Source organism: Canis lupus, chromosome 5, assembly GCF_003254725.2.
Source record: "Canis lupus dingo isolate Sandy chromosome 5, ASM325472v2, whole genome shotgun sequence".
NCBI lineage: Eukaryota > Metazoa > Chordata > Mammalia > Carnivora > Canidae > Canis > Canis lupus.
In genome coordinates this window covers 84,742,555-84,814,643 of record NC_064247.1, presented here as the reverse complement: position 1 = coordinate 84,814,643, position 72,089 = coordinate 84,742,555, and the positions used below count along the sequence as shown (strand labels likewise).

Genomic DNA, 72,089 nt, shown 5'->3' with positions numbered 1-72,089 from the left:
TATTTTCTTGGACTGAATGTACTTATCATTTGTGGAGTTCAAGAGCAGCATTGAAATCCACCTTTTCAGACCCATTTAACATTAAATGTAACTTTCACTTTCCGAAACCAAAGGCTGAAAACTACCTGCACAAATCTTCATAGTGTATCTTCGACATCAACTAGCACTTAAAAAACATTCTGATGTGCTAAGTGTAAATGAATCAGAGAGATGCTGATTGAGTTTTCTATTCAAGTTGAACATTTTAAAGAAAAAGACAAGAAAGAAAAAAATGAGGGGATGCATGTTGTGCTTTGCTTCACACAGAGCATTTGGAAATATGCCTGACCTCTTATTTTTATTTATTTAAATTAACAGCAGCAGCATTCATTGCCATCTGGCCCCCAGGCACAGTGAGCTAATTAAAAAAAAAGGAACTTCGAAATATCATTTAAACATTTTTAAATAATTCAGCCAATGCAAGTGTTGAGAAAGCATCATTTGGATTGGCAAACCAGGAGAACTAGTCTCCAGGGGTCAGTAAATCTGGATTTAGCCAGAGCTGCATGTTGAGAAAATTTTGATGGAGACTTCCCCAGGAGTAATTGCACTTTCCCAAGGAAGGACTTAGGATGGAAAAGAAATGGGGCTTGGTCTGAAACTAAATTCAACTATTTGGAAGTCTCCCCACTCTTTTTTCTCCCCAGCTCAGATTATAAAGTTAGTTAGTATTTCAGTTTTTTGTCTTTGTGTCTTTACTTTGTAATCCAATTTGAAATCTTACTCCACATTAGGAATACATCCATCAAAGTATCAGCATCCTATGCTCAACTTTCCATTCTATGATAAGTCATTGAAAGGTTTTCCTTTGGTTTGAAATGTCCTGAGGACCTCATCAGAGGTGATGTTAAAAGAGCAATTTTAATAACACATCTAGTTCTCTCGGTCCACACATATTTTTTGGCAGCACTGGAATATTGCTTTCTGCCATCTGTGCAGAATAAAATTTGGATTTTTGTTCAGGGTCAGTTAGAATGTGCTTAAAACCCAATGTGTACGTAGGCTTTGATTCTTGCTCTAAACTCTTATTACACGTTGCTCGGAATTTAAAGTGTCTGCACTAAATTCTCTCCCTTCTGTGGCTGACATATTTCACTAATAAAGTTCAAAATAAATTCTTTTCCTCAGTAGTTGGTGGCTTTGTTTTTATGGCAATCTAAATCTAACAGTATTTCATTCAGTTCATTTTGAAGATATACCCTGAGAGAGGAATAATTTAAGAATTCACGAAAACAGTCACACATACCAATGTATAAACAGAGTGTGAATAAAGGACATCTACGCACCAGGGACATTTCTCAGAACTCCCACTGGAGCTTGATATTTCATTTCCATGTTGACAGATGAAGAAACTGAGGCTCAGTAAAAATGTGCAATTATTAAGAAGTGGGACCACATTATAACTTAGGATTGGGCTGTTCCAAGGTATATGTTTCACTTACTAAAGAAACATGCTCCGATAATATACATTTCCTTTGGATAGAAATGAATAAATTCCCATTTATGCTGAGACTTATGCTAGGTTCTTTAGGAAGAAAGCACTTAAAACAGAAGGTCTAATTCTTTCAGAATTTTTAGAAATAAATAACAAGGTAGCACACAAAGGAAGCAATCTCTCTATTACGGCAAGAATGCTCTTTCTCAAGCACAATGCTAATTACATACTACTTTGTTTAAATGTCTTTAATGTCTATGTCTCTCTAGGACTAGAGGATAAAGCCTAAATTATTTAGCATGGTATTAATTGAAACCCTGGTCCATTTCCCCAACTTCATCTCCAAAATGCTAATACCCTTATGTTCAGCTTCACTGGCCTATGTGTATTTTTCAGAACACAGTTTTGTGTTTTTTTTTTCACTAGTCTAAATTTTGCCTTTTTTTTTTTAAGATTTTATTTATTTATTCATGAGAGACACACAGAGAGAAGCAGAGACAGAGACAGAGGGAGAAGCAGGCTCCCTGCGGGGAGCCTGATGCAGAACTCAATTCCAGGACCCTGAGATCAGGCCCTGAGCCAAAGGCAGATGCTCAACCACTGAGCCAACCAGGTGCTCCTAAATTTTGCTGTTCTTATCTGGGATTTTTTTTTTTTTCTCATCATTTTAAAGGCAAGCACTTACTCATCAAGAATCATTTGAAACAGTACTTTTTTTTTTCTTTCATGAATTCTGCTCTTTTTCATTCCCTCGAATCATATCCACGCTTCCACAATGTAGCCATGGCAGCTCTTAGTTTATATACTTTCTTCCCTGGTAGATTGAATTTGACAGCCTCAAGGCCATGATCAGGGTATGTCACAGAATAATAGGTGAATTTTCTTTAATATACAATAAAATGAGAACAGGACAGAGAAGGTAGGTGAAAGAAAGGACTAAAATAAATGGATATAGATAGTTAGATGAATAAAAAAAATTAAATAAACGTATTTTTTAAAAGATTTTATTTAGTTATTTGACAGAGAGCGTGTGAGCGAGCACAAGCAGAGGGAGTGGCAGGCAGAGGGAGAGGGAGAAGCAGGCCCCCCACTGAGCCGGGAGCCTGATGGATGCAGGACTCCATCCCAGGACCTTGGGATCATGATCCGAAACGAAGGCAGACACTCAACTGATGGAGCCACCCAGGTGCTGCAATAAAAGTATTACAGAGTATTCCAGATACCTCTTGCAGGACAGCAATAGACTCAATCATATTAAAATTCGAAGCAAATAAATTTTATTATCATAAAAATTACCTAGATAAGTTTTGTTAAGGAAGTTAATTTTAATTAAGTTTTAATAAACTGGTAGATCACTAAAATTAACACAGCTCACTTTAGCTGCTATGTACTCAGAGAGGGAAATTGCCATAGAAATTTTCTTTTAAATCCAGCAAACACAGTTATTTCTAATGACAGAGAAGAGCATAGCTCCTGACATTGCATCTCACCTAATCCTATCTGATGGCCTCTCTCTCTCTCTCTCTCACATATATACCCTTTTAAAATAGACTTTGCTACTTACGAACACAAGATAATTAGTATTCTATAGGCTATAACCAATTTGGGTTGTATTTTTTATTGTTTCTAGGGGTTTCCTTTTCTCTCTTTTTTTATTTAGTTATAGTAATAAGTGTAACATTCATTTACTGTCATGGCTGCTTCAGTAAATTCCCTTGATTTATCCCATGAAAACATAAAATAACTAAAACTCAAAGAAGGATATAATAAGTTCTAGGGCAATAGATCCATTGCACTGAGATAGGACTGGCTCCTTCTGGAAGTGTTAGGGTTTAGAACAAGGAATATAAGTGTAGACCCTAGGGATCTTCTTCAGGGAGTTTGTCTGAAGATTGCCAGCAGGTGAAGGCAAAGAGGAAAAAAGAAATGGTGGAAAACCATGGAAAAGGGGTGGGAAAAGAGGAGAAAGAGTAGGGTAACCAGTAAGAACACAAGTATTTTCCCAGTGCCCCATCCTTGGGCCCAAAAAACTTGTCTATTCAGGGAACTCAGAAATCATTCGCCCCTTTTCCAGTTTTTGGCACATTCCTTGTGAGAGGTTCTTTTTGGAGAATGTAAACTCAAAGAACATAATAGAGCTCTCAGAGGGACAAGAACCCGGGTGGTTGGCTGAGTAAAGAAGCATGAATACCCTAGTGTCTGACACCAAGTTCCAGGTGTCTGCCTTTACCCTGCCTCTGTGTCCAGCCTCACCCCAGGTCACATGGCAAGAGTTAACCTCCTGCAGCCCCACACGTGTTCTTCTCCTCCTCCAGCTCCTGACACTTGCTTTGGTCTGAAAACCTTTGTCAGCCTGCCCAATAGATTTATGGTATGAGCCACAAAAAAAAAAAAAAAAAAGCCTCATGTGTAGTCATAAATTTTCTAGTAATCACACTAAAAAAACAAACTAAATAGAACGTAGTTAATTTTAATGTTTGGTTTAACCTAATATATCCAAACCATTAGCATTTTGACAGGTAATCTTTATAAAAAATTAATGTTTTAATAAGGCATTTTATATTCTTTTTTATAATAAAATTTAGAAATATTTGTATATATTCTACTTACAGCACACCTGAATTCACACTCTCCACTTTTATTTCCTGTGCTGAACTTGAGTTCAGTTCAAATGCTTACTATCTTCAATCCCCTCCTTCTACCTTTGTCTGGGTATCTGTTTTAATCTATTACAGTGGCTTAAGCTTTTTTTTTTTTTTTTAAGTTTCCCTTCTCTAGACATCAGATTTTACCTCTATAGGATATGTTCCGTGGTATATTCCACCATTATAGCATTTTTATGATGATGAGCAATAACGGGGTGCTGTTAGTTTAACCCTGCATTCTGTGCTAGACCGAAGGCTCCAGGACGGCCCATTTCATATGCATCTTATATCTCCTGTGCTTATGTCCTGTGCAGCAACAGGAGGCATTCATTTAGAGCCTACTGAATAACTAAGGGCACCTGGGGCGGCTCAGCGGTTGAGCATCTGCCTTCGGCTCAGGTCATGACACCGCAGTCCTGGGATCCAGTCCCACTTCAGGCCCCTTGCAGGGAGCCTGCTTCTCCCTCTGCCTGTGTCTCTGCCTCTCTCTCTGTGTCTCTCACAAATAAATAAAATCTTTTTAAAAACACAAAAAGCCTACTGAATAACCATTATTTAGTGCTTCTGGGCCTTTATTTCCTCATCTGTATAATGGGGATAAAAATAATAACACCTACCTACAGAGTTACTGTGAAGATTAAATGAGTTAATGTAGCGATGTGTATGTGTTTGTATTTAGAACAAAGGCTGACAGGTCACAAGTTCTATACGGAGTCTCGCTCTTGGGGACAGTTGTAGCAGTACTACTACATCTAATTTTGTGAGGATTAAAGCAGACAATATATTGAGGAGGATGTCTGGCATATGTTTAGAGTTACTTTGAAAATGTTTGTTGTGGTTAGTCTGTTATTTCATATATATATATATATATATATATATATATATATATATATATAATATATTCTACTAATTAAACCTCTTAGTACTAATTTAGAGTCCTTAGATGCAAAATACTCTTAAGAGGTATAGAAAAATATGGAGTATCCCTCATTTATATCAGTCTGCACATCTAATTGCTAGAAAACTTGCAGAAAGGGGGCTCTAGTTAAGGCCTACATGAAACTGTTCAGTGTGTGTGTGGCTAGGTGGTAAGATCACTAACCTTTCAACTAGAACTTTTAGATTCTAAAATTTCCCCTTCGCATAGTCTGTTATATGATTTATTAAGGTATTTAAGTTTCTATACTTTTATTTGTCCAATGAGAGGTAGGATTGGCGATTCATTATTGCCTAAATTTGAGCCGCTCACGAAAACATGTCCCCATGACTGGTTCTTGCTTTACGTCCCTCTGCAGAGACATACACTGCTAATCAGATTATTTTACTTCCCTTTCCTTATTATCGCCCTTCTTCATTCCACCCGAAGTAAAGATGTAGCAAAGTCGAGCTACATCTTTAAGTCGAAGCAAAGTCGAGCGTCCCAAAGGCTGAAATGGACTAGGAAATACTGGGCTACACTGTACAAGGACTCGCTAGCTTGAAAATAATAAGAATGCATAATGAATATTCAGTCCTCCTGACACAAAAATAGAAGTCTAAAAGGATAAAGTAGCTGTATAGATAACACAATGTCTCAAACAAGGATTCATTTTTTTAAAGTACATAATAAACCTCAAGGGAGTGCTATATACAATTGAGCGTTAAAAAACTCAGCTGCAATAATAATCTTTGTCCTGGGCAGGGATCTGATATGTTCACTGATTTCTACAATCAAGCAATGGCTACATAGTGAAAGTAGGCTGCTTTTCCTTATAGAGACCCAACACAGTCAGAATGGCTAATACAGATGTGAAGGGCTTATGGTTCACAGGTAGGTACAGAAGTGCCACCAAATTGCAGCTCAGATTATCGTCCAGAGAGAAGTTAATGGTTTTTAATCAAGACAGTCAAGATTGGGCAGCCCGGGTGGCTCAGCGGTTCAGCGCCTGCCTTCAGCCCAGGGCCTGATCCTGGAGACCCGGGATCGAGTCCCACGTGGGGCTCCCTGCATGGAGCCTGCTTCTCCCTCTGCCTGTGTCTCTGTCTCTCTCTCTCTCTCTGTGTCTCTCATGAATGAATAAATAAAATCTTAAAAAAAAAAAAGTCAAGATAATATGGGATTTCAGAGCAAGAGAGGCAAGAAATTGGAAACTGGTTAGAGGACAAGAAAGAAAGAAGAATAGATGGAGAATAGTAATTGTGCATATTTGATGCTTAACACTCAACGATGCCTCTGTGTGTAGCTACGAGCCCAACACATTAAAAGAGACTAGGAAAAAAAATAAAAAATAAAAAAAAATAAAAGAGACTAGGAATTCTCATTGTGCAATGTACAGGGAAGAGGGTTGGAATTCAGCTGATGTGAGTTAGCTTGACTGTTGAAACCACTTTTTAACAGTTGTGTGACCTTTGTCTAAGAACTTAAGTTTGATAATGTCCACATTCTTACTTATAAACTAAGGGGTAAACGTCTATGGTAAAGATTTATTTTTGGTTTTCTTTTTTTTTTATTTTTTGGATTAAGTGGCACAGAACAGATACAAATAAGTTGTCTCTCTTCTTTGTCCCCTTCTCTCATCTGAATGGCATCAGTACAATTCTGAATTTAGCTCGATCAAGCCTTCTGCAAATTATACACTGCACACTTAGGAATACAAACCAAGTTTAAGAGAAAAGTGTGACAAATTGCATCCTGTGTGTGACAAAATTGCAATCCTGTGTGTGTGTGTGTTCCTGTGTGTTGTAAAAGTTGAAGGTGCTGTAAAAATTCTCAATTCCTAGATATTTAGATACTTTTAGGATCTTTTGATTCATAGGAATAAAACATTGGTTTGTGTACACGAAAAACTATCTGAAGGTAAAAGAGTAAACAAATATACTCATTGGGAAATAGTAAAATTAGTACTGAGTATATCTTCATCACTTTTATATACAGTATATTGTTTTTATACATATGTACAATAATCAGGTGATGTAGGAAATTACTGGCCCTATTCCACAGATGGAGAAATGAGACTCAAGGTCATAGATTAAGTTGCAGACTCCCTAAATCCCATATATCCTACAATATTGATGCCACCAATTGCAACAATACTTTTTTTTTTTTTTTGTATAAGAAGGTAACATTTTAATTTCCCTGACATTATGAGAAAGGAAGAATCGGAGAGGGATATGGTTGATATTAAAGTTGCCTAAAAAAAGTAAGTACTCTTTTCAGGGAATGTTTCTTCTCTATTTTGTAAAGCTCATGCATATTTACAAAGTACCATGGAGAAGGGAGTAAGATAACAGTTACTACTTAGGAAACATCACCCAAGGTCTACTTGGATATCTTTTTAGTCTACTGGTTGTGGATCTCAAAGCAATGTACCAGCTCTGATAGGATACCCAGGACCATACGGTGATATACGCCTTAAGAGTAGTCATTGCCAAGTTAGTGAGTCTTGAACAATTAAAGTTGAGCATTGCTAGCATACCTATTAGATGGAGCAAATCCAGGATGTGATGCACAGTGAACAGACTTTAGTTATCTATAAACAATAAAATAACTTTTCATTCCATTTTAGATACATCTGTTCAGCTTAGGCACTGTTCTTTATAACAAATATTTAAAATAAAATGTGGTATGCCATGGGGGGGCATGGAAAGGAAAACCTATGTTTTAATCTCAGCTGATTAATTCTCTCTAGAAAGCTATCGGTGGTCTCTGAACTGACATTTACTTGAGATCATAATATCTAACCTGACTAAATCATAGGATAGATGGGAATTATCACAGAAAAAAAATACCCATATTTTATAAGTAACAGTAAGATTATAAGGAGGTGTTATTCTTAATCCAAATTTAAAGGGTACTGTTGTTTCAACCACCCAACAGATTATTTCTTAAAATGCACTGCCCATTGATTTAGCATGTGTGTATTGAACACCTGCTACAGTTTAGAAGCTACAGTAGACACTTGGAATTTATTTTAACAACAACAACAACACTGTATTCAGCAAACAACTGTGAGTATACTTGAAGCCAAAAAAAAAAAAAGTGCACTATTCTATGAAACATTTTTCAGGGTATCTTTTGTCATGTGTTTATTGTGAAGAAAGAAAGGGGTAGAGAAGGAGGCAACAGGCCTTTGGGGAAAATGGAAAAGTTTTAACACAGTCATGATGAATGAGAAAACAGTAAGAAGATAAAGCAAGACTGTTAGATTGTTGAGGGCCACTTTGGTTTTGGTGACAGTTAATGGACAGTTAAGTCAATTCAATGCTGAGATTTTGACACCTACAGATCCAGTCAGTACAATTTTAGTAAATCAGATTCAAATACATTACATAGAATGTCTGACCCTATGGAGATTTTTGACTTTAGGAATTTAAGATGGTTAAAAAAAAAAAAAGGAATTTAAGATGGTGATTAGAACAATAATGAACTAAAGTTGTGCTATGTACCAATGACTTATGTGTCAGTTGCTTTAAAAGTTTTTTCCCCCTCGTTATTACTTATAGCAATTCTATGTTATAGTATTGTCACTCAAAGTCTATATTTGATAGAGGCAAGACTCAGGAGAAATAGGCAACTTGCCCAAGATCACAAGGGATAAGAGCCAGAAATAGCACCATATGGGCCCATATTGTAAGTGGGTGCTGCTTTCTCACCACACCCTATCTCTGTAATGGACATGCTCTACATTATTCTCCAGAGTGAAATCCTGACATACACTTTGCCCAAAAGGTTGAAAGAACACCTATCCCCTAAAATATCCCGTATGAACCATGCCTTTATCTCTTTAAGGTTTGTGCATATACGTGCCTGACACCTGAAGTTCTGTTCCATAAAGCATGAGGAAAGTGACCTTAGCATGACAGGTTCTAAAGATAAGCATTTCCCATCAGGGCCTCTGCACTGAATGGCCCTGAGAATACCCTGTAGGGCACCAGATTTTGAGCATGAACACATTTTGATAGACCTGCCAGAATGAATTAGCTGCGAAACACTTCCTCTGGATTGACCTACTGACCTGATTAGTGGTTTGGCTCAACATCACCCATCTGGAAGCCGAGGAGTATCTGCCAAAGCCAATGGGCAGAGTTTTGGCAGGGTTGAAACTGAGCTGTTGTCTCTAATGGTGCCTTGCTAACAGGCTCATTTACTTCCTATGACCACTTCCTGAATGTCACAAAAATGCCATGCTTGGTGGGGTAGAAAACACGTAAGATTTAGAACTGAACAGACTAGGGCTTGAGAGGATTTGAACACTTCATAGATTGTCAATTACTGCACCACCTTGAGGTGCAGTTTTTTAGATCTATAAAATGGGGACAATGATTTTCTTTCATGGAGCTTTTTGAGTCTTAACGACAATCCTCTGGGATCCTGGGTGGCGCAGCGGTTTGGCGCCTGCCTTTGGCTCAGGGCGTGATCCTGGAGACCCGGGATCGAATCCCACGTCGGGCTCCCGGTGCATGGAGCCTGCTTCTCCCTCTGCCTGTGTCTCTGCCTCTCTCTCTCTCTGTGTGGCTATCATAAATAAATAAATAAATAAATAAATAAATAAATAAATAAATAAATAAATATTAAAAAAAAAAAAGACAGTCCTCTGTGGTACAAGAATCACTTAATGATCCTTATTGTTACAAGGCGTTATGTCAAGTACTTTTTAAAGATTATCCTATTTCACCTGGAAAATGCCACCTTCCTTAAGCATTGTCATTATTCCAAATTTAGGAATGAAGAAATAAAGGTTAAATAGGTAAACATATTTGCCTTATATGGAAACTTAAGAAAAAAAAAATGAGTAGACTTTGATGTTAGTAGATAGATCAGAGAATTTCTGTAATTTGCCACCGGGTCCAACTGCCTCCTGGTATCATTGTTTTATTTACTATCGCTTGGTTTGGGGGGACTGGCTAGAGATCATACACCAAAGCATCAAATGACAGGAGTAAAAACTTCAGAAAGGTTTACTAGATATAGTTTACATCATTTAGTGCTCAACACCCTGGCAAGAATGACAGAAAAACACATTAACTGTTCTGTTGTAGTCCTTGTCTGCCCTCAATTATTCTGGGCTTCCTGTAGGAAGTATACTAGTGAAATCACTGGAGCTGAAAGTAATTTACCATTCACTAAGCTAAATGTTTTGCAGAAGAGGTCTCTATTGATGTTCATTATCCTTAAAGTGTGTCCCTTTGGTGGTAGATGAATTATACACGGGAAGCTGCGCTTAAAGTATAAAAATTGCCTGAAACCACATTTTTCAAAGGGAAATGCAGACCTATTTAGTTGTGTGTGTGTGTGTGTGTGTGTTTATTGGGTATGGTCTATTTACCTAATAAGGGAATCCACCTGCTAAGGCCCGTCCTCTTTAAGATGTACTGTAATAATGATTCTGCTTAGGATGATTTGAATCAAGAACACGGACAAAATGAATGGACTGTTGCAGTTCATGCAACATTATTTCCAGAGGCATCAAAGAAGCACCAGAGGCAGTGAGTTCCTAGAAGAAGTGTTCTCTGTTAACTCACTCTAAAGAGAGCTCAAAAAAAAAAAAAAAAAAGAGAGAGATCTCAAATGTAAACTCTTTTGATAATGTATCAAGATCCTGACTAAACCCACTTCTAATTTTAAGTAAATACTGTCAGTAGATGACAAGTACATGCTCCCCATTTATGAAAGAAAAACATCAGAGTTGTGGTAGACAAATAAGTACCGCCCTATTCAGAAAGGTACTCAACTCACCACTAACTTGATATATATCCTTGAACAAACCACTTAACCTCAGGATACTGGGAATTAGGCATTTGTTAAATGAGGGGGTTTAATCACATGGTCAAAGAAAGAAAACTATAAAGGAAAAATAATTTTAAAGATTTGAAGCTCAGATCTCAGTGCTACTGCTTCCTACATGTATCCTCTTCCATAAATAACTTCTGTAATTAGTGCGATATGAAGAAATTCATATTACGTTATGCCATGACTTGACCAAACATAAGTCCTCCATAAATGCCATTTTGCTTTCCTTCAATATCTTGCCTGCCACAGTTTCACAATTTTATAACTCTAAATGTGGGAGACACAGACCTTGATTTTCACGGGTAAATTCCTTGTGTCTCACTTTCAAAATAAGTATGATGAGATAATTTGATCTAGATTTTGAAAGAGGTTTTAACCCCTCTCATACATCGGTAATGGCCTTCTGGAACATTCTGTTGAAAATACTGAAGGCTAAAGGAGACTCCATAGAAAAAAGTGCTGTTATTAATGAGCCTGCCAAGTTATAGACATGCTATATATTTCCATCCTGCGATAGATGATTTGTCCTATTTTATCTATACTTTAAAGTGCAGGGCTATGGAATCTGTTGAAGCTTGCCACTGGAAACCAAGTTTAAAAGAAAAATGATGCGTTCCTTTAGTCACGGAAGAATGACAATATGATGTCATAAACAAATATAAAACAAGACACGTATGATATGCTGGAGCCTGTACTAGGGTTTATGAGAGATATAAATTTGAGGAAAACAACCTGTCTTCAAAGAGCAAACTACTATGTACTGTGGATTCATTAGTGGGCCTATGTGCTTTAAGAGGAGTCTCAGCATTTAAGCATCAGTAATGCTCATGTGCACCCTCATGCTTCAGAACAGACATCTGGAGCACACTAGAAAAATGTTTCTACTAATCAATCATATGATTAACGATAATATTTAGATTTCATAATAATTTCATGTGCCTAACACTGGGATAAACTCAATAGCTCATTTAACCTCACTATAAATTATTAGGGAATACTGTGACTTCCATTTAACGTATTTGTAAACTAAAGCTAAGGAAGTTCAAGGCATGCGTCAAAAGTCACACAGTGCGTAGTGGAGTGACGATGTGAAGCACGGTCTGTTTCCTTACCGGTCGGCTGCTTTTACACACGATATAAAATTTCCTCTTACAAAGATGTCATGGACTGATCCATGATGGAAGGAAGTAAGTCTGCATCATAGTACCCAATTGATAGCTGAAAGAGCAGTTTTGCCTCTGATTACTTTTCCTTTCTTTCTTTCTTTGAACCTCAGGATAAAAACAAAACATATCTTTAACATCACTTTAATATTTACCAAGATCTCTGTGTTAGGTACATAAATAAAACCTGGAAAGAAATCCAGAGAGATCTAGCCAAGTCTCTTAATTTTAGAATTGGGAAATAAACAAACAGACCCAGAATGAAAATAAAACTTCCAGAAGTGCTCAGAAGCTAATCAATGGGCTCTTTTCTTGAACTCCTTCGATTTTCCCCACACTTAAGCAGTGAGTGTGCTGATGATTTCATTCACAACCTGAGTGACACATGAAAGCGCTGAGAATGTCTCAAACTGGAAGAACTGTGGTTTATCTACATTCCATTCTCCAGACGTGGCATATTAGGGAGAAAAAGAGCTCAAAGGCAAAGCAAAGGGCAAGGTATATAGGTTAAATTAATCCGAGTTTTGCCCTGAAGAATTTCTGTGAAGGAATTTAACAAAACAAATCAACAATGCAATTAAAACAGCAACAACCAGATTACTCAACGCAAATAGGCTAGGGTGGAATGTGCTGAGAAGAAAAGCAAGAACAGAAGAGTAAATGGCTGTTAATATCCATGGCTACGGAAGCTGAGAACATTCACATTTGCAGATTAGATAATTCAGTGGAGGATGCTGGGATAGTGGCATTACCATCAGGACAAAGACAGTACATTTAAGACCTTATCTGGCCCCCAGACAAATAACCAACTCGAAGACTCAGCATTAATTTATCTAATAAATGAAATTGTGAGCTCCTAACTCTAACTTGTTCTGGGCACTGAGCTTGGGGCTTTTTATATGATGGATAGTCAAACCATTCAGATTTGACTAATCCTGTTTCTATGCCTATAACACTAGACTTGGTCTTAAATACAAAGGAGACGTCCAGCTTCTAGAATCAGGACAGATTATCAAGATGGTTTACTTCAGAGTGAGTCCTCAGAGAATTAAAATCCTGTTCCTTCTATCATCCTATTCTATCCCAAATTTGAGGCTTCAGTGGGGGTTCTAGGGCCCCAGCAGGAGGGAGAGGGGAAAATCAAGGGTAAAGTGTCATAAGATTCCTGACAATGCAGTGGTGCATTTGTTTCTGTTTTACAAAATAGTCATTCCCGGTTGTTGCCATCATAAATCGAACTTAATGCAAGGTTTCTGGGCTCTAAGGTTTAATTAGAATCTGTTTCTGTAATAGTGTATGAAATGAACTTTATGCTCATGTAAGATCTCAAATAATGAGTAATCATCCAAGAAATTGAATTTTCCACGTTAAAATAAAAATAGCCATTTCTACTATGACATAGATCTTGGATCTGGATTAAATTTAGAGATAATTTTCTTCAACTCTATCATTTCACAGTGAAACATCTAGAAAAGAGTAGAGAAGGTAGAGGGCTTAAGGTCATACAATTACTTGGGGGAAGCGAGGATCTTATTCTCCTGGTTTTCTAAATGAACTTTTCCATTGGACACCATTAAATATATCAAGACCATCACTATTTTCCCGTCATCAAGATCAAAACGAAACATTCTTTAATCCTCCATCTCCCTCTATCCCTGCAGCTCTTCACTTAATTAATTACTCAGAAGCAAAATTATCAGTGTCTCTCTGAAGAGGATTTCATTCCCTCTTTTGTGCTGACAATATTCATGATATCAAAACAACACTAGCTACCACTTCGCTTCCCCTTCAGTCTGGTGAAAGCATTTTTATCACTAGGGATAAAGTGTCTTTCTAAAGAAAAATGGGGCAGTTCCCCGAGAATATGGGAAAATCAATCTTAGGCAGAAAAAGAACAATATTTGGAACTATAACATATTTGCAAAATCAATTTTCCTGACACGCAACTCTAATCATATAATTTGCCTACTCTACAACTTCCAACATCTTCTAATTGCCCAAGAAATTAAGTCATAATTTATCATTCTGCTATTCAAGGACTTCCAACATTGACTGATCTCTCTTTTGAGCTATTTCCCTCATTCTGCCTTGTAGCACTAAAATCTATAATGTGACTTGACTAAGTGGTATTCAAGTTTGTTAGTCATAATTTCCACATTTACACTTGGAACACTGTAAATAATCAATACGCGCACAGTAAAATAAATAGGAGGATGGAGCTGGTGATTCTATCACATTTTATGTCCCACTGTAAATTAACACAGAAACACTGTAGTTTGTTAGATTGTTCATCAGTTTGTCTAGGGATGGATTACCTCTATGTGAACAATTAGTGGTCCTCGGTTTGCAGAACTGAGGGCCAACGTCTGGATCACAGGTCGCACCATTAATGTGCAGACGCTCATCAGTCATAGCCTGAGGCTGTCCTCGGATTCTCCGTGGCAGCTTTGCCTTCAGTAGGTGCACAGGGGATTATAAATATCTGTAGTGGTCAGGGAAATGTACTTTGCCTCTGGAAGACTATGGTTACAGTTCCAATTTTGACACCCAGAAGATATAGAATGTTTGAAATGTAACCTCTTTAGACAAATTCTTCACAGCTGAAGAGTAAAAGTTGGAAACAACTGTCTCTGTTTTCTTTGATTTACTAACCCTATTACAAAAACTACAATTTTAAAATGATATCCAAATTCAGAAATTGTTTCTAAGTGGAAAGTGTTACTGGAGAAGGGCACTTGAAAAATGTCACATTTAGCTTTCTCTTAACATGGTAACGTGTCCATGTAGAAATACGTAACTTGGAATTGGCATCTTTCTTGAGTCAGACCAACTTGGTTTAAATAGAAAAATAACATAACTTCTTTGTGAAAAATTGTAAAGAAGAAGTTAAAAATGTAGATAACAAAAAAAAATAAATAAAATAAAATAAAATAAAAAAAAAATAAAAAAAAAAATAAAAATGTAGATAACAATGATCAACATCTAGTAGACACAACAGCTTCCCCTGGCCTGCCTTTTGCTCTCTCAGTGTCTTTTCCCTTTCTCTAGGGATGGATATACTTTATGTATATAAATATGAAGTAAAATTTGCTACAAGATGAAAAAAAAAGTATTTCCCTGACATAAGTGTAAAGAATTTATGTGAAGTAGATATAAAAGATGGCAGAAATGAAGGATGCTTGGTGAATGTAATCCTTTTCAATTCATGTTGACTCAGACATTTATCATTTTAAAAATTCCAGAAAAAGTGCTATTTAAATATGAACATCTCTTACAGGTTTTCTAGTTATAAGGACTGTACTGAACAAGATTTTAAAGGAGCACAACTGATAATTCCATTTCCTTTCGGATTTGTACTATATGAATACCTACCAATCCTTAAAACTGTCACATTTGGTAGCCAAATAAAAATATCTGTTTTTTTGTTTGTTTGTTTTGTTTTTTCTGAGCAGAATATACAAATGAAAAACATTTCTTTTAGAGGAAATTTAGCATGGGATGCAAAGTGAAGAAAGTGGGTGATATTGGAACTTTCTAAAAACAAATAATTTACCTCTGAACAGCTACAAATTGATAGCCAATAATTCATGCAGAATGAAGCAAGCCTGAGCAAATCAATGCTGCTGAGGGGCACCTGGCTGGCTCTGTTGGTAGAGCATGTGACCCTTGATCTCGGGATTGCGAGTTGGAGCCCCACACTGAGGGCAGAGGTTACTTAACAAAACACTCCTTAAGATAGCTGCCAACCTATTTTACCGTTTATAATACTGAGAAGACATTGTCGTATATTCCAAGGTGGGCTTTGCTGTCAGAAAACCCTGGATTTCAATCTCTGCTACCCATGATTTCTTGAAAAACACCTTTACTTTTCTGAGTTTCAATTTCCTCATCTAGAAAATGGTAAAATAATTCCACAAATAATTATTAAGAGGATGAAATAAGATAACATAGATAAAGCAACAGATACATTATGAGTGCTTTTGACTTGAAATAGGTGGTTCTCGTATACACACAAACCAAGGATGATGCCTGAGGTCTGCTTTAACTCAGGATTGTGCGATGCCAATAGAGTGACTGAGGGTATGTTTTGCCTAAATCTATAAACCATGTTGCCATGTTAATGTAACCTCACAGACCATAACATATTAAAATAATCCACTTATTCACATATTGTACACATATATGTACACATTCTCTCTATATATATCTCTCCGTGTATACACACACACATACATACATATATACAACACACAGCTGCTGGTCATGGTGTAAGTAGTTCATGTTCAATTTTAACTCTATTATCACTCTAAATTATGCAGGTATACATGCATTAATGAATTTATTCTTATACTATTTGTATGTGTGCATGTATACAACATGCTGTGTTCATTACACATATATTGCTTATTTTCCATCAGCAAAATGATAAATATCATTAAATGCAGTAATAAGTACAGATTAAATGATACTTTTTTATTAATTAGATAACCATCTAATTTTAATTATTCTTTACTGGCAAGCTTATCTTCAAGGAAACAAACTTAGAAAGGTAACAGGTAAATCTTTTAATAGTAGACTCCTTGTTGGCACTGTTCTGGGTTATCATAATGGTTGATTTTTCTGGCTTGTAAATGAATCATTAAAATTATTAATACAGTTTTATACAACATATCCGTGAAAATAAAGGATAATCTTCACAATAGTTCTGTTGAGGAAAAATAAAAACACAGTTGAAATATAAAATTCAACTACAGAAACATATTTTAATATTAAACAAAATGATAAGTTTAACAAAAACTAGATCAAGGACATTAAGTTGTAGGTATCACTTAATTTTATTGATTTTTTTTATTGTTTTGGGGGTGGGGAGGGAGGGATAGAGGGAGAGGGTGAGAATTTTTTTTTTTTTTAAGATTTATTTATTATTTATTATTTATTCATGAGAGACACAGAGAGAGGCAGAGGCACAGGCAGAGGGAGAAGCAGGCTCCATGCAGGGAGCCCGACATGGGACTTGATCCCAGAACTCTGGGGTCACGCCCTGAGCCAAAGGCAGACACTCAGCCACTGAGCCCCCCAGGTACCCCAGAGGGAGAGAATCTTAAGCAGGTTCCACACCCACTGTGGAGCTATACACAGAGGTCAACCCCACAATCTTGAGATCAATACCTGAGCTGAAATCAAGAGTTGGACACTTAACTAACTGAGCTACCTAGGCAACTCTATAAATTACATTCTTTAATAAACTTAATTTAGAGCAGTTTTAGATTTGGGGAAAAACTGAGAATTGTTTAGGGATTTCCCATGTGACTCACAACCAGTTTCCCCTAGAATTAATATTTTGCATAGCACATTTGTTAGAATTAATGAACTAATACCGATGCACTGTCACTAATTAAAGTTTGGGCATTATTCAGATCTTTAGGTCTTTACCTAATGTCTTTTTTCTGTCTCAGGATCCCATTCAGATCACCACAATACATCATTATATGACATTTAGTAGGCATGTACGCTTACGTTCCCCTTAGCTATGGCAGTTTTACAGACTTCTTGTTTTTGATGACCTTGATAGTTTTGAGGAGTAATGGTCAGAAATTTTGTAAATTTTACCTCAAATGGGATTTGTCTGACATTTTTCTCAAGGTTATAGTGGGATTATGTGCTTTTGTGGGGAAGACCAAAGAGATAACGTGCCATTTTCTTCACATCGTATCAAGGGAACATACTACCAACAAGACTTAGCACTATTGATGTTAACCTTCACACCTGGTTGAAGTAGTGTTTGTCAAGTTTCTTCACTGTGAATTTACTCTTTTTTGATGCTTTCATACTGTAATCTTTGGAAGAAAGTCAATATGTACAACCCACACATAAGGGATGAGGATTTATATTCCATCTCCTTGATGGCAAAGTACCTGTAGAAATTACCTGGACTTATGATTGAAAAATCTATTCTTCCCTATTTGTTTGCTTATTCAATCATTTATTCACATCAGTATGGATTCATGGATATTTTCTTTGTACCTTGGATTTAAAATCAAATAAATTTCATTTATGTTGTTGATCAAATTTTTCCAGTCTTGATCATTGGGAACATTTTCAATTGGTTTTTGTCTCCCTTTGACATAGCACCGTTATTGTGTTTGTCTGTTTTTAGAATATTTTCTGTACTATAAGATATTCAAAGTTTACTTTTATATATAATCTACTCCAATGCTAGAATCAGCCAAATCCCCAACAAGGTCAGTTTTGTTTTTTTGTTTGTTTTTTGTATTTTTTGTTCTAATTGTAAGAATGGTATTAAAAAACAAGATTTGAGTATAGTGCATGCTTGTGGTTACTGAGGTTCTGATGCTCCTAGACCCTAAGCAGAAATAGCTAGGAAATAGACACGTGTATATTAACCCATGTATACACGTACATCTATACATATTTCCATGTGTAACTCTCTCCATAGGTATTAAGCTAAACATAAGTTCAATACTGATGACTCTAGTTATCATGCATTCCCACACAGATCATCTCCTCACTTTGCTTATCTATAAATTCCCACTGCAGCAGCTAGAAATGTGGCTTTCGCCATCTGCCATCTATTTGATTGTGTATTTCTAGTACACATGTAGAGCAAAGCCAGAGTTACTGACCTGTGGCCCTGCAGGGAAGAACTTGGGCAACTAAACCACAGTGTCTGTGTAGAGCTTCTTTTGCTCTAGTTTTAGACTCCACTCATTTCCAAAATTACTTAGGGCAACCACATTTTCTCTCACTCCATTCAATGAAACTATTACACATATAATAGCTAGATTGTTGTGTTCCATTTTTCATTATGCCATGGGATGCAAACACCCCACCTTTGTGTGTGTGTGTGTGTGTGTGTGTGTGTGTGTAATTTTCATACACTGACTCAATTTTTGTTTTATAAAGTCCTATGGCTTTTGACAAATGCGTATCATGTACTCACCATTACAATGTCACACAGTATAGTTGCATCACCCTAAAAAAATCCCCTATGCTTCACCTACTTAGCCCTCTTTACCTCTCTCTTCTCTGGCAACCTTTGACCTTTTGTCATCTCTGTAATTTTGCTTCATTCAGAATGTCATAGATTTGGAATCATATAGCATATAACCTTTGAAAACTCACTTATTTTTCTTTAACATAAGCTTATGAGCTTCATCTGTGTTTTTCCACGGACTGATAGTACATTTTTTTAATAATTAAATAATATTCCATTGTACGGATATACCACAATTAACAATTCAATGACCGAAAGCCATCTTGGTTGCTCCCAGTTTTGGTGATTATGAGTATAGTTGCTATAAACATCCCTTGCTGATTTTTGTGTGGACATAGTTTTCAAATAAGTTGGATATAATACCTAGGAACACAAATGCTGGCCTAAATGTTAAGATGGTTTTGAGCTTTGTAAAAACTACCAAACTGGCCTCCAAAGTGAATACACTAGGTTAGGTTTACCTATAGCAATGGGTGACAGTTCTTGTCTTGCATATGTAACAGCAAAGGGTTTTATCTGTTTTGTATTATTATTATTATTTTACATTTTAGCCCGTTTAAAGATTTATTTTAGGGAGAGACAGTACACATGAGCAAGCACATGAGCAGAGTGAAGGGAAGAGGGAAGAGAGGGAAAGGGGAAACATCTCAAACAGATTCCCTGCAGAATATGGAGCCCAACATGGGGCTGGATCTCAGGACCCTAAGCCACTCTGATGCTGCTATATTTTAGCCATTCTGATATGTGGGCAGTGGTATTTAATTGTTCTCTCAGTTTGAAGTCCTGTGACACCAAATGATGCTCCACAGATTTTCATACGTATTTCCCATTTGTACATTTTCTTGGTAAATATGTTTGTTTAGAACTTTTGCTTAATTAACCTTTTGCTTCATTAACCTTTAATTAATTTAAGATTTTATTTATTTATTCATGAGAGACACAGAGAGAGGCAGAGATATAGGCAGAGGGAGAAGCAGGCTCCATGCAGGGAGTCTGATGTGGGACTCGAACCCAGGATCCCAGACCATGCCCTGAGCCACTCCAGAGTCCCTTTCATTTTCTTTAGGTGAATTTTAAACATTCTTTGAATGTTTGAGATTTTCTAAAAAATTACTTTATCAGTTTTATAAATGTTAAACTTCCAATTTATGACTCATTTTCTTTTATTTTTTTTTTACATTCTCTTGACAACACTTTCACAGAGCAGAAGTCTCTAATTTTAATCAAGCATAACTTTTTTTTTTCATAAATCATGCTTTTGGTGTTTTATCTGAAAACTCATGAGTATACCCAAGGCCATCTAGATTTTCTTATGAATACCTCTAGAAGTTTTATAGTTATGTGCTTTACACTTCAGTCTAGAACCCAATTGAGATGTTTTGCAAATAGTGTAATGTCTGTGTTTACATTCATTCATTTACATATATAAAACCAACGGTTACAGCACCAATTATTTTAAAAATACTATTTCACCATTGAATTCCCTCTGTTCATTTGCCAAGATCAAACAACTATGTTTTTGTGGCTCTACTTTCTGGGGTTTACACTCCATTCCACTGATCTATGTGTTTACACGCTCTTGATTATTGTACATTTCATAGCAAGTCTTGAAGTCAGGGTAACGCAAATTTTTCAATTTTTTTCTTTCTAACCATTATGTTGCCTACTCAAGATCTTTTGTCTTCCAATTTAAATTCTAGGATGTGTTTTTGTTGTTTTTTAATACGCACAAAACAATTCTGGGGGAGTTTGCTTGGGATTGCATTGAGTCTATAGATGATGTTCAAAAAAACAAACGTCTTAACAATTTTGAATCTTCAAATCCATGAACATGAATATCTCTCCATTCATTTAGATCTTTTACTTCTTTTCTAAAAGTTTTATAGCTTTCCACAAATAGATCTTGCACATATTTTGATTTACACAGCATCATTTCTTTTTTTAATAATTTTGTAAGGTAAGGGTTATCTTTAAGCTAAGGTAAAAATAAGAAAAAATATTTTCACTATTCCTTCTGTTATTATCCCTTTCTTTACATAGATTCGAGTTTATGATCTATAGGATTTTCCTCCTCCTTGAAGAGCTTCTCTTAACATTTCTTGTAGGTCATATCTGCTGGTGATGAATTTCCTCAGTTCTTATTTGTCTGAAAAAACATTTCCCTTAATTTCTCTTCTACTTTTTATTTATTAGAGAGAGAAAGAGAGAGAAGGAGAGGAAAGGGGAGATTATTTTTTAGTTTTCATCCCTTGGCTTCCATAACCATCCATTCTTGCATGCTGTCTACTTTTGCATTAGGGCCCTTAATATATTAATCATAGTTATTTAAAATTCCCTATCTGATAATTTCAACATCTGGGCCATTCTGCATTTGGATCTGATGTTTACTTTGTCTATTCAGGCTGGGTTTGTTTTTTTTTTTTTCCTTGCTTTTCAGCATGCCTTGTAATTGTGTTGTTACTGTTAAAAGATGGGCATCTTTTATCAGGTAATGGTAACAAATTTAAGTAGTTCCTTAGGGTAAGGATTTATTTTATTCTAACTAGTATTGGGCTATTTATTTATTTTTATTTATTTTTTATCTAAAAAGATCTTAATGAGCTATTTTTAAAAAATACTTGTTGTAGCTATAGATTCAGAGGCTTCAAATCCCTGTAGTGTCTTTGTTTCCTGCCTTAATTTTGATCTTCACCAAGTGACTCTTCTCAGAAAGAGCTTGTGTCTTGCTGCCCTTTCCATTATAATCTTATTACACTAGAACTCTGTTAGCGAAGGAGTTTGGTGGGGAGGAGGTGAATCGTTCTATAATATTATTAAATCCTAATCTTTTAGTAGTCCTCTGACCCTGCATTGTGACATTAACAGATGTTTCTTAGCTTTTTGCTTGCCTGTTGGTGACACAGAAAGGCTAGAGCAGGCTGGAGTTGGGTATCTTCCCTTCCCCCACGTTGGATAAAGCTCTAATAAAGACTTTGCCTAGAGAGTAAGCCTTTGTTGTGAGGAATGTTCTGGGAGTATTTCAGGAGGATTATTCTTCCCATTTGCCTATAGGAGTCAAGAAGGAAATCTTTCTCAGATCTTCACCTTAGGAAACAATAGATTTCTTGCAGGTAAAACCCCTAAAGGATGGGCATCACTCTGAGACTGCTCCAACACCAAAGGATCTCATCCTTATGCCATTCCAAACTCAATCTCCAGCAATTTATCAGAATTATCATGTAAGTCCTACCAGTTTATTACTCCAGCAACTTCTGTTCCAGGTAAGTAGATCTCACCTGTGACTCTGAATTCACCTGCCTCTCCAGATTTCGGGGTAGCAATTTGCTCTATGAACTCAGTTCTGTGATTGGTCTAAGAAAAGTTGCTGGTTTTAATTTTCTTCACCTTCCTCTTGTATTAGGACAAGAGTATCAACATCCAAGCTTTTTATAAGTCTGCCTAAAACCAAAAAGTGTACAGATGATGTATATTTTTTTTAGTTTGTATTTATGTTATTTTCATTAGACTTTTAGTTATGTGGCAAGTATGGATTTAAGATAATCAACTTTTTTTTTAAATAAACGTAACTATAAATTTCTTTAAAACAAATTAAATTTCAAACTCTTGCCCCAATGAGTGACTGACTAGTAATTCCACTCAGTTCAGTTACTGCATGCCCTTTTCCCTAGTGGTCTGAGTTTCCAAGAAATTGGATGGCAGTCTATTCTTTCTAAGGTGGGAACTTATTACTTGGATCTTGTTTATTATGTATCATTCTTGGCACTTACTTTGATATTCCTCTTTTACCAGATCCCAGGTCATCGGTTCATTCAAATAATGGCTACTTCTTTCTTGTGCTTGTGACCTGGCCTTACCAGGGTTGCTGAATCTCTGTGCTAGCTTTTCCTTTTCTAGAAAACACCAAAAACAATCTGCTGGTTCTTACTTTGCACACACAGTCTTTATAAGAAAGCATCAAGCCTGCCTGCCTAGATATTATATATAGCAACCTTTCCTCTGTGTCTCTAATGCACACTACGATTGACAGAGAGGTATAGAAGGCGCAGTCTGGAAACAACTCCAGGTCTTCTTTCCTCTCAAGTCCACAAACCTATGTGGAATTCTATAAATTCCTCACCCTCTGATGCTTAAGCTTAGAAAGAGTCTCTTTTCAAGGCCACAACGCTACCTAATCTCCCATCTCCTCACTTCGAGGTCTTCCCTACTCAACTGTTAGAAACATTGACTGGTGGGCCCCCCGGGTGGCTCAGCGGTTGAGCATCTGCCTTTTGGCTCAGGTTGTGATCCTGGGGTCCCAGGATCGAGTCCCACATCGGGCTCCCTGCATGGAGCCTGCTTCTCCCTCTGCCTGTGTCTCTGCCTCTCTCTCTCTCTCTGTCTCTCTCTCTCTGTCTCTCTCTCTCTCTGTCTCATGAATAAATAAATAAAATCTTTTTTAAAAAAGAAAGAAACATTGCAGGTCTATGGTATGAGAAACCAACTCTGACTGATCATATAAATCTTGCATATTTATTATTCATGACATAGATATTATGCCTGGACTTTTTTTTTAGTGAAGGTTTTATTTACTTTTTACTTTTTTAGAGCAGTTTTATCTTCATAGGAGTATTTTCAGGAATGTACAGAAATTCCCCATGTTCCCTCCATCCCCCAAGCATGCAGAGCCTCCCTCATTATCAACACCCCACACTAGAGTCATACATCTGTGACACTGATGAACCTGTACTGACATATCATTATCACTAAAGTCCACAGTTTACATTAAGTTTCACTCTTGGTGTTCCCCATTCTATCAGTTTGGGTAAATGTATGATGACATGATGGTCATCATACAGAGTATTTTCACTGCCCTAAACATCCTTTATGCTCTTCCTATCCATCCTTCTCATTTTCCCTAAACCCAACTCCTGGTTGATCTTTTTTACTGTCTCCATAACTTTGCCTCTTTCAGGAAGCAATACAGTTGGAATCATAGAATATGTAGGTAGCCTTTTCAGATGATCCCAGGACTTTTTAGATTTTATGTTCTTTAAGTTTAGAATATCTGGCCCTTACAACATCTTGATATTCACAGGCCAAGAAACAAAGATCAGTTTCATCTGTTCTCTGTGGCAACAATTCTATATTAAGTTATAGATGACATATATTTCTGATACTGGGAAGGGAGAGGAGTATTAGGAGGCATGAGGAGGAGAAGTAACTCTTTAGGAAATAAAACAAAATTGTATTTGTACACAATTATATAATAGCTTTTATCATTTAAACATAATACATTTAAGCATGTTTTATGATTGCAAAAAAAAACTACACAGCATTAAAATGAAAATAGTGTTTTTTAAAGAATTTAATTTTATTTACTTTTTTAAAACTCTGGCTCAGAATTATTTTTTTAAACTTTATTTATTCATAGAGACACAGAGAGAGAGAGAGAGGCAGAGATACAGGCAGAGGGAGAAGCAGGCTCTATGCAGAGAGCCTGATGTGGGACTTGATCCAGGGTCTCCAGGATCACGCCCTGGGCTGCAGGCGGCGTTAAACCACTGCGCCACCAGGGCTACCCCTGGCTCAGAATTATTGATGCATAAAATTGTATCTGTTCATTAACTATAAGCTAATGCATATTTTATGCATGAATATATCTTCTAAAATATCTATCACTAAACTGTACATACAGTAGGTACAAAAATGATAAAGTTAAGAATTATATGAGCCATTAAAATCATAGGTTTTAGTTTCATCCATTGCTTGACAATTTATCTGATATAATGTATTGAGTCTAGAAAGGTTTCGGCAACAGGTATCCAGTGAGTACCTAATTTATGCTGGGTGTAATTTAATCCTCATAATTATTATGGATGTTAAAAGTAAGAATCAGCATATTTATATAATTTCCCCAAGGTCACTCAGCCAGCTGCACAGTTCAGATTTGAAGCATGAATGCACTATTGTCACCAAAGCCCCTATTTCTCCTTCCTCCATATTTGTATTATATTGATATAGATATATAGATGTACACAGTTGATTTGGCATTTTGTTAAGCACTAGGGATAGAACGACAAAGTTCTTGGATGAGAGTACAGTAAGAAATCAAGGCATACTACTTCCTTCCCCTTATCCAAATTACCTGTATCCTTAACACTCAAAATTAGACCAGATTTAAAGACAAAATTATAAATAAATATAGCCATAAATCATTTGGGTCAAATTATTGACATGCATAATCAAGATCATCTTGCAATCCCATCTTGATTTCTTCCCTTTTATTATTATGGACTTGTCAATGGAGTATTCAATATTCTATATAATATCCTCTGTCTCTTATTATATGCAGAGGAATTACTGACATTTCCTTTTTTGAGGAGAAAAGTTATAATCAGTTTATTTTAGATATGTTGCCACAAATGCTGCATTTTCTGCTTGTCACTGCTCTGGGTGGGAGAGACACACAATTAGTGGAAGAGAGGAATCTATGCAGCAGGCTTTTTCACACTTTACAAATGGTTACAAAGTGATAATTAACAATGTGCTAAATACTAGGTGATAATGCTCAACAGAATAAGGTGAAAATTAATTGTTTGAGATATGATATCACTGGAATGGTTCATTTCCTTAAAAGCAATTGAAACAGACAAAAATTGACAGTCTCTAGTTTTGAGGTACATAATACACTATCATCAACTCAATTGAATTGAACCACTCCTAGTCATTACCATCATCTTTCATTCATGCTTCCGTTCATTCAACATTTACTGAATATCAATGTTGTGTCTGTGATAGATGCTGGGGATGAAGCAGCAAACAACAGACACGCGGCTTCTGCCCTCGTGGGAATTTTACTATATCAATTGTTGTCACCATCGACATCATCATTGTTGTCTTCAATGTCATTATTCTCATCATAATCCCATCATCGTCATTATCAACCTCATCACCACTTACTTTAGGGACAAATTTTCTATTAATGGGTGAAGTGAAAGATGGAGAAAGGAGGCTCTTATATTTGACAGTGTACTCTTAACCCTTTTTTTCCCCTTGATCATTCTTACCATTACAGAGTAAGTTAACAATGCCATCTCCCCACAAAACCTTTACTGATTGCCTCATACTCTCAGTTATCCTGTATAAGTTGACCTTGGAATATAGTGGATATTCAAATAATGTCTGCTAAATGAATGCACAAAATAATGGAGATGTTTGTTCTCTTGCCAGGCCTGGAATTACCACTGTTAACAGACAAGTTAAGAAATAGTCCCTAAAAACATCTGTCCATGAACTCAGAAACAGCTCCAGTGTTTTATGTGCAAGCAACTGCTTTGCCCCATCATAGTCAGCATCCCTTTGGGTTTACAATTTTATGTCTTGAAACTCCCTCTATTTCAGGCTAGCTGTCTTACTCCAGTGATGCTTGTCTGGCCTGTATTAACCCTACACTATTATGTATCCAGATGTTAGCAGCAATAAGTAACTGGACAGCCCTAGGTCAACTACATGTTAGATTTGGGGAAACATACAACACCACTCATATTACTAGCCAAAATCTTGAAAACTTAAAGTGGCCTCATAATAGCAGGGAATGGAAAATGGAGATAATCCAAAAGACAAGATAGGGTACAATCATATATGAAAAAGAGGATCTGAAAATGATGCAGATATTAGAGGTGAGACAGATAGAAGAGCGATGTGACACTCATGCCAAGTGGTAACTCAGGAGGAAGAGCAGAACAAGAGTAGATGGTTGGCTCCATTGCCTGGATGGTCAGTTGATATGTTGGTGACACTGTCACTTACTTGAAAAAAAGTATTTTTGTGTGTGTGTTTTAGGGCTCTTCAAAGAAACAGAACTAGTAGAAGAATACATACTTTCTTTTGAGGAATTAGCCCATGTGATTATAGAAGCTGAGAAGTCTCACAATTTGCCACCTATAACTTGATGAGGGGAGCCAGTAATATAATTTAGTCTAAGTCTGAAAGCCTGAAACCTATGTAGCAGTGGTGTAAATCCTAGTTCTAGGGCAGAAGAAGATGAGGTGGCCCAGCTCAAGAAGTAAGGCAGGGAAAAAAGTAGTGAATTCCTCCTTCCTCTGCCTTTTGTTCCATTCAGATTCTCAGTGTATTAGGTGATGCTCAACCACACTGGAGAGGGTAATCTACTTCACTGTGTAGTCAGCTGAATCAGATGCTTAACCTCATCTGAAAACATCCTCACAGACAAAGCCAGAAATAATGTATAATTTGGGAACCCTGTGGTCAGTCAAGTTGACACATAAAAATAGCCATCACAGATCCAATTTCTGTCAACTTTGTACCCATTCACAGCTCCTTAAGTTGTCCTTAATCTCCAAATAAAGACAATTACAAGATCAAAATTCCACCTAACATGATACAACCCAAAATGTACTAATTGCTTTGCCAGAGAAGAAGTAAAGTCCTTGATGATGTTTTCTCTTCTCCTTGATATTCCATAATGTAAGCACTATCACTTAAAGTTAATATACTTAAATACTATGATATAAAATGAATGTATTGTATGTACATGATAAGGAAATGAGAGTGAAAGAAAGAAAAGATGCACACACAGATTCATAACAAAATAACAAAGAAATACTCATGACAATTACAATCCTCATTTCTGTAACAGATCACACGGTCATAGCTGGTATTTGTAACTACCTACTTCCACTATCCATGCTGTATGCCTTTTGGCTTCAGCAAATACCTCAACTGATCTTTGGTTTTTACCTGGTAGAGTGATCTAAACCCTCATTCCTGAAGGGTCTAGGCCATCAGTAGTCTTCCTGGATTGGGCTGTTTTAGTTTTCCACTGACAATGATCACAAGCCATAGGACTTCTAATAGAAGCCCTAAGGGATCTCTTGTATTCCAGACTCCATCTTCTTTACCTCAACTATAGGTGGTAACCCAATTTTCTTTTGGTAGTCAGGATCAATCACCCCAGCCAACACTGTGAATTCTTTGTCTACGGATTCAGAGGTGATGGGATGATGGTTTTAACTTAGAGTCACTATTATGTCCATAGGTAGAAGCATTCCTCCCTCCAGAACTAAGATCTCTAGGCCAACAGAACATAAAGCCAATTGAACAGGAACCAAGAATTTCCTAGTAGATCATTAGAGGTAATGGTATGTGGTGCCACTCCCATTTCCACCCTTTGATTCCTGGACCTGTGAATTCTGAGTGTCATAAATAGCATCATGTATCAGACATTAATTCAGAGCACAGTCTTCCGGAGAACTTTGCCCCAGTCATGCAAGGGACTGGTACTTACCTGGCATCAGTATAACTGAATTTTCAAAAGGCCATTGCACCATCCTATCAACCAGCTGGTTTAGGATGGTGGAGAATATTGTAAGACCAGCAAATTCTGTGAGCATGGGCCCTTTGCCACATATCTTATGCTGGGAAGTGAGTTCCTTTGTCAGAAGCAATGCTGCATGGAATACCATGACAGTGGATAAGGCATTCTGCTTTGTCTGCATGTGGTATTATTGACAAAAGTACTGTGTGCAGGGAAAGCAAAGCAAATCTATATCCAGAATAAGCAATTATCCCAGTACGAAAAAAAACACTGTCCCTTATCACGATTGGAAGTACACCAATGTAATCAACTGCCAGACAATAGCTAGCTGATCTCCCCAGAAAATGGTGCCATATGAAGGGCTCAGTGCCGGTCTCATCACTGGCAGATTGCATATTCCACAGTGGCCATAGCCAGTTCGGCCCTGACAAGTGGAAAACCACACTACTGTGCCCATGCATAACCTCAACCCCTGCCATCGAGGCCATTTTTTTTTTTCCATGAGCTTTTTGGGTGATACAGGGATGTCTGGAGAAAGAGACCGACTGATATCCAGAGTGGATTATACTATTCACCTAAATATTAAAATTCTCCTCTGCTGAAGCCACTCTTTGGTGGGCATTCATATGGGATGCACATATATTCACACTTTTTTGTCTGTTCAGAGAAATCAATCCACACACATCTTTTCCAAATATGTTTCTAAGCAATTTTCCACTCATGTTCCCTCCAAGTCCCTGATCATCCAACCAAACATTGGCCACAGTCTTAGAATTAGTATGTAATCAAATGTCTGGCCATTTCTCCTTCTAAGCAAAGTGGACAATCAGGTACACTGCTTGAAATCATTCCTAGTGGACTTACCTCCACTGCTATCTTTCAGGGATGTCTCAGAGAGTAACTTAGTGTTGTAGCTGTACACTTTCAGGAAGTATCTGCATATCAAGCAGAATTATCTATAAACCAGGCCCCAGTGTTCCCTTCTTCTGTCAACTGATTACAGGGAACACCGCAGTGTAGGCTGGATGAGAGAGGATAGTTTAGCAGGAGATGGTACCACGGGCATTTAAGATACTACTTTGTATAACTTACTTATGCCCTCAGGGCCTTCTCAGGCCCAACACATATATACCACATCCATTTGATGATGGAGCGACTCTGTGCACAACAAACTTTATGATTGATGAGTCAGATAATACTCCATTCATAATGGGCTCAGGATGTAGGACAGCTTGGTGGCTGATAGTTAAGTATTCAGTCCCTGTGAAGGTCCTGTTGCAGGCAAAGAGCTGTTTCTCAAAATAAGAGTAGTTACCTGCAGATGGTGCATGACCTACTCCGAAATCTAAGGCCTGCTCTGCAAATCAGCTATAGGGACCTGTGAAAGGCTCCACATAGCTCCCCACCTGCCACTAACACTTTATACACCATTGGATCTGCTGGATCATATGGCCCAAGTGGCAGGGCAGTTTTCATAGCAGCCTAGACCAGTTGTAGGGCCATTTACTAGCTGAGTTGTAGGCCTCTACTAGCTACTTACTGTGTTGTAGGCCTCTGAATTTTAGCTGGATTTATTTCCTACCCTCTGACATATAAATCTTAGCAATAAATCTAGGGTAGTTGCTATTTTTTTGTTCACTAGATTCAATCAGCATAATGTCATCAATGTAATGGTCCATTGTGATATCTTGAGGAAGAGAAAGGCAATCAAGATCTCTGTGAACTAAATTATAACATAGGGCTAGAGAATTGATATATCACAAAAGTAGGGCAGTGAAGCTATACTGCTGGCCTTGCCAGCTAAAAGCACACCTTATTGACCAGGATGAAGGAAAAGGCATTTTCCAGAAAAAGAGCTACATATCAGGTACCAGGGGATCTATTAATGTGCTCAAATAATGAAACCACATCTGCTATAGCATTTGTAATGGAGTCTCCACGTGGTTAAGTGTTTCCGTCCTTTTGGGCTGCTATAACAAAATGCCAAAGACTGGATGGCTTATAAACTACAGAAACCTATTTTTCACAGTTCTGGAGTCTGGGAAGTCTATGATCAAGGTGTGAATAGATTTTGTTTCTCATGAAAGCCACTCAAGTTGACACATAAAATTAACCATCACAGATTGCTTGAGAATAGAAAAAAATCTGAAAGAAACAGATTTTTGAGCAGTGACAGGTTGGAAAATGCTGTTGCCTTTCACTGGACTTGGGAGCAGACAAAAGTAGGATGATGGTTGGTTCCATTGAAGACTATAGGTTAAGCAAGCAATTTTAAAGAGCATTCTTAAATCTTTTCTAAGACTTCAGTGCTCTAGTTATATATTTCCGGTTCATTATATGGACAACAAGAGGAGAAAAGAAAATGGATATAATACAAATCAAGTGGAGAGGGAGAGAGAGACAGAGAGACAGAGAGACATAGATTGAGAGGGAGGGAAGGGAAGAGAATGGTCTAAATTTTGGAGGAGAGAAAGAAAGAAAGAAAGAAAGAAAAGAAAGAAAGAAAGAAAGAAAGAAAGAAAGAAAGAAAGAAAGAAAGAAAGAAGAAAAAGAAAGAAAGAAAGAAAGAAAGAAAGAGAAAGAAAGAAGAAGAAAAGAAAGAAAGAAAGAAAGAAAGAAAGAGAAAGAAAGAAGAAAGAAAGAAAGAAAGAAAGAAAGAAAGAAAGAAAGAAAGAAAGAAAGAAAGAAAAATAAAGAGAAAGAAAGAAAGATAGGAAACAGTGGAGAGGGCGAGCCAAGAGCAAAGCATTGTGAGTATTAGACGGATATGGATTTAGTCGGGGGATGGAGAGTGGCAGTGGAATAAAGGATATAGTGTAAAACATTTGGGAGAGGTCAGAGAAATGAAAGCAAATCCAAAACCTTTCTGGTGTGAAACTTATAAAAAATTTAGTGACCTTAGTTCAGAGTCATGGGAGATCTTTGGCACTGGGGATAGACTGCAGTAGACTGACAAGTATAAATGAGGACACGCAAAGATTTATGAAGTGTGATTATTATTTTTGGAAACAATATTCTCAAGTTCTTGCAAAAATTGCTACCTTAGTCTTGAATGCATTTCCTCCAAGTAACTGTGAGAATCTGTGCCCTTTAACTAACTCAAGTCCCTGTTCAACTATCACCTCCCAGAGACAGCTCCTTGAATACCTGTGCTTCTATCTTCTGTTTGCCCCTCTAGACCCGTTCTCTGTCCTTCTCTAGCTTCTGCTGTGTCCTACCAGGTGACTAGTTATCTACTGTATAGATGATGTTCCTTGTCCTCTTATTTCTGGTAGGGTTTGTTCACTGAAAGCACCTGCTGAAGACTAGCGGAAAGGAGTGTTAGTTTGAGGTATTCATTACTCTATTCAGTTTTGTGAGATTCACTACTAAAGATCACAGTTCCTTGTTAGGTGCTTCTTTCCATCAACTTTCTCTCTTTCTACTCCAGGTTCTATTCTGGACATTTTAGTCTGGTCCAGAAATACACAACTATTGCTATCCCCAGAAATATGAAATTATCTTTTGGGATCTCTCTGCACCTAAATAGTCTATTTGTTAACTCACCCTCAATTACCCCAATTTGAATGTATCACCTAGTTTGTGCAAGAACCCTACCCAATATGTAATCCTAATAAAATAGTCTTGCTTTCCCTTTAGCAAGGTTATATATCTATTTGCTTACTATCTATCTTGCTCATTATGAGCTCCACAAATCAATAAGCTTTGTCTATTTTTTCACTGCTATATTCCATCCTCTAGAGTAACACCTGGCACACAGTAAGCACCCAAAATATATTTCTCCAATAAATGTGCATACAAATCAAATACTACATGTTACTATAGCATTGTCATTTATCTTTATTTTTCATTCCTTTTTGCATTATTTTTTTGCATAAGAAAAATTATTTTTATATTCTAAATTGTCTTGACCCTATCATAATCAGTAATAAATAGTCATACCCTATAAGTTTCCAGAGAACTTTACATGTATGAGTTATTAAAAATCCTGTGTGTGTGTAGGTATGAGTATATGATGGATATTCCAAAATTATTTTACTTCATACATTTGTAAGGACTGAGTTTCTATTTACTTACCACTATTTCAAAGTTTTGAAATTGACTGAATAAATCCATTTTTCAAGAAGTATGTATATTCCAGGAGGAAATTGGGAAAGAAATTATAGTAAAAGAGGAAAATAACATACCCATCTGTATTTCAATTTAACAGTACCTTGCAAAAAGTAGTGTTTGAAACCATTTTATATCTACCAACAATCCAGAGAACACTCAGAGACTGCCAAAAAAAAAAAAAGGATAATTGCATCTTTTAAAATTTTAACCAGTATGATGTGTTTAACTGTGAGCTATTTTTGAGTATTTAAGCTTCATGTATACATTTTTAATTTCAATTGCTTCAATCAGCTATGCAGCTATTTGCTAGAGATACACTTCAAAAAAGAACCACCAACATGGTTAACTCACCACTTCTACTTGCCCACTATCTAATTACATGTAAGATGGCTTTTTAAAAAGCACTGTTCTTTTCTAAGAAACAGTATATGATACAGTAGAACCAAGTATGTGGCACAGATTCATAATAACCTTTATAGCATTGCATAATTGTTTCTAATAACAATAAGAAAATTTTATTACCTTGTATGAGCTCTTATAATGTACAAATATTTTCATATGAGTCATTTCATTTTATACTCATAACAAACCTATAAGGAATATTATTATCCTTAATTTCATATGGGAAAAAAAACTGAGCAATGAAGCAGTTAAGGGGCTTGTTTGAGATCATCGGGTAAGTGAGTAGTTAAGCTCAGATACAAGCTAAAGTCTTCATTAGGTCCTACTCAGATGAAATTGTATTTGAATCTTCTCCTATAGGAACCTTGGAGCCTTGGACACATCATTCACATTTTCTGATTCTTGGTTTCTCCAACTATTAAATTGTTAATAATATCTGGGTTATATCTTAATAAAGATTGAATTATATAACTAGTTAAAAAACTGACGCATGTGATGACAATAATACTATTATTAATAGTATCAAGCCAAGAAGATGCAATTGTAGTTTTATTATTTTGTTAATATTCTAAATTCTGTAATTTAAATTTGAATTGTATTTGAAATCTAGAATATTTGGTTCTATAGAATTGTAAACGCTTCGATAATCACATTTCTTCCTAAATTATCTGAAATCTTTTCAAATATTCATTGGGGAAAAAAAAAATCATCATTGGCATTTATAGAAATACAGGGATCAAATGGTTCTGTACCTTCAGTGGCAGCCTTCAGTACACTGGTATGTAATTATCACATTGTGAAATCCAAATCCACTAGGAGGCAATCCTATCAGTAGTAAATTGCCCTAGGCTAAGAAAAAATTTGGTTCCAAATCTTTTGTATCCCCTCCCCACATACTTTCTCTTTGTTTCAGTGAAATTATGTAACTTCCTAGCAGTTCCAAATTCATAAAACTGGCATAATGCTAGGTGTTCATTTATGCCTATAAGAGAGCTTAATGATTCAGTCTCTATATTAGAACAGCCTAGTTCATACTGGGTTAACAACTAATCCCAGAGTGTCTGCATCATGTCAAGACAAAAGGTATCCTCATGAATGTTAATGGCTGGTCTAGATGATTCTCCATAGCAGCTGTCCTTCACATGTTCTCTCAGCACCCCTGGATGCATCTATTGGAATGCATGCGTCTACACTGTGGCAGGGGAAGCATGGCATAGAGAATCAAATACCAACAATTAAATGCTTCCACCTAGGGATGCTTGGGTGGCTCAGCAGTTAAGCATCTGCCTTTGGCTCAGGGGATGATCCTGGGGTCTGGGATCGAGTCCCACATCCGGCTTCCCGCAGAAAGCCTGCTTCTCCCTCCCCTCTGTCTAATGTCTCTGCCTTTCTCTCTCTGTGTCTCTCATGAATAAATAAATAAAATTAAAAAAATAAACGCTTCCACCTGGAACCAATATATACAAGATGTATTTATATTTTTATTGTCTAAAAATAGATCATATGGGGGATCCCCGGGTGGCTCAGTGGTTTAGCGCCTGCCTTAGGCTCAGGGTGTGATCCTGGAGACCCGGGATCAAGTCCCACATCGGGCTCCCTGCATGGGGCCTGATTCTCCCTCTGCCTATGTACCTGCCTCTCTCTCTCTGTCTCTCATGAAAAATAAAGAAAATCTTTAAAAAAATAAAAATAGATCATATGGCTCTATATAAATTGCAAGAAATGGGGAACTCAATTCCTCCCACAGACTCAGAAGTAGATGAAAACTGTATTTTGATGAACAGCAGTGCAACCTACCACAACTGAGATTATAACTGACAAAGGGAGTCTCTTCAAAGAATGTTCAACCATAAAGCTCTACACTGATGTAGATCACAAAGCAGTTTTCTGCATATGAATATGACATGACTTTTTTTTTTTTGTCAAATTCTTTCTCTGCTATAATGGGTTACTCTTAATCTAGAACATGTCTTTTCACTTACTACCAAAGAGAACAGAAAATCCCTTCAGTGTTATGGAACAAGTCTGAAGGCTCAAAAAATGATGGATACTTTTCAAAGTGGCAGATATTAGAACTAGAGGGGCTTACTGTGCATTTATGTGGAACAAATAATGATAATTTTGCTGTTTATACTGATAGAAAGAACAGATTCAAAAACTTCAGCTTTGCATGGACACAAACTGGATGGATGGATGAAAACTGTGATCATTAGGTAACTGTAATAGGAGGCCTTTAGTCTGCAATTGACAGTTTAATCTTTCCATTAGAAAGTATAGTTTGAATTTAGACATTTTATAGTTCCAGTCATCCTTTCTCATTTATTGTTCTTGTACTCATAAAGCGTGGTGATAAAGAGCCCCTTAAGTTCCTGTTCCTGATTGCTGTGTGGGCTGAGCAGAGCAGATGCTGTTGTTCACAACAGTCCCTCAATCCCCCAGCTGGTTTTGATGTTGACTGCTAATGGCTGATACTTGTACCCTCCTTGTTCAGAGCATTGCCCCTAACAGAAGCTGACCGTCCAAATATATCTGGATGTTGGGAGGTCATATACCTCATACCTTCAAGGCAGCCAATAGCCGAAGAGTGACTGGTCGTATCATATAGCAGTCTTGCCTTCCTGTCTCTGAATAGGACATCTGTGAAAAAGTTTATCTTCAAAATTCCCCATGATATGAGGTTGAAATTGGACTCTGGAAACAACATCTCTGCCTACATTGTCCTCCTATTCTCAACTGTTCCCTCATCCCTTACAGATTTCTCTTTCAAAAAATTACTTTCAAAGAAATCTGGTCTCTCAGTCTCTGTTTCCAGACCTGACGTCAGACATTGGGTATGCTCAACCTAATTAGTGTAATGAATACTCTAGTGCCTAAAACTAAGTAAGAGCAGCTCTTACAGAAAGCAGTCTTTACAAGGTTATCCCAGAATGGGTTTATGCATTAAACAAACAGAAAAGTAAACTATGAAGACTTAAGACAACAACGCCAACCTCGAGGCTTTGCATTGAACCACAGAATATAGATGTTCAGTATACTGTATTAACAGACAGTTCTGAGTCAGTCAAATGGATAAAAAGATACGACTGTGCTCACTTTGCCTGCTAACTGCATTGCAATTGTAGTGGGATTTGATGGGTAGACAACAAAATTTAAAAATCTTTTGAGAATATGAGCACTGCTAGCCTTTAAGATCACTGGAACAGGAACACTATGAAATGCTTTGTGAAGTTTATGAGAACATAGAATATACAGTCCTGCTGCATTACCCTTGTTGAGGTCAGAGATGCCATCTGTCATGCTCTAGAACCACTCTCAGGCATATATAGGCGATCTGACATCCAGAGAAAAGAGATTAGACTTTTGGGAACATGCAATGTAAAAATGTGTCATATGAAAAATTATAGTGAGTTATGGACATATCCTAAATATCTCCCAACATGACTAATTAGTATCCAGTAGATATATTATGAACTTGTACACAAGAAATAGTTATTGAGTTCTGAGTAATCCAAATGAACTGATTTGAATACAAATTTTACGATTATGTAGAAGTTTTGTTACATAAATCCATTTTACAAATTATTTATTATTAAAACAATTATCTTCTTTAATGGTAATTCTATAGAAAAGTCAACACAGATGCTAAAATCTAATGTAACATTTTAATCACTGTGAGAAAATGGGTATTATTCCTCAGTGAAACCTTTATTATCGAGTTAAAATACAAAGGAAAAATTCATATGATTAGGGGAAAAACAATTCTTGGTTCAAAAACTACAGAGAGATGTCAATAAATATCAAAGAATTGAGCAGACTGAGAAGCCCACCTCCAATGCAAAGCACATTGGTGTTGAGCATTGAATATCACTGTTACACACAGTATTATTCAAAATAAGAGCAAGTTTTAGCACTGATCCCCCCTCATACATATAAGCCGAAGGGTTTGTAAGCATGGGGATTCTCAAGCCCCATCCAGACAAATAGTATAAACCCTCTGGAATCCATATACAAATAATCAAGCATCCAAATGGTTTTTATACAGGTTAATTTAAGAAACTCTGGAATCCTCTCTGAACCCATATTGATTCTAGTGATATTGTCAGGGTAAAATAATCATGAAAAGTAATCAACTCATGTCTTATCTTTTTTACCTGGAATGTAGAAAACGTTTTCTATCACTAACTGAATTGGCCAGTGGTTGCAAAATAATCGATCACAAACTAACTCATTTAAAGCAATCCCTCCAAATTTTGTGATAGCTATCACACTGTCACCTCCTCAATCTAGAATTTGTAATAATAAAAGTATACGAGGTAGAATGAAGCATCTTATGTCAATTACACCTGGTGGTTTACAGAATTTATATTTGACAGTGAGAAAGAATCAGCACCCCTCCAAATAGCTGGTATGCATGGAATGTGAAGTGAGATTTCTTCTCCACCTGATGGGATCCTGGAGAAGGCAGGGTCACAGTGGACAAAGATAAAGCTTTGGAGCCCAATACATCTGTGCTTGAGACTTACATATGGTGTTTTCTGTTTGATCTTGAGCGTATGACTTAGCTTTTCTGAACCTCAAAACACTCTGATAACTTTAGAATAATAAATAATGGCTAATGCATATTGAGTACTGGCCATGTGCCGATCTGCAGGTTATTAGCTTTTTATATACATAAAATCACATTTAACACTTGCTGAAGCCCTTTGATAAGTACTATTATTGTCTATTGCATTTCCATCATAAGACAAGGAAACCGAGGCATAGAGCATTAAATACTTTTATGAGGAGACACAGATAACAAATTGAAGGCCCTAGTTCTGGTCGTTAACAGTCTAATTGCAGAAAAGTTTGTATACTGGATTACATACGCCTCCATGTGTCATTGCAATCGATCAATTTATGGCGTATTACCATGCATATCATAAGTAACCAAAATACTAATAAGCTGTCTTCCTTCCTAACCTTTTTGGACTAAATTGAATGATGGTAGACTAACAATATTTATCTATGAACACAAATTCTAAAATCTTATCCCAAGTGATTCTCCTAAAATGACAATGTGTACTTCCTTTCAATGAGCTTTTAGTAAAGTACTGCAGTAAGCCAAAGGCTCCCTCACAAATAGCCTTTATGTGATTTTACTGGGATACAATAAAACTACAATATATAGGGGGTTTGCCTATGTTTCACCAGCACAGACTTATCATGTAAGTGCAAACTTTGTATTTTAGTTTGCCAGGCAAATGGGAAGTATGCTAACAATGTATTAAAGAAGTTTGATTATTGAAGTAGTATTGCTTAAAATTCAACATCTTGAATGTAATGTGTGTGTTTGTGTGTGTGTTTGTGTGTGTGTGTGTGTGTGTTTATAATCACTGCTGATCCAGCATCCATTTGGCCATTTGGCAATCCAGAAACCCAAGACTATATTACATGAAGCATTTGACAATTCAAGTAAAGATAACCTGATTTTTTTCTAAAACTAGTCAATAATAAATGAGTTTTAGATTTTAAATCAAAACAATGGATTTCTCTCACTACATTATTGAAAAGGCACACTTATTCTAACAACATTTTCAGAGGATAATGCATTTTTACTACCACTGCTAATAAAAACTCCAACATAAATGAAATTATTAAACTAAAAAAAAAGTAATAATGATACCTGAGCATGTTAAACATTCTGCAGATTACTTTATTTGGAATTTGGGTAGAGAAATATGTAACATGATTTGTTCCTCAAATTCCTGAAAAAAAAAAAAACATTTTTTACATTGCTCAGTAAAGTGCAAGTTTCTTTTATAATGGCTCATGTTCTAGAGCCAAACACTAAAATGTCCAATAACTATTGCAAGTGACTTATAGTATATACTGCTGATTTGAGTAATATGAGAAAGTGATAAGTAACTCTTACAGTAATAAAGTTTTATGATGTCAGAATACTACTTAAAATACTTATTACAGAATTAGAAAATTTACTTTTTTTTTTTTTTCTCTCCAGGAGTATTTTGATTCTTTCATTTTATACCTTTATCAAAAAACTTACAGCATCTGCCTTCAGCTCAGCTCATGATCCCGGGTCCAGGATCGAGTCCCACATCAGACTCCCCGCGGGGACCCGGCTTCTCCCTCTGCCCATGTCTCTGACTCTCTCTCTGTGTCTCTCGTGAATAAATAAATAAAATCTTTAAAAAAATTTACAGCATTCTTACAAGTGTGATGACTAGAATTGTTTCTTGAATGAATAAAGGAACACAAGCACGGTTATTGAAAAGTGAAACAAAAAAAAAAAAAAAAGAAAGAAAAGTGAAACACAATGGAAGAAGGCCGGGAGATTTCTAATGAACATCAGAATCATAAAGATAAAAATCTAGCATGAGGGTATGCTCTTTTGAGTCTCTGATGTATGTTAAAACATTTGCTAAAAATATCCTTTTAGGGGCACCTGGGTGGCTCAGCTGGTTAAGTCCCTGCCTTCACTCAGGTCATGATCCTAGGTCATGATCCCAGGGTGCTGGGATCCAGCCCCAGGTCAGGCTCCCCTGTTCAGTGGGGAGTCTGCTTCTCCCTTTCCCCTCTGGCCCCTCTTGTGTGCACCCTCTCTCTCTCTAAAATAAATAAAATACATATTTAAAAAAAATCCTTTAAAATTTTTCATTTTTAATTGAAATTTATTTTGAGGTATTGTAGGTTTATATGAAGTTGTAGTGATTTTATCATACATACACTTTGCCCAGTTCCCTTGAAAGACATCACTTTGTAAAACTATACTATACTATCACAAGGATACTCATTAACCCGGTTTTACTTGCACGGCAAGCACACGCATGTGTATGTGTGTACTTAGTTCTATACAATTTTATTACCTGTGTAGGTTTGTGTGCCGACTGCTGCAGTCAAGGTAATGAACAGTTCCACCTCAAAGGACCTTCCACCCCTCACCCATATTTTCTGGCAGCCACTAATCTGTCCTCCATTTCTAAAGTTGTATTACATCAAATATGTTACAAATATGTAATCATATAGTATGTGATCTTTGGGGATTCTTTTTTCCATTCACTAGAATTTCCTGGAAATGCTTCTGAAGTATTGTTTATCAACAATCTGTTGCTTTTTATTGGTGAATAGTATTCCATACCATGTATATCCACAATTTGCTTAATTTAACAAAGAACATCTATGCTGGAGTTTTTAGCGGGACGAGAGTTCCTATGGCCATTCAAATATAGGCTTTTTTTTTTCTATGAACATAAATTTTTCATTTTGGGAGGATAAATATCAAGGGCTGCAATTTCTGGGATGTATGGTAGTTAAATATTCAGCTTCCTAAGAAACTCCTAAAATGTTTTCCAAAGTTCCTTCATCATTTTACATTCCCACCAGCAATGTAAAAGTGACTCAGTTTCTTCACATCCACACCAGCATTTGGTGTTGTCACTATTTTTATTTTAGGCATAGTTGTGTAGTAATATGTCATTATGGTGTTAATTTGCATTTTTCTGGTGGTTAAGGGTGTTGAGCATCTTTTCATGTGATTATTTGCCATCTGTCCTTTTCTGTAAAATGTCTGTTTATGTCATCTGCCAATTTTCTAAGTGGATTATTAAATTTTGTTGTTGACTGAGGTTCGAGCGTTTTAAAAAATATTTTCTAGATACCTGTCCTTTCTCAGAAATGCTTTCAAATACTTTCAAATATTCCTAGATGCAGTTTCTCTCTTTATGTTACTTGCATGGGTTTCATAAAGAAAAGTGTTTTTTTTTTTTTTTTGCCTGTTTTTGTTTTTAGTTTTGATGAAGTCCAATAAAACAAGTGTTTCTTTTATGGATCATGCTTTTGGTATCAAGCTTAAGATCTCTGCCTAGATAAGTTTCAGAAGATTTTTTTCTTTTTCTTTTTTTTTTTGGTAAGAGTTTCAGTCTTACATTTTACATTTTTAAGATTTGAGAAAGACAGTGAGTGGGGAGGAGGGGTAAAAGGAGAAGAACAGATCACCACTGAGTGCAGAGTCTGATGTGGGGCTCAATCTCAGGACCCTGAGACAGTGACCTGAGCTGAAATCAGAGTCGGTGGCTTAAAGCACTGAGCTTATACAAGTGCGCCTATATTTTGTTTTTGAACATATGACTCATTTTGAACTGATTTTTGTATAGAGTGTGTCGTTTAGGTCAAGGTTCATTTTTTTCTTTTTTCTGCCTTTCAACGTCCACATGCTCCAGCATCATTTGTTGAAAGAACTATCCTCTCCTCATTGAATTACTTTGTTGTTTTGTCAAAAATCACTTGAGCAGGTTTATGTGAGTTTATATCTGGGTTCCTTAATCCTAGTGACCTATATGTTTTTGTCTAATACTTCTACTGTCTTGGTTACTATAGACCTCCAATCGGCCTTAGCACCGGGCAGAGTGATCCTGCTATTTTGGGATAGTGTGTTCTATACATGTCATTCGAATTCTACCGGTTGATTGCATTGTTCAGACTTTATATTAATTTTATGTCTAGTATTTTTATCAGTTCTTGAAAGGTCTATTCTGTCATTATCTTTTTGGATCCGTGTATTCAGATCACTTACATTTAAGGTATTATTGATAGGTTAGCACTGGTATCTGCCACTTATTATTGTTGCTTGTTTCCTCAGGTTCTCTTTCCTCTTTTTTCTGTCTTCTGATGTGTTACTAGATCATTGTACATTTAAGACTCCATCTTGACTTATTTATAGTATTTATGAATGCATAAATAGGGGGTTTTCTGGGTATTACAATATACACATATAACCCTGGAATCTATTAACATCAACACTTTACCTCTTAATAGAAATATCTCTTTAAGATCTTTTACTTTTTCCAATTTCAAGTACCTTTGTCTTGAATATTGCTTTACAATTTCTGCTTCAATCATCAAATATGATTTATAAAACCCATAAAGAAAAGTATAGTCTATGTTACATACTCAAATCTCTGCTCTTCCACTGTTTCTTCATGCTACTGAATACTTTATGATTCTTTTTCTAATAACATCCTTTCTGTCTAAAGAAGTTTTGTTAATCAACCTTTAACGATGGGTCTGTTAGCAATAAATTCTTTTCATTTTTCCCAGCTGAGAATTTATGCTTCACTCATTCTTGAAGTTCAGTTTTGCCAAAAAAACAATTGTGGTTGACAGTTCTTGCTTTTCACAACCTGAAAAAATATTGTGACAGTTCCTTCCGGACTCTAAAGTTTCATATGAGAAATCCACAGACATTTGAAGTGGTGTTTCCTATAGGGAATACACTGTTTTCCTTTGGCGGCTTTTATGCTTTTTTTCATTGCCTTTAGTTTTCAAAATGTTAATTATTCTGTGTTGATGTAGGGTTCTTTGTGTTTATCCTATTGCAATTTTCTTATTGCAAGTTCTTCTTGAACTTGTATGTTTATTTCTTCACCAAACTTGAGAAGCTGTCAGCCATTATTTCTCCAAATATTTCACCCCTCCTCTCTTTTTGATACTCAAATAATAATACAAATTTTGGATTTTATGTTTTTGTACCACAGGACCCTGAAGCTTTGTTCAATTTGTTTCAATATGCTTTCTATTGTTTCAGATTGGATAAATTGATCAAGTTCATTGATACTTTCCTATGTCATCTCTGATCTATTATTAAGCCCATTCAGTAGATTTTTTGGTAATTCTGTCATTATATTTTTCATTTCCGTAACTGTCCTTTTTTTACATAAATTTTATTTCTTTGCTATTGTTTCTCTCTGTCCACTTGTTTCTTTTTCCTTTTATGATTATATATATACATATATTTTTTATTGAAGTCTGATTTGCCAACATATAGTATAACACCCAGTGCCCATCACCCAGTCACCCCATCCGTCTGCCCACCTCCCCTTCCACTACTCTTTATTTCCCAGAGTTAGGAGTCTCTCATGGTTTGTCTCCCTCCCTAATTTTCCCCACTCATTTCCCTTCCTTTCCCCTATAATCTCTTTCCCTATTTCTTATATTCCCCTTATGAGTGAAACCATATGATGATTGTCCTTCTCTGATTGACTTTGATTTTGATGGATTCTTGTCTCACATTTAGATCTTTCATCCATTTTGAGTTTATCTTTGTGCCTGGTGTAAGAGAGTGGTCCAGTTTCATTCTTCTGCACGTGGCGTCCAATTTTCCCAGCATCATTTATTGAAGAGACTGTCCTTTTTCCAGTGGATAGTCTTTCCTGCTTTGTCAAATATTAGTTGACCACAGAGTTGAGGGCTCATTTCTGGATTCTCTATTCAGTTCCATTGATCTATGTGTCTGTTTTTGTGCCAGTACCACACTGTCTTGATGATCACAGCGTTGTAGTACAACCTGAAATCCGGCATTGTGATGCCTCCGGCTCTGGTTTTCTTTTTCAATATTCCCCTGGTTATTCAGGGTCTTTTCTGATTTCACACAAATCTTAAGATTATTTGTCCCAAATCTGTGAAAAAAGTCCATGGTATTTTGATAGGGATTGCATTAAATGTGTACATTGCCCTGGGTAGCATCGATATTTTCACAATATTAATTCTTCCAATCCATGAGCATGGAATATTTTTCCATCTCTTTGTGTCTCCCTCAATTTCTTTCAGAAGTGTTCTGTAGTTTTTAGGGTATAGATCCTTTACCTCTTTGGTTAGGTTTATTCCTAGGTATCTTATGCTTTTGGGTGCAATTGTAAATGGGATTGACTCCTTAATTTCTCTTTCTTCAGTCTCATTGTTAGTGTATAGAAATGCCGCTGACTTCTGGGCATTGATTTTGTATCCTGCCACACTGGGCTATATGGATGTATGAGTTCTAGCAATCCTGGGGTGGAATCTTTTGGGTTTTCTACGTACAGTATCATATCATCTATGAAGAGGGAGAGTTTGACTTCTCCTTTGCCAATTTGAAAGCTTTTTATTTATTTTTGTTGTCTGATTTCTGAGGCTAGGACTTCTAGTACTATGTTGAATAGCAGTGGTGAGAGAAAACCTGAATAGGCCAATAACCAGGGAGGAATTTGAAAAGCTCATCAAAAACCTCCAAGACACAAAAGTCCAGGGTCAGATGGCCTCTCAGGGAAACTCTATCAAATGTTTAAAGAAGAAATAATGCCTATTCTACTAAAGTTGTTCTAGGGCAGCCCAGGTGGCTCAGCGGTTTAGCGCCACCTTCCACCCAGGGTGTGATCCTTGAGACCTGGGATCGAGTCCCACATCAGGCTCCCTACATGGAGCCTGCTTCTCCCTCTGCCTGTGTCTCTGCCTCTCTCTCTCTCTCTGTGTCTGTGTCTCTCATGAATAAATAAATAAAATCTTAAAAAAAAAAAGTAAAGTTGTTCTAAAGGATAGAAAGGGACAGAATACTTCCGAACTCGTTTTATGAGGCCAGCATCACCTTGATTCCAAAACCAGACAAAGACCCCAGCAAAAAGAATTATAGGCCAATATCCTAGATGTCCATTTGTTTCAAGAAAATTGGTACTTGATTATTATAACACTTTTATGGAGGAAGCTTTAAAATCCTTGTCACAGAATTCCAACATTGGATTCATTTGGGAATTAGCATCACTTTACTATCTCCTTTAAGTGTTTTTCTTGTCTCTTTGTCTGATGATAATTTTCTCTTGTATTCTCAATATTCTATCTATTATGCTTAGTGATTCACCGTCCTATATGAATCTTGTATTTTGGCAGGCATTCATCTGATTTAGGTTTAGCACACAAGTGTTGGCCTTCATTTGTGGACTCTGATTTCAGTGGTACTCTAATTTCCAAAGCCTTTGTGGTGTTATTTTGATATTCTTGGTTTATTAAGTAGCAGCAGGGCTCTACAGCTCCCTTCTAGTGCTGTCTGTGATCATGGATTCCTTAGGCCGGTGCACCCTTCCCTCCCCCCTCTAGCTGCCTGCTTGTCTTTAGAGAGACAGGGAGTCTAGACCCTCTAAATCAAAGAGGATGCTGCTGCTGGCATCTTCTTCCCAGCTCTGACCAAACCGTGTAGCACCTCTGGATGGGGTGAGGTTTTCTCACAGCACTTACTGTGGATCCCTCCATTGGTTGTACCCTGCTCCTGATGTCTCTGGATGGGGTTGAGGGGTTAGGTTAATGGAAGAAAAGGCCATTTCAGGATTTTGTGAACAAAGAGACTCCCAAGTGGAATTTTCTATTGTGATTCAGTCTCTTCTGCAGATTCCAGCCTTCTCTCTCAGTATTTCTCAGTGATAAAGAGATTCTCAGGCCCAGCAGAGTAGCAGAGTGGCTTCCCTGGACACTTACACCAGGAAAGAACTCCTGATAGATCACCTTTACTGGCGGTGTTGCTGTTAACTCACCTGACATTGCCACAGGTACTCCATTAGATCCAGGGGCAGAATGAACCCTCCTGAACTAAGTTCAACAGCTAGCCTGTCGTCAGGAAATGCCAGGCCTCAGAAGCCTTCTGTTGAGTGGGGGCTACACTTTAAATACCCTCATGCCAGCTTGTTCTTCCAGTTCTGAGGTCCCAAACCAGCTCACCTTCTTCTCCTTATGTTTTCAGAGTTCTCCTTTTGTTGTTTTCTATGGTTTTTCCAAGGTTTATGCTGTGCTTAGCAAAGAGCAGGGAGGTAGTATAGGTATAGATCATGTCTGAATGTGAAGTTCCTAAAATATTAATTTTCATTTTTAAGATAAATATAGATATTATTTCCCTCCACTTACCAGTAAAAAACAAAACAAAACAAAAACTAAGGTACAAAAACATGTACTATTTGTTCAAGGTCATCAAGTGACCAAATGGCAGTAGAGATACTCAGCTTGACCTGTCAGTGCTTAAGGACAGATTCTTTCCACTTCTTCTCTTTCTTTGCACATGAAAATAGTGTAATAAGCACAAAAATAAAAACAAAACCAAGTTCTGAGAAACTATCCATTACCTAATATATCTGTGAAGGTTAAAAAACAACTTGTATAATTAAATGTGTTCATTAAATTGTCCGTGGCAAACGGAGAAGCAAAGAAGATAAGTATAAAACAAACACTTTCTGGGAAAAGCCAGGCAAAGGCAATGAGGACAACTGTACTGTACAGAGGATATTCTTATTAAAGAAAAGCAGCAATTTTAAAGGGCAGGTGTTGTCTTGACAAAATAACTGGCTCAGTTCTCTTGCTGGCTCCTTGGCCTCCCTGTCCAAACCTGATTTCAGAAGGACTAGCACCAAAAATCAGGGGCTCATTTGGCCTGGGAGCTTTCCAAAGAAAAAGGACAGCTGAGTTGATTTCAGACTATCTTCCCAGTTTGGAAAGAGTAAAAATGGCTAACTCATTTTCTTTATCTTTCATTGTTAGATATTTCAGATGCTGGCAGGAAAGCAGTCTGCAACTGACAACACCAGCAGTAATTACTGAGGAGACACTCTGTAAGGATATGCTTTGTTTTGTTTTGTTGTCTTCAAATACCAAAGGCAAATAATGAAGTGTTTACTAGAAGTGAAAGATCATCCCTCACTCCTTTTCATGTTGATAAATCCCAGCATAAGTAAAAAAAGATAATCCAAGCTACTGAGTAAGCATGAATGAGTTCCAAATACAGATCCCAGAGAAATGGATGGTGGGGAAGGATGTAACTGGAGGAAGACAAGAAAAAATCTGGAGCGGGTCCATGGGGAGGGGGAACACACTTTGAGATCATCCACTTGTCATTGTGTGAGAGGGGAATCAAAAGCAACTTCATATCTCTTTAGATTTTGTTTTCTTTAAATAATTACATAGAAGTATTGATTTGCAGTGTTCTGACTTGGTTGCTTCCTAGCATGAGATGGGCCTCTGCCAGTGTGACAGAAACAGCTTAGCAACTCTTTCTTTCCTAAAACTAGGACTTAATACAAATTGTTCACAAAAAGCAAATGGATCTAGTATACAGTGCTTCTGCACCAAGGCAATTATGTGTCTAGAACAACAAAAGTGGATTCTGTGAGGGGAAGAGAAGAATATCTAATATTCATTGAACATATACTGTGTTCCAAACACGGCAAATATCATATTTCCCTCAACTGACACTATTCTGCAATAGGATTATCCAATTATCTGATGAGCAAATAGCAGATCAAAAGGATTTAATAGGTTGCCTAAAGTAACATAGCTAGTAAGTGGTGGAGATGCGATTTGAATCTAGGACTTTCATTCAATATTTTTATCCATATTAAATAAAATTTTCATTTAAATTGATGAAATTATTCATTATTCACAAAATACCAATTTTTTTGTTTTACTGTAAAAATTTCAGAGCCTTTAAAATATCAATATACACTAAATATAGAAGGAGGGAAAAAATTACCAAAAAAAAAGGGGGGGGGTTGTCCTTGGGACATTTTCCCCAGAAGCATCTGTGCTTCTAGGAATCAATCACAGAGTTCAAGGCAACAAATTTGGAAAAACTTGGTCTAGGTGGTTAGTATTACAGGAGTCTTAACCAACAATTCCAACCCACCAATTTCCTCTCTGAAAACCTTCTCATGTTTTTAGGGTGCTTTCGAGCTTTGAAAACACATGGATTTCCATCTGTTTGTTTTCATTTCACAAAATTCAGCAGAGACTAGAGTGTTTGCCTCCATTTTGGATATGAGGCAGTCATCTTGAGAAAGGTGAAATCAAGGTTACGGTGCTCGTTTTCAGGAAACCTTTTTTACTGTTTTATTTACTGTTTTATTCACACTATTATCCATGTCTCACTTGACAGCTCCGGTAGATTGGAGACAATGGGCAAGACAGGAGTCTCAGAGACTTGTGTTTGAATCATGGCTCTGCCATCCCCTACTCATTTGATTCTTAGGTCTCATATTTGTAACGTGTAGAAGTAGTAAGTACTTCCATAGTTTTGAGGACGTAGTAGAACAAAGCATGAAAAGTCAGAAGAAAGTACTAAAAGTATATTAGTACCTCCTGCCATTCTGCCTTTTTTCTTCTCAGCGTTTACCAATGGCTCCCACATGGTCCCTATCTTCGTATACCCCACCCCTAAGATATTTCAGGTCACATGGGAGGTTTATCTATTTTAGTTCACTGACTATCACACTTGGCTAAATACTAACCTGAAAAGAAGGTGGTGGTGGTAATAATTAGATGGTTATTATTTATTTTGAAGAGAACACAAAAGCAGGGGACTTAGGGAGGAGAAAGAAATAAACAAAAGGTTCCACACCCCGAGACAACATATTTAGCTAAGCTTAGTGCTGTAGTCTTTAGATGCAACTATTCAGAAATTGCAATCTATGTGTTCTCTCAGTCACTCACTCAATTCTTAGGTCTGATTCCTGTTCTCATAAGGGAGTCACTCAGTAACTACAGCAGGGTTTTATTTATACCTCATAATTTCTTCTCAGAGTTGACCAACTTTTACCCTGTATGCTTCAACAAAGAAACTGCAGATTGCATATTTTCAAATTTAATTATAATCTAAATGCCAAATGAAATATTTAGTAACCTACATATTATCTGATAGAGTTCATCTATAATAATAACAATAATAAAAATATAGTAGCTATCAATTATCAAATGCCTACTAGGTATCTCTGCTGTGCAAGGGCTTCAATAAATATATCTGTAATCCTGATGGAAATCAGGAAAAATACGTTATATTATCCCTCTTTATGCTGAGAATAAAGACAGAGTACATAAACTGAACGAAGTTATGGGGACAAACTCAGGTTGTATGACACCACAACGATGTCTTTCATACCATCCGGACCCTCCACTCTCACATATTGCACAGATCCAGCTACAATGTTTGGTGAAAATAAGGCAATGACTGCACTCAGGGCTTCTGTCTGCCTTTGTCTTAAGGTCAAGTCCACAGCTATACCTATAATAGACACAGAAACAGTTTTACTAATCTTGCTTTAAAATTTTGGATTTTTATAATTAAGTTAAATTTAATGATAAATTAAATTTTGATAAATTTACTGTTAATATTTTATAAAGCTTAGCATTTTATGTTACTAACAATTAGTTTATTGCAATGAGGAAATCTCTACTAGGATTATCACCTTGTCATTCCATGAACCTTCTCTGAGGGCTTGCTCTGTTCCTAACACTATGCTAGGCATGAGGATGTGCCCGGCCCCATTGAGCTTATAGACATTATAAAGTGTTGTAGTGTACACAAACAGGATCAAGGCACACTGACTATGCTTAGACTATAGTCTGCATGGAGAATGATACTTGGAAAGATGGTTTATAAATATTAGGCCAAAAAGATCACTTGGTAATTCTTGAAATCTCTGCATGAAAGAGTTAAAAGAAATTATGCCATTGTGGGATTTGACATCTTAAATTTCTTAAGAGGTCTGCAGCCCATAGAAGTATAGAGGACTTCGTTATGCAGACACTGTGAGCCAGTGGTGATGGCAGGGCTCCGGGTTTCTGAATGTGTGAGATCCTCTTCTGAAGTATTCCTGGGCTCAAGGAAGGGAGTGATCTTACTGGAATGGGCTCAGCTACTCAGCAGGTCCTGTGGTGTATGAGTCAGTGTGGACTGGGCAAGGAAAGGGGCCAGAGTTTGGAGACCATGATAGAGAGTGCAGATAGGACCTTATTTCTAACTTTAGAGTGCTTCAGAATTTATCATCTCGATTTGTTTTTCCTAGCTTCTATTTTCTTTTTCTTTTTTTTTTTTTTAAGGTTTTATTTATTTATTCATGAGAGGCACACAGAGAGAGGCAGAGACACGGCAGAGGGAGAAGCAGGCTCCATGCAGGGAGCCCGACGTGGGACTCCATCCTGAGACTCCAGGATCAGCCCTGGGCCGAAGGCAGGCGCTCAACCGCTGAGCCACCCAGGCGTCCTACCTAACTTCTATTTTCTACTGACCTGAAATAATGCAAATTAAGACAAAACTATTTTGTTTTGCTTCTCTTCTCTTTTCCCTTCTCAAACAGGTTTGTGAGTCTGTTTGTTTTGGCCTCCCTTTCACTTTTTATGCTAATTTTAGAACAATAAAATAGAGAAATAGATATATATGTATCTATCAACGAAGAGACTGGACCAATATGATTTAAAGAGACAAAGAGGTGTGAAGATTTTAAGTTCTTCTTGCACCTATTTTTTTAATGAGAGGTTAAAATTACATTTAGAAAGATAAAGTATCTTGAAACTGATAATCCTGGATTGTTGATCCTCGGGCAACTCTTTTCTCCATAAGCCTCAGTTCGCTCATCTGCCAAACAGAACTGATAATTAGCACTTGCCTGAGAGGTGCTCAGTACGCACCAAAAGGCTTATTTTCCCACAGAGGGACCAAGTCAGGAAGGATGGCCATTCACTGACTAGGAGTGTACCAAGGTGTGATTTAGAGAATGTGAGAATGTACCCTGAAATCCAAGGACTAGGCATTGTTCTTCAATGTCTGAAATATAAGTAAACACCAAACACTCTTTGCACTATGGAAGTGCAAATATATTTTTGATTCTGGGAACATTTTGATGTACATGAGGCATTGACTGTTATAATTTGTAACAGCAGAAAAGAAATCTTTATCTATATGGAGATTCTCCATTAAAAAGGAAAGCAAATCCATCTAGAAAGATCTGTCAGCTTGCTTAAAGCCAAAACTTAGTGGCAAAACTAAAAACAGATTGCATAACTGTACACTTTAAACCAGACTAGGAAGCATGACAGGATGGGCTCACGAGGCAGAATTATTAATAATTCTTAATAATAATCTAATAATTATTAATAACAGCAATAATAATTAATAGCTAATACTTACTGAGCATGAACAATAGACCAGATACTGTCTTAGGTGATTTATATATAAAAGCTCATTTAATATTTATAGAACTTTACAAATAGGTACTATTTTGTTCCTGTATTACTGGAAATCAAATAATCTAGAGATTCTTCTCCATTAAATTTATCTAATTGCTTCCAGATTGTAAGTTGAATATATATTGACAATTTTAAGTTAGGATGATACCTAAAAAAAAAGAAAGAAAGAAAATACTACTTTCATATGGCAATAAGAAAAGTAGTAATTATGTTTTTAACCTTTTAAAAAAATCTAATTATTTTCTGGTCAACTAATTATATGATAAACACATCTTCTATTAGCAGATCCCTAAATTTATTTATTTCTAATTACATGATAATATGCAACATTTGCTGTTAAGTTCTGTGGGTCAGGGCCAAATAGATTTCCTTAAATATAAACAGACAAAGGAGAGGAATTGGAGCACTTGCCATTTTTATTATTGAGCTCTAAAAACAATTTCAGCATGCTGAACAGAGTTCCTTTGGAAAATTAATTTTAAATGGGAAAGGCACTCTGCCTTTGGTTACATGGTTGATTATTTTTCAATATATATGGGATTGCTGCCATTCACAATAATTACCTGTCAAAGATTTCTGCCTGACTCTGTATTCTATTTTTGTCATCAAGATATACCTATTACTATTTTTAACATAATATGCCTATCTATGTATATGTATGTGAGACGTGCAATCAGGAAATATTGTATTAACTAAAAAGCTCTCTAAACAGACAAATCTATCTGTGTTAATATCAAATCATGTCACTTTTTATTTACAGAATAATAGGACAGGGATGGATGCCTGTTTCAGTAAAAAGTACATTATGCTTCAATGTGGTGACTGGTGGTGAAGATGTTAATAGGTAGCATAACAAGGGGAATTTTACATGACTCGGGAATGCATGTAACATGAGGAAAAGTTAATTTCAGCCTTGCCTCATTAATCAGATCTGCCACCAGCTAAAAATTGTCCCCTTATTGTGCTTTCTGCGGTGTGGTACTGATGAAGATCCTGACATATAAAACAGAAGTAATTGGGCTAGTGCCAGGAAGAGGGGCAAAACAGAAAGTACAGGAATGAATGTGTCTAAAGCTGACCTTTTGGAAGAATCGCCCAAGGCACCTTCAAGTGGTTCCTGTCATTGCTAATGGAGACTGTGCATTCAACACTGTTTACACAGTTCTGCATGTGATCGGCTGAGAACTGAAATGAACTACAACCGTTTTTATGTGCAAGCCTTCACAAGAACGCCTGCAAAAGAGGCAAGAGTTGGGGTCTCTGTCAAGCAAATGCCAGGGTACAGAAATGTTAGAGTATGGATTCGCTCCGCCAGCAAATGCTAGTCTGCGTACGTAGCAGCATCATTCCTCCAAAGCCTGTACAAGGACGAAACTTACAGAAGGCCAGGCTACAACTTAAAGGGGAAAAAAACTGCTGTGACAACACCGATGAAAGGGTTTACAGAGAGCACTTTTCATATGCATGATTTCAATTGTTCTTCTTCAAGATGGAGAGATAAATATTATTACTTGCAATTTATAGAGGGCTGATTTCATAGACTGTATGCTAACTCTTTATACCACACAGCTGATATTTGCATAAACATGAACCCATGTATTTTATTACAAAAATTCTACTCTTTTCAATGGATAGGTTTTGAACAATTTAATAAAGTATAGTTTTCATATAATAAAATCCCTACATTCTAAGTGTATAGTTCAATGAGTTTTGGCAAATAGATACATAATATAACCATCGCCACAATCAATATTTTGAACATTTTCATCAACTCAAAAATTTTCTCATTCTCTTTGCAAGCAATTCCCCTATAAGCCTTGGCCTCAGGCAATCCATGATCAGTTTTCTGTCCCTTGATGTATGCATTTCACACTGACATACGAAGAGAATTCTACAGAGGTAGTTCTTTGTAACTTCTTTTGCTCAGTATACTACTTATGGAGAGTCACCCATGCTGGTACATGTGTCATTGTTTGGTTTCCTTTTATTACTGAGGATATGTGTGTGTGTGTGTGTGTGTGTGTGTGTGTGTGAGCGTGTGTGTATAATTTATTTGTCTATGAACCAGTTTATGGAAATTTCAGTTGCTTCCAGTTTGAGGCTATTATGACTATTGCTATTATGCACATTCATGTAGGTGTTTGTGTGGGCATGTATTTTCATTTTTGGTGGGTACAATACTTAGAAATGCTACGACATGTATAAGGAGTGGAACTCAGATCCTTGATATTTTTTTATCATCCTTTTAATCTAATCTTGAAAATTAAAATATAAATTTCCCAGTAAACACCACTTAAGCTGCATCTCTTGCATTTTAATAGCACCTATATTTTCTAGTGGCCCAAGTAAAATCTTTAATTCCCAAATATTCCAAATAGCAGTTTTGTTTTTCACAGATATCACTTTTTATGGACTTGTATGAATTACGCATTTGTCAAAACCCATAGATCTATACAACACAAAGTGAACCCTAATGTAAACTATGTGCTTTAGTTAAAATTCTAGATCAATATTGGCTTATCAATTGTAACAAATGGAACATACCAAATCAAAGTTATGGTTTTGATTTGCATTTCTCTAATGACCAATAATGTTGAGCATTTTTTCATTTGCTTATTGACCATTTTGTATATATTATTTAGAAATATGTCTATTCAGACAGAACATTTTCAATATTCTTTTATGTGAAGAAAATAGAAATACCAATTCTTTCCTTTAGTGTTTTTATCTATTTTTAAATTTGTATTGTTATTTAGGATGGATAAAATATGGTACTTCAAACACAAACCTCTGTTGCATAAAACTGCCATTGGTTTGTGTTCTACAAATTCAGGTACGAACACATTATATCCCATATGATTTATATCAAATCATCTATCTATCTATCTATCTATCTATCTATCTATCTATCTATCTACTTATCTATCTATCTTTCTATATATTTACTTTATATGATGGCTAATTGGTATATTCCTGACAGGGAAAGAGAGGTTCCATTTAGCCAGGTATTGATGATAACTGAATTTTGTACTTACTATTTTGTATTATAATGTTTTGAATAATTTGATATTTTATAGATTAGATTCTAGATTCAAAAATTTAAAGCATCCTTCTGCCCCAATGCCCACATATTTTGAGTACTATGATTCTTTTGTATTAGGATACGGCATCTATCTGTGTACCTTTGTGCTGTGATGTTAGACAAGTCAGCAAAGTCTGTTTTAGGACTACTCCTGGAAGTCCTTTCTATAATGAAAGCCCAAAACTAACTAAATTATATTCAGACATGATGGTAAATCATGTGACAGAATAGTATTTAAATATAAACTAAACATATTCTCTATTTAATTTCCCCTTAGCTGGATGATGATAGTGTTCTCCTAATACTACCTGAGTTGAGATAAAGTGTGATGCAGGACAAGTCAGAATAGGAAAACAAAACAAAAACAAAACAAACAAACAAACAAACAAAAAAAAAACAAAACACCAAAACAGTTGTTTTAATCACTCATGGTCAAAATAATTTCATTTAAAATTTTTTTGCATGATTATATGACCATGTGATGATAGTGCACAAAAATACTGACAGATATTATCTCATGATATGGACATATCCTGTGAGTCTTAGGCACTGGAAATATGTGGACAGTGAGGGAGAAATGCAATCTTTATGAAGAACTCATTAAAGACTTGTGTTTTTTTGTTTGTTTGTTTGTTTTTACATTTGCCCCTTAACAATGAACACAGTTCCTAAAACTTTATGCATGCCCAAATAAACAATTAGTTTGCTTAATTTCATATTTTAATTAAAAGAACTCAAAGATAAGGGCCCAGTGTTGGCAGAATGCCAGACAGAAGCAACACACTTCCTACTGAATCTTTTTTCTATCATCATTATCAGGGAAAAAGTGCAAAAATTTTACATTCTATTGAATACTACGTGCCAACTGAACTATTAAGTATTTTTGCATGCATAGTCCTATTTTATATCCAACTTTGTGAATGTTGCTGATGTTGTTATTGCTGTTTTAATCACCATCATTACTGTTTTATTGTTTCAATCATGTAATGAAGAAAATGATGGGCAAAGAAATGAAACAATTTGTCCAATGTCACCTAGTTAGTATGCCATAGAGCAAGAATCATGAGTGCTTTTTACAAAAAGCGCATACTCAAAAGAGGGTGCAAAGAAAACTCTTTTTTTATCCTTACTTAATGTCAAAATGTAATAATTATATCAAGAAGCAAATAAACATACCTAATGTTTAAAAACAGTAATGAAAAATTCCATGGAACTACCATTCCAGTTAAGAAATCAATCATTATTGGCATCAGAGGAATCCCCTATATACTCTTAGCTAATAAGCCTCATGACTTTCCTATTAAAATAAATCCTAGAAGGTGGGCTCAGTTGGTTGAGTGTCTGCCTTTGACCCACCCCAGGAGGTCATGATCCTGGGGTCTTGTGATGGAGCCCCACAACCTGGGATCCAGCCCCACATAGGTGCTCCTTGCTCAGCAGGGAGCCTGCTTCTCCCTCTCCCTCTGCCTGACACTCCCCCTGTTTGTGCTGTTTCTCTGTCAAATAGATAAAATCTTAAAAAAAAAAAAGTAAACCTTATTATGACATTTATGCTGATCATTTTTATTTTTCTTTATAATTCAATCACTAGTAAACATTATATGGTATGAATCTATATTACCTATAAACAATATTACACATATTGATCTTAATAATATAGCTTCTCCTATTTTGAACTTAATATAAGTGGAATATTAATATTAATATTATCTTTTATGATTTTATGTTTTTTACCCAACATTAATTAGATTATTTTGCTATAGGTAGATTTAGTCATTTTACTGATATATGACTATACACAATTTTATATAAATACATGAAAATTTATTCATACATTCTACTGATGAACCTTTATGTCTTAGATTTTAGGTTTTATTTTTTTTTTTATTTTTTTTTTTTAATTTTTATTTATTTATGATAGTCACACAGAGAGAAAGAGAGAGAGGCAGAGACACAGGCAGAGGGAGAAGCAGGCTCCACGCACCAGGAGCCCAATGTGGGATTCGATCCCGGGTCTCCAGGATCGCGCCCTGGGCCAAAGGCAGGCGCCAAACCGCTGCGCCACCCAGGGATCCCAGATTTTAGGTTTTAAAGGAAATGTCATGAGCCTTCATGTACATGTATTCTATCAAATACGTGCAAAAGTTTCTCTAAGGGACATTCTTCAGAATGTTGGGTCATAGGTGACCCATGACAGTAACATCTACAGTGTTACTAGATCATGCCAAACTCTTCCAAAATGGTTTTGACGCCAACTGTCTTTCTTCCTTCCTCCTTCTCTTCTTTCTTTCCTTTTTTCTTCCTTCTACAGGAAACATTTTTCCATTACAATATTTATAGCTGTGACATCTATTATTTGAGGAACTCCTCTTCTTCACAGAGTCCTCTTTATTAATCAGTGTGTCCCACTCCAAGTGGGTGGATGACAGAAACCAACACAGATCAATTAGGCTATTTTTTTCCTGTTTTTCCTTTTCTGGTTGAAAGTGAGTTGGAGCTGTTGTTTTTTCAATTGCAAGCCAAAGCACAGAAACCTACGGATATTGGCAGACTCCACTACATGGAGGAACCCTTTACAGAGACAAGAAAGTGAGCCTAACAGAAGCATAAACACGAAGAGAAAAAGAGTTGAATGAAGACAGGTTAGAATCCTCAGCTCCACTCCTTGATATTGCTTATAACCAATTTTTACTTGGTATCTAAAAGCAGTCCTTAAATAACACAGCCTACAGGAACACCCAGGAGGCCTAGTGATACTGCAGTATAAATTGCAGTAGTACTTCACTACAAAATGCAAAAAAAACTCTGAGGTGAGTCACTGGAAAGAAATGCATTCAGAGTGGAAATGTGAGTGCTTCCAGAAGGCTCCAATTAATATTCTTATGCTGATATGAGTTATATTTCTGACACTTAAATCAGAATATTTATATATATATATATACATATTCAAATATATTGTATACAACCAGATCTAATATGTATTTCCTGAACATCTGCCACATGGTTCTTTGAGACCAAAAACATCCTCTGTGAGATTAAAACTAGGCAGGAAAATCAGAATATTTTGAGAATAATGTCTCTCCTAGAAATCTTTTGAATGATGTTCAAAAGAGACCTAAAAGTTATTTCATATTATCTCTCACAAATTACCCCAAAGAAGACTAAATACGTAGCCCATATTCCATATTATAACTAGGAGTGATTCACATTATACATGGAAGCAACAGTAATTTAGAACGATGGGTAACATTCTAGACATCAAAAACAGCCAGGATGATGTTGACAATCTGGAACACACCACCCCACCCCTGCCAAAATTATTACAATGGTGAACAAACATACACAGACATCTTATGAGAAACAGTTGGTAGAATTGAGGATGGTATCTTAGATAATATCTGGGAAGGAAGTGATTTTCTAATATCTGAAGTATGCCAAAGGAGCAGTGTATAATTCAATGTGGTACACTAGAACCAGAGCATAGACGAAATAAGTGGTAAATTCTAGATCTTTATCATGGGTTATACCTGGACTACTGCAGTGTTTCCATGACCCCATCCTTAACACAGTCTTTCATGTGATTGATTCTTTTTTTTAAAGATTATATTTATTCATTTATTCATGAGAGACACAGAGAGAAGGCAGAGACACAGGCAGAGGGAGAAGCAGGATCCTCGCAAGGAGTGTGCTGTGGGACTTGATCCCAGAACTCCCGGATCACACCCTGGGCCAAAGGCAGATGCTCAACCACTGGGCTACCCAGGCGTCCCCTTTCATGTGATTCTTAAACATACAATGAACACACATAGGTCTTAAACTCTTAACATTGCATTGTTCTGCCTCGGTTTCTTCAGATGATTTTTGTAAGGACTTGATTACTACAAATACAGTTCCTATGAAAAAGCTTGACATATATTAAGTGCTCAATAAATGTTATGTCTTCTTCCTCCAACTTACTTTCTCCCTCCTCTCCTACCATTATTATTATTATTATTATTATTATTATTATTACTACTACTAATATCATTATTTCACTCTCCTATTTTAAACTTTTTAGCGTCCTCTAGATTCCCAGAGCCCTTACATATCATCCTTGATATATGACTTCGGACTCTTTCTCTTCAGCTAAATCTTTCTCTACTCCACTTCTCCTATTTTATATTAATTGTCCCACACCACCTGTAGTTACTATGAAATCCTTTCTTGTCCCGTACAAAGATATCTTTGTGCATGCTAAGTTGTTCCCCTATTTTAATTCTCCATTCTGCAGTGTACCAATTAACCATTATTTTTTCTATTAAATATCCAAGGACAAATGAATTCCACCAACTGTGCTAAATCTACTCCCGATAGAAAATTCTAATAGTGGATATATTGCAATGTATGGTTATTTATTGGCTTTTATGCCCTTTCTAAAAGTAGATCACAAGGTCCTAAAAGAAAAGGACAATGTCCCTTTTACCTAGCACAGTGTCTGACTCATTGATACACTCACTAAATGCAATATTTGTTGAAGTGATAAAAACTCCGTAAGGAAAAAAAAATAAAAAAATAAACTGTTTCACAAATAGAAGTTTACAACATTAGATCCCTCAACGATGAATCCCTGAGACCTTATCATCAGTTTAAAGTCAAATATTACTTCAGTCTATCCTGACAACTGATCAAGGTAATTTATCCCATTTTATTATTTTCTATTTCAGAACAGTTTCTTTCACAATACTCAGATCTCATAACTAATATATTTGTTTACTTGGCTAGGGATTGATTGCTTTGGTTTTGTTTCTGTCTATTTGTATCATTGTAAGCTACATACAAAACAAGAAAAGTTCTTAATTATGTCCCATATTCCTTAGTGGGCTCTAGCTCATAATAGACATACAATCAACAGTTGTAGAATTTAAAATTGAATATTGATATAAAAACTTGGACATAAACTTAACTATTTGTCAATGATATATTAGAAATTAATTCATCAGTACAGGGGGTATTTGGGCTGTATGTTCCCCAACTCTAAAATTTTACTTCAGCGCAACCTAGAATCACCCCACTGAATCGCAGCACCACAGAATATGTGAGAAATACCACACTGAAATTTGTATTGCCCCAACTCAGCCAACCTTACTGCTGCCCATATACGTTTTCCTTTTGCCAATCACAGGACTCATCTGTTCTCTTTGCCATTTAGTTATTGAGCTTTTCTTGGCCAGGCATGCCACCCAGGGCCAGCCTAGGCATTAAGCTGACTGTTTGGCCTTCATTAGCTGCATCTAATCCATTCCCCAGAAAACACCCCAGGCCATAAAATGCATCTGTGTGTTGTTTTTATTAGGTCATCTGATTGAGCAGATGCTGATAGTTCTAGAAAAGGAGTATTCCCCCTGCCAACCTTAATTTGTTCTGTTTAAGGTACAGGCAGGGCTCATCAATAGTGCTATTTCTGTGGTTTAACATGCCATTTCAGACCACATAATTATTTCTCTATTATAGAATCTTAAAGTATGGGGAAATTACTAAGAGTCACCTGGTAACTCTTCTTTAACACATCACTGTAGTTATGAAACTGATGTCCTCTGCTCTAGGTCAAAGTATCCTGTTCTCTCTGTATCTTTTCCAAATGAGGATTTCTGCAAACATGTTATTACTGGGTCACCAATGGACCAATGGACCTTCCTCTTCAAGTGATTCACCAACCACAAAACAAGCTGACTTAGGATTTTTGATAGCAAGAGATCTGTCAAACTACAAAATCAAATAATTCCAGGATTAAAAGGGGAAAAGGACTTTTTTTTTTCCCTCCAGTACAACACCCTCATGAGGCTTAACATTTCCCAAATATGGGAGCCCAATCTCTTCTTTTTTTTTTTTTATTTATTTTATTTTTTTATTTATTATTTTTTTTTATTGGTGTTCAATTTACTAACATACAGAATAACATCCAGTGCCCGTCACCCATCCAATCTCTTCTTGAATGACTCTATTAACCTCCCTCTTTTAAGGGTATTTATTTATTTATTTGGCAGAAATGTGGAGTAAGAGTGAAATCAGTGAATTGTCTGTCATAAAGCTTTCTTTTTTATATACTGAGACAAAATCTGCTTCATTTTAACTTCCACTTTACTGCTATGTCTGGCATCTAAGAATATGAGTCATATCTTTGTCTTTCAAATAATGACAAACAGGTACCTTCACCCAAAATCCTGTTAACCTCTTTTTCTACGTTTTTCCTTTATTTTTCTCTGCAGAGATGGTGATCAGACCATTCATAGCTTTATACAGACATGAAAAATACTATTTATGAGTGAGAATTCCTCTCAGTGAAATAGTAGCTATGACTAAGGACACAATGTAGATTAAAATAATGATGATTAACTTGAAGAAGCTATAGAATTATCTTTCATTAACTGAAAATTAAAACACAAGAATGCCTCTTTCATTTGCAACTGTGCCAGCCTCCTTCTCTAAAACCCACACTGATCTATAAGGATCGGGGCTTATTTTTCACTCCATTTCCCCTTTCCAGAGTTTATCAGAAATAGGCAAGAGGTGGCTGACATTCAAAGGGATGCCAAGGGAGCAGCAGGGAGAGAAGAAAAGGAGCCAACCCAGATGCACCTCCTATTTCATCCTCACAGAGAGGGTCAATGGCCCCAGATCCTCTAACCAGCTGGCTTTTTCTAGAGGATAAAATGTTCCCCAGGATTTAGGCCTTTGCAGAGCTGCATTAGTTATTTGAGGCCACTAAGTCTTGCACTGTGTTAGTGCTTTGTTAATTGGTATCCTAGTGGCTTGAAAAAGTCATATAAATCCAGTGAAATCTGTGTGCAGTCAGCTCATCTAGAAAAAAAAAAATTCAATGTGCTCAAAGCCCTGGAGGATCGATAGGAGTTATCTGGGAAGAGATTTCATTGTATTTATATTACACACCTTGCCTCGTTCAAGCTGTTGTCTGGTTTTCTTGATCTGACATGTGGGACTGAGGACAAAGCCAAGGTCAAAAACCACAAGGTAAGCTGCAGGCCGGAGGCATTTTGCATCCCCGCGACTCGGATGCCCAAACCTCAGAAAGACTCTCAGATGCTTCTGAGTCACTGACTCAATCCCAATACTATTTAGCAAGAGAAAGTGCTATTTTTATCAAGGTTGTATGGCAGCGCATCTAGCAAGAGACATACTCTCTTTATATGACATGGCCTTTCTTTTGTCGTGTTAGACTGCATTATGATTCTCAACAATCAGGTCAGATCAATTCATACTAGTTCTCAATTTCCTATCCAAACTCGTCTAGGACGTGATTGACAAGACTGTGGGAAGGAGCAAAATAAGAAGTGAAAGAAGTGGCGTTGGTAAAGAAGTCTCTTGACGTCTTAAATCCTACACATGAAAATGGGTAGTAATAAAATGTAAGAATCAAGTGGGCAGAATGGGAGAGAAAACAGACATTGGCCTCAAACTGGCAGAGTCTTTAATGACATTTAAGTTTTCGGGTTGTTTAATTAGTGGTCATTTTTTTTCCTGCTGGTAAATGCTTTTTGTTGTGTTGCCAAGGACAGCTGGATGTCTATTTAAGCAAACACAAAAGATCAGTGATAACATTTAAGTAAGGTTAAGGTATATTTTCATTTTACTTCAAAAAACCTATTTTCTTCCATTTTGTCCTGCTCTAGGCCCTGCAGTGACCTCCATTCACAATGGCTGCACTGTCGGTACAGCAGTCACAAGCCAGGTGTGGTTAATAAGCACTAGAAATGTAGTTAGTAAGAATGGAAACTGAATTTAGCACATGAATCCAGATGAGTGGCAAGTATAAAAAGCATACCAGATGTCAAAGACTTAGTATGACAAAAAATATAAATATTATACTAATAATGTTTTATATAGATCACAAGCCGAAAGACAACATATTGGATATACTAATTTAAGAAAAATAAATGAATTTTATTTATTTCTTTTTGCTTTCTAAATGTGGTCACCAGAAATTTAAAAATTAAATATGTGACTTGCATTCTGTTTCTCTTGTATGGTGCTGCTGCTCTAAAGCATTAAGTCTGGGATCCTTGGGTGGCTCAGGGGTTTAGCTCCTGCCTTTGGTCCAGGGTGTGATCCTGGAGTCCCAGGATCGAGTCTCACGTCAGGCTCCCTGCATGGAGCCTGCTTCTCCCTCTGCCTGGGTCTCTGCCCATCTCTCTCTCTCTCTCTATGTCTACCATGAATAAATAAATAAATAAATAAATAAATAAATAAATAAATAAATAAAATCTTTAAAAAAAATAAAGTACTAATTCTGAACTTTCATCTGACTTTTTAAAGTTGTCTAAAACCAGGTACACACTTAACCTATCATTTATTCACTTATTTATTCATAAAATGCTTATATGAGCATCTATTACATTCCAGACCTTAAGACAGTTTCTAAAGTTCAGAGAAGTATAGCCTGGAGGTGTTAATTTTAGACTCATCAGTTTATATAATTGTGGTGATGACTCACAGTACTCAAGGGGAGTGAATAGCAAACAGGGAAGATAAATTGTAATTCAGAACTGTAGAAGATACTGTGAAACTATTGAAGACAAGGGGAAAGAGGAGTCTCTGAAAGAAAAGGAGAAGGAACAGTAAGAACTACAGGATGAGAACAAAGGGAGAGCTAAGCCAAATCTAGATGCTAGGATACTCAACAATTAGGGAAAAGAACCAGTAAGTTTACAGAGCATAGAATGTTCTGTGGTCTCAACTGATATTTTGCTTAAAATCCATAGTGATGGGCAGCCCGGGTGGTTCAGCGGTTTAGCGCCGCCTGCAGCCCAGGGCCTGATCCTGGAGACCTGGGATCGAGTCCCAGGTCGGGCTCCCTGCATGGAGCCTGCTTCTCCCTCTGCCTGTGTCTCTGCCTCTCTCTCTCTCTCTCTGAAGAAAGAAAGAAAGAAAGAAAGAAAGAAAGAAAGAAAGAAAGAAAGAAAGAAAGAAAGAAAGAATGAATCTTAAAAAAAAAGAATTAAAAAATCCATAGTGATGATGTCATGGAGGAAAAAAATCAGATTATTTGGAGAAATCGGACTTAACAAGCTTTCCAGAGCACATTCTTTAGTTGTACCAATGTCTGAGACATGCAGAGACTAACAGGCATCATCTCTAATGTTTTCTGTTCAGCCACGAAGATAAATTAGCACTGAAGCCATTATCGCTAGCCTGGGCATAGGATAGCTAGCTCCTCGGATGAATGTCATTGGACAGTTGGAGGAACAATCCCCACTGGGAACCCAGAGGAAGTACTTCTGGGTACAAATGATGCAGGACTTGAAGAAAGACTATGATTTCATCAGTTTGAGAGGAAAGCACAAAAGTCCTCCAATTTATGAGGTACGTGGATACAGGTGGATTTGAACTGAAAGCTGCTAACAAATCCGGTACCAGGTCCTGAACGTCCTGCCAACGATTTTGGTCCTGACTTGGACAGAGTATGATGAAGAACCTAATAGGAGAGAAAAATGAAACCTAAAAAGTATTGCAGTAACGTTCAGCTACTAAGACTTCCTCCTGGCACTGCAAGTACCACTGCAAACATTCAAGATTCAGAGTCAACTGTCAGAGGGGAAATAAGAATAAAATAGTGTGAAAGTTGGGTGAAGGCGCAGAATCTGCTTAACTAAATGAATGTCCTTGGCTGAAGGAAAATAAAAGCTAGTTATTAGAGACAGACTTTTTACTGGGAACACAGGCTGTTCCTGGAAGGAATAACTTGGAAAATCTGAATAGGAAACCCCTCCCTTAAGCCTCGGCTCAGCACAATGAAGACTGATTTACCAACCTGCACATAGAAGCTTGGAGAAAAGAAGTAGCCGTTTCGGAGCTCTTAATGGGGATGCAGAGGCTGTGACTGTTAGGAAGTGTCAAAAGCACTGGTTGGCAGCTTAGATAAACAAGAATTAGAGCCACCACAAATAACGGGAGGGAACTGATGTTTGTTAGTAGTCTGGGAGAGGTGAAATCCATAGAAAATGCAAGTCTCAACACTGATTCTTTAAGGCAGTTTAGCAGTAACCTCAGTCCTAAAAATGGGGTCCAGAGGGTAGGGTCACCAGTATTTCCTGAGCTCCTCTGCTGTGCCTGGTCATGTCAAGGAGGCTAACTCATTTAATCCTTTGAAGTAGATTAAAGCATTCCGCAGATCAGAAAACTTACTGTCAGAGCCATATACACAGGAAGAATTTGGACCTAATCCTGAAATAGTTCCCAAGTCCTTACACCAGGAGTATGTCAATTGTCAATGCCAATTTGTTGTATTTTCTTTTTCCTAATGAAGAGCTAGAGGGAAGGATGGATATATTTATAATTTATTAAGCACCAACTGTATGCAAGCTATAAGTACTAGTTTCCCTAATATATATCATTTGCTTAATATACCACAATAACTTCAATTGATATAAAATGTTGCCTGCCCTACCTCATCCCTCTATCTAATGTATGAATGTATTCAAAGATGATTGAGGCAATTAGGCCTCTTCTCAGTCTTCTTTGGCTGTTTTGTCATTAGATCAGACTAGGAAGCAGATGAATATTCTTTACACATAGGTTTCCACTAGTCCATATGAGAATCAGCTACTTTCTAAAGTAGCTCTAGTGCTAAGAACCTCCCCCCAGAGATTATCGTTTGACTGGCCTCCATTGGGGAGGACACAGTCATATTATTCAAAATCTCCCTCATTGGAAAGCCAGCATAACTTGATAATACTTGAGTTACTCTTTTACAAAAAGTGGTGGTGGTCAAAATCACATGAATGGTGGGAACATTCATCCTCATTTAGAAGTAGAAAGTGTTGTCTTCAGAACAAAGAAACAGTTGCTCTGTCCAGAGTGGTCTCTTGCCATGAATTTTAAGAACCTGAGCACTACTCAGGGAAGAGACTTGACTGGATATTTCTGAATTATTTACACCACGTGGGACTACCCTCTTCAAAGCCTGAGGAGTCTGAGCAGAGTACACCCTCTATTATAATTTGGTTTTGTTTTTTAGAGAAGGCTGGAAATAGTAAGGCTTAGGTGAATAAGGAAGGGTGGAGAGTTGGGGTTTTTTCTTTCTTATCTATGAGAAGTGGGCTTTCCTTGGGAAGGGGAGAGAAACGGTCATAGCTAGGAGTGCATGGAGGAAATGGTAAAGGAGGGTTAGGAAGTCACAGAGAATGAGAGGATGGGGGAGGGTCCATATGGATAAGCTCCAGAATTCGTAAACCATGAAGTATGTACTCTGGCCTCCCCCCATTTTGGGTGACGCAAGAGGTGAGTTAGATTCAAGAGCTCCCAGATGCTTCTTTGCCCTCCCCCACACACTTTTTCTTTTAATGATTTTAGCATGCTACATGTATTTTGAGTCGAAGAACATGTAAATCTCTATTTGGGAACAATGCATATTTAGTGTCTCTACACCAAACAAGAAAATTCGTGGAAGTGCTCCTGATGAACTTCCTGGTCATTGAGTCTGACCCTATCTCTTCCTTCCTACCCGTGGATGTCAAGGTAAAACAAAGCTGCAAGGCCTGTTTCCCCGTCCTCCCTGGAAAGCACACCAGTGCCAAAGCTACCAAGTAGACTGTAGTATCCCCATCTATAGAGGCTCAGGAGTGGTCGGACAGTTTGCACTAAGCGGCCGAGCCTGGAGTCAAACCCAAGTCAGCCCAAGGTCTGACATCTTGCTAAGATCACACTCTAAACTTTCTTAAAACACACACATGCACACACAGTCAACTTTTTTCTTACCATCATTTTCTTCTGAGGCGAGAGAGAGGGTAGGCTTTGTTAATTATAGCATTTCTCCTTTTTTGTCTGAAACCTCTTCCTCCAGGCGTACACAAAATGAAATACTGAGGTGAGGGAAAAAGTAGACTCTGAACAGGGCGAGCAAACCCTACAGTATTATTTTCTACGGAGTTTAGAGGAGAAAGAAGCAGTAAGATGTTTGCCTTCTTGCCACCAGAGTATTTCATGGAGATTGTAGAACCTCTCTTTGTTTCTATTGTTCTTTGCACCCCTAGTGGTTCTCTAACTTCAACAGCCTTAAGAGTAACCTAGAGGACTGGAAGAAACACAGGTTGTTGGCCCCACCCTGGAATTTCTGATTCAGGAAGTCGGGTGGGGTCTGAGAAACTTGCTTTTCCAAAAAGTTCCCAGCTGCTTAGAGACCAGCTTTGAGCACCTCTGCTGCTCTGGGGCTCACTGGTGGGTTCTCAAATTTGGTTTAATTTTAGCACGACCTGGCTATATTAAATTATATAGATAGGCAGATAGAATTCAACTCCGTGACGTTCTCAGAAGAATCCCATTAATTAGAGTCCAGTCATGCTTGCAATTAGTTAAATTACTGTATCTTTTTCTGTTTTAATTTTTCTGGCTTTTATACCATTTAATGATACCACCAAATGGTACTTTTTGATAATACTCTTAGTTTTAATGGCATTTTCTTGCCATGGTAGAAAAAAGCAGGTCTCTGGAATCTAACAGGCTTGGATACAATCCCCAGATCTCTCACGTACATGTGTATGTACTGATGATAGCATCATTACTTTAATTCCATAATGATTACATGCCCCTTTCACATAGGGTCTAAGATGTGTCTAAGTTTACTATTATTGCTTAAAATGGCACATCAATAGTGTTGTATTTTACTCATGAGTTCCAAAAATCTTTTTGTTTTCTGACACAAAATTGACAATTTTTTTATGGTATATCAGAGCCTAGAATTGGGGAATATGTTGTTTGTGAAACATGAAATAAAATGAGTCTTAAAAAATGATGATTAACTGCAATGTTAACAATGATGAAAGGATGCAGTTTACAAGATGTTGGAGAACTCATTCCTGTGCTGATGGTTTCAACAAAAAGTGGGAAATGAAGAAGAATTTTAATCTGAATTTCAGACCCGTGTGTGCTTTGAGCAAAGAAGTCAATATTATCCTCATTTGAATTCGGTGGAAATAGGGCTTCTAGAAGCTTACATTACAGAGATAGACCCAGGGATGTGCCATGTGTTATGCACTAGCCCTGCTTCTAGCCAAGGGCAAAAGTAGTGGCGCCTGTTCATGTGCAAGTCAGTCAATGTTGGAATGAAATCTACTACAAGTTAGGGCAAACGGGAGCGGGAGCGAACTCTCCACGATCACATGGGCCCACTGCCAGAGTCAGGAAGGTAATACGTTCGTTATCCCTGCCAAGCAGGGGTGCTGGGCCAAGCAGGTGGCCTGACCTGCTTTGTGAGGAGAAAAAGCCACCTTTCCCATTCAGCAGGGGGCTCAAGTTTCACAGAAGCCCTAGAAAGTTCTCTTAAAGCAGCTCTGATATAATGAAAATGCTACTTTTACAGACTGAATGCCACAAAATTGCCTTAAAATGATTTGGTGAGGACAACCTGGATCTGGGGCTCTCCAGCGAGCAGGATTCTGATGAGAAGTTGCCATGTGCTCTACACGCCTGATCTCACTTAATCCTCACAGCTACCTACTATAATCATGCACAGCTTAAATGTACTATTTTATTTTATATAATCATTTTGTATAGGAGAACTCAGGCTTTAGGAGGGATAGTAACTTGTATAGATTTATACAAGCTAGTGAGGAGTGCAGCAGGGATTCAAACTCAAGACTGTCTGATGGCAGAGGCTTTTTCTTACCCACTCTATTGGTGTTTGGCAAACTCAGGGTCATCTGAATTTGACCTGTGTCATAACTGAATTATGCATATTTCCCCCCATTTTTAGTTTAAATGAATTTTGTCTTTTCCTAAAGCAATCTTACCCATTACCTAAACCTAAAACAAAGTAAAACAAATAAAAAACAAAAATCCAAGTGATCTGCTTTATTTCTAAGTTACTATTATGAAACATCAGTGAAAATTGACACTGCAGGTAACCTCTCAAGGAATTTACAGTTCTTCACTGCTGTTTATCATGCATATTCCTTCTTCCTTCTCTTTTTTCATCTCTCAATCCCTCCCCCCTTCCTCCCTTCCTTCCTCTTTCTTCCCAGATTCCTCTGGAATCCAGCTAGTTCGGCCTTGTTACTCCTCCTACCATTTTCACATGCTTTTCTCAGGTTCTTCCTCCAATGCTCAGTTGCAAATTAGGTCACCACCTCCCTCGATCTTAACTTCATAGCCTCTGGTTTCCTAAGATTTTCTTTAAAGAAATAGAATGGATTGTGGGAAAGAAAAGCAGTCATACAGAATGACGATGATTGATAAAATTATAGAGCCCTTACTATGTGCTAGGCTGCGGGGTAATTGCTTATCATATTTTGACTCTTTTAAACCTCACTACAACTTTATGCAATAAGAACAGTACCATGCAGTCTTATAGATGGGGAAATGGAAACTGTGAAAGGTTGTCTTTTGCCTAAGGTTACCAGCTGGAAACTGTAAAGCCACGGTGTGGAACCAGAGACTTATTCAAGAGCTCAGACTTTTAACCTCTTGCTTCTGAACTTGGTGATTTTAAAAAGTTTTCCTTGGTGAATTCCTCTCTAGAGTTTTTTTTTTTTTTTTTTTTTTTTTTTGCTAAATTCTTTAGATTTTCCTGAAACCTCTCCAAAATGTTCCAGAAGAAAATCCTAGCCTATTGTTAAACTTGTTCTTACTTTTGAAAGAATTCATGAATGTCCCAACACATGTCAAACATCATTTTGAAATCCTACCAAGATACTATGACTATAAATCAGAGTTCCTGACTCATGGCATTGGCAGAAAACCAACTTGTGTAAGAAGATCAATTTTGACTAATTCTACCTTTAAAAAATAAATAAAAATAATACAACCAACAAATCTGTTATGTTCTGAGAGAAAGGCTGGTAAACTGGGATCATTGTGTCTTTGGAATTAGGAAGGATTTCAGTTAGCATCTGGCAATTACTGAGCTGCAGGACATAACAGTGCTCAGCTTCAGTGCCTTGTCTAAAAATGGGATTAAGGGTCCCAGAGGGATTTGGGAATAAAGAGTTGCATGAAAGTTCCATTCAGTACTTTGGCATGGAGAAGGGGATCAGTGCTACCTCACCCCTGTCTCCCCCCTTCACTACCATAGCCAGCAACTCTGGAGTACATATTCTTAAACCCTTTCAAGGCTCAAATGAAAAACTACTAAGTTCCTGGGGCATTTAATTTTCCCTCAGACAGAGGTTTCATCTTTAAATTTGAAAATACTCATAGCAACTTCCTTTTGTCAAATCCTTGTTCCATAAATTCTGGATCAAGAAATGTCAGTTTCAATTATGATACAGTTCATCAAAGCAATCCAGTCCTTTATTAGGAAGTTGAGAGTTATTAAGGAAGATTACATTCATAAAATCCAACAATATTATATATGTTTCCTCTCTGCACTTCTCTGTATCTCTTTCATCCCCTTATAGTATCCTCGGTCTATCTCACTTTCTCATTCTCCCATTTCCTGGTCTTCTATGTCCTTCAGTGTAGCCCCGTTTTCCTTTTATTTTCTATATCCTCTAAGCAATCTACTTCCTTTTCTTCATTCTCCTACTCTTTCTCATTTCCTTCCTCAGAAATGCATCTGGCAGACAGAGGACGGGCTAACCCATCAACCATGATACAACGGCCATATTTTCTTAAGTAGATGTGTTAAGGGATAAAAATAATTTACATATCATATTTGTTAAGGTATGTATTTCAGTTACGTTTATTTTTGCCTCATGCTATCTGGCCTTTCATTTTATGAGCTTTTGAGGACATTTCCTTAACTACATCTCTAAGTCTGACAACACTGGATCCAGATAAGCTAATCATTTATTCCCCCAATCCTTCATTTTCATTTTAGAGGCCTGGTTTGCTTTCTCAGTTGACCATCACAACCTTAACCAAGATGGTGGAGGAGATTATAACCATATCCCAGCCTACTGCTATTTGGATCAGAGGCAAACCTCCCTTCCATGGAGACTCTATAGTATGTTCTTCCTCCCAGGTGTTTGAAATCCATCATTATCTTGTTCAGTCAAGCTCTGTTTTGAAATCAGAGTCAATGGGTAGTCAGGCCTGGGGTATATTTGGTCATGTGTTTGCAGAAGCAGAAAAGCAGAGAAAATTGATTGTGGAAAGAGGAGGGAAAAAAAGAGAAAGGAAAAGAGAAAGAAAATCAGAGATAATCTAGAGATTATGGTGTCCTCAAAAGAGGAGAGAAACCTTTAATCCAATAGCATTTTTACTCCTTGGTTCCAGGCTCACAGGAAACCCAAATGACTTTTCTGAACGTGGGTTCGATAAAAAGTCTCTTTAAGTTGCTCTGCAAAGGTTATGTCCCTTATTTCAGGCAATTTCTGAAAATAAAAAAAAAAAAAAGGTATGAGACATGGAGATGACAAACCATAGATTTGGTTCACATAAACCGATAGATTTGGTTCACAGAGTCTATCCTTGAAGAATCATGTTAGAAAAATATAATGCCATTTTATCAAAGGCTGCTTTGATGCACTGGCAGTAGGCTTGGTGAAATATTTAGACTCTTATGTCAGCAATTCTTAAACTAAAACTAAATTGGAGTCTTCAGTAATTCAGTAACCAGACTTTGAGATCTCCATCCATAAATGACAAAATTGGAAAATAGATGAGAATTTGAGAGGGGAGGAAATACTTTGCATGTGTGATTTGGACGCAGACCAGGCTAGGTATAAGTTTCAGCTCCAACATTTACTAATTAAGATTCTGGGAAAGTTGTTTAATGGTTCGAAGTCACAGTTTCCTTTTCTATAAAACTTATAGAATAATTATCTTTCAGGTGAGGATTATGAAAGAAAATAAATAAAAGAGTAGACAGAAAGAAGAAGAAAGGAAAAATAGCACAAGGGGGGAAGGCTGTGGTGCAAGAAAGGAATGAGAAACGTTCTATTTGAATTGCTACGAGTCGGCTCTCTCTGAAGCACTTACAGACTGATGTGTACACGTAAAAGCATTTAATCCATGTAACTTGAAGGGGTAGGAATGATTCATAAATATCACCATTCTGTCTACACAGTTTCTTAGAAATGCTATTTTATTCCTTCACTAGTTGTTTTATTTTTTTTTATAAGAGTTGTGAGGTTTGTTTTTGTTTTTAATTTACTATTAGTGTTGTAGAAAGAGATCATTATGGTCAGTATGGTCATCATGGCTGGTCAAGATTCACCAACCCTATTTTAAATGTTTTGGATACTCTGAGCTATATTTCAAACACAGAAAATATCTAATTTGCTGTTATGTTTTAGAGACATTGCACTAATTTAGCCATTCATTCAACAAGTTCATTAAATACCTACTAACTGGTTTACAATTCAATTTTTTAAAATATATTTCCTATAGATTTCTAGGTAATAGAAGCCCATAGAAATTCCTTATTTCTATCTTACTCCTTACATGAATATATGTTTTATACAACAGAAATCTCAAGACTATGCTAGGAGCTAAAAATCTCTGAGGAAAAGTTATGTATTAATATACGATGGATGCACCTCTGTGACTTATCTTCAGTCCCATTATTAGATTGCAATAACATACCAACTTCTCCCATTTAATTATTTTTCTATTCTTTATATTAGAGGAAAGTAACTTAACCTTCAATTTTTAAATATATATATATAAAAATTTGAATTGTTCTGAATTAGGAATCCAAATTTCAGTATATAGCCTAATCCTGAAATTCATGAAAAAGGTCTTAAATCATTTAAATCTGAGGTGATGTGAAGGCAATACGGGAAAGCCATAATTGTGCATGTGTTGGCATAAGCAGAAAAAGCAGAGGTACTTGTGGAAAGAGAAGGGAGAGAGAGAAAGAGCACGTGTCTTAAATGAGAAAAAAATGATGTGATCTAGACCATACGCTCATTATGTCTAGAAATTATAATTTAACCCTGTTGATTTTCAGGGTGGGGGTGTTTAATCCATAAAATGGCAGTAATAACACCTATTTCATTGTATTTATCTGGAATGATACTATGTATGTGCAAAGCAAGAAGATAAAAGGTTTGTGTTATTAAATCCTGAAGTTTTATTTCGTTCTCATTATTATTATGGTTTATTGATAGTGATAGATTGTTCAGGTTGTTTATCCTATTTCATTTTCATGCTAAACGCATCTGTTATCACACTGAGTTTTTATTAAAGAAAAAAAAACTATTAAAAGAGTTATGTGACCTTTAAAATGTTCCAGGGAGTTTCCATTACCTTTATCCTGCCCCTCCTCCTCCTCTATGCTCATTATCATAGTAGGAGTGTGATAATGATTTTTATAGTTTGCCTTCTAAAGGAAATCATAAATGCAGGGAAGATGGAGTTGTTTGGTAATGGGC

General features: G+C 36.8%; 1 long non-coding RNA gene across 1 annotated transcript; it reads right to left on the bottom strand.

Annotated features, from left to right (window-relative positions):
- Positions 1–45,412: 45,412 nt before the first annotated feature.
- Positions 45,413–65,784, bottom strand: LOC112647625 (uncharacterized). Its single transcript, XR_003128387.3, has 4 exons — positions 65,533–65,784; positions 50,641–50,847; positions 48,613–48,735; positions 45,413–45,478 (listed from the first exon to the last, which is right to left on the bottom strand). It is a non-coding gene; the product is annotated as an uncharacterized LOC112647625 (long non-coding RNA).
- Between the last annotated feature and the right edge of the window lie 6,305 nt (positions 65,785–72,089).